The 72,089-nt window shown below is 47.7% G+C and overlaps 1 protein-coding gene across 1 annotated transcript; it reads right to left on the bottom strand.

The window, feature by feature from the left end:
• Positions 1–39,234: 39,234 nt before the first annotated feature.
• LOC140222233 (uncharacterized) lies at positions 39,235–66,486 on the bottom strand. Its single transcript, XM_072292408.1, has 3 exons — positions 63,881–66,486; positions 40,106–40,251; positions 39,235–39,417 (listed from the first exon to the last, which is right to left on the bottom strand). Exons 1-3 carry the CDS (start codon positions 66,336–66,338, stop codon positions 39,235–39,237), a joined length of 2,787 nt encoding a protein of 928 aa, XP_072148509.1. The 5' UTR covers positions 66,339–66,486.
• Positions 66,487–72,089: the final 5,603 nt, after the last annotated feature.

Here is a 72,089-nt window from a genome sequence, read left to right as displayed (position 1 = left end):
CTTCTCCATCCCATGCATATGGTAGTTCGAGATGAAGTTCCCATAGCTAGGCGGAAGAGACGAAAGAATGAAATCAGTGGCCAACTCTTGGCCCAGTGGGAAGCCTAGCTTCTCCAACCGTTGAGTGTAACCAACCATCTTGATTACGTGTGGTCCTACTGCTGCGCCTTCTGCTAGCTTGCTCTCAACAAAGGCCTTAGACACATTGAACCTTTCAGTCCTGGCCTGTGTTTGGAACATGTCTCTAAGCGCCACGATCATATCGTGCGCCTCATCGTTTGTTTCGAACTGCATCTGCAGCTCGGGTTCCATGCAAGCAAGCATAAGGCAGCTTACTTCGAGGTTAGCATCACATGCTTTCTTGTAAGCATTCTTAGCAGCAGCGGGTGCATCATCAACAAGTTCTTCAGGTAGTGGGTTGTCTAGAACATCTCCTTTTTCTCAGCCCTGAGAACGATTCTCAGGTTACGGATCCAATCCGAGTAATTTGTTCCATTCAACTTGTCCTTCTCAAGGACCGAACGCAAAACAAACGGTGTAGTGCTGCTAGGTGCCATTTAATCTACAACAAAGTAATGCAAAATACACTAAGACAAACGTATCCATGATAGAGCAAATCATATTAAACTATTTTAACATAATCTACTCCCACTAAAATCAATATCCCTCTATTGAAACTTAGTGATTCAGGATCCACAACTAACAAGTCCACTAGTGAGCTTTACCATCACCGATAGCAAACAAGGTAGATCGGTAAGCAACTTTTGCTAATCATATCACATATGACTCCTGTTGTTGGGTGACATCTCCATGTCTCGGCGCCCAACCATTATGCCCCAAGGGTCTTAACCGTTAAGATGACCTCGTTAAGCAAACCAACCCTTATGCGTGTAAGTGTCCGACACAAACCCGTCTAATCAAGGAAAACTAGTGGTACCCTAATTTCATAGACCCACCACTAATTGTACAAGGTGCAAGTTTTAGTTGGGAGGGCATACTAACTTAAACTTTGTGAGGGATCGTTCTACTTCTAACATAACAGCATGCAGAAAGTAAAACATAAACAGAATAGCATTCACACAGTTGTGACACAGTATGGCCCGTTTTCATATGGTGATCTCCATCTCCATAGAACCTGTTCACCATGGTGATCTCCATCTCCATGTTCCATGTGGGCCATCCTCCTGGTGATGAGTCCTCCAAGAACTAGAACATGCTATTATGCCTAATAGCTAGTAAAGAATCTAGTAATGAAGATTACATAGTTGCTTGGATCATCACAGATTGGTACGCAGACCATTAAATACAATAAAGTGACAACACATATGGCTCCTGCCGTGTTGCCGTACGCGCGACACGCAGGTCACGAATGAGTTACACACATGCATCACATACACAAGGGGGCCATACTGATCACAAGATACATACATACATCCTGCAAAACAGAGTTAGGCGTCCTAACGTTCCAAACTTCGGATGCCCGAAACTCCATCTTCCAAGCCGAAATTGGGAATTCTAATTTCGCCAAAAACGGCAAAGCGGTTGAATTTCATGTGTAACTTTTTTTGTAGATCAATTTTCATATAAAATTTGCCCCGATCCGAGATCGTACTGAAAAGTTACGGCTGATTTACCGAAGCATGCGCATACGGCAAAAATCCCGACCCCGGCAGTAGATCTCATCTACTATTGCACATCTAATGTGTCTGGCGTATGACCCTGGATTTCGATTCAACCAATCATATTGATCTTCGCTCACTGCAACTGGATTTACATGTATCACTTAACTCCGATGGCGGAAACCGACCGGTAGGAGTATGTCGTTACACTACCATTGCAGCAAGGGCACGAAACCAGGACATAGATCAAACCGAAAACTCGCATATCTCCATATGCACACATCCCGAATCCAAAACTAAGCAGCTACGGCTCTTGATACCACTGTTGGGATACAAGGTAGGCTACACTAGTGCAAATAAAAATTTCTACCGCGTAAAACTAGGAAGAACTGCCGTATAAGGATCACGGGATTACCACTCGACGCACTACTGGTGCGGAAGATGTAGATATGCATCGATGCAGTGAAGACGATCACGTAGTCGTATGTAGTCGATCACGTCAACGTCCAGCAGCTCCTCAGCAGCTCGTCCACGTGCAGCACGATCGCCCTCGTGCCGCGGCTCGTCGTGGCTCGTCAACAGCTCGTCGTGGCTCGTCGGCGGCTCGTCCAAGTGCTGCAAGCGCAACACCTCCAAGGTATCCACACGTGCAGGGAGGAAGCGTCGCAAGCCGGACTACTAGATCCGTGAGTTGCAACAGGCGAGGGCGTCGGAGGCGCGGCAGATGAGTTTCGCCAAAAAGGTGTAAACCCTAGGGCGCCCCCACCCCTCTATTTATAGAGGTTCCTGACGGGCCTCTGGATCCGAGGCCCATTAGTACTTCTAAACCTAATCCAACTCGGATCTGATCCGAATTGGGCTTCCAGCCCCTTAAGTGTGTGACCCTATGGGTTCGGATACGTATAGATATGGCCCGAGTACTCCTACTCGGCCCAATAGTCGGTAGCGGCCTCTAGCAAGACGTGCCAACTCCTATACGCACACGAAGATCATATCAGACGAACCATCACAACATAATATACATGCTATTCCCTTTGCCTCACGATATTTGGTCTAGCTTCAAGCCGACCGCTCTTTCTCGATCCTGTGATTCGAAATCCCTTTGTAGGTTAACTCTTAACCGTACGTAGCATGGCCATGCATTTTCGGATCCGATCACTCGAGGGGCCCAGAGATATCACTCTCAATCAGAGAGGGGCAAATCCCATCTTGATTGACCATGTCTTATAGCATGCTTCTTGACAAACCCGAAAGCTACCTTTATAACTACCCTGTTACGGCGTAGTGTTTGATAACCCCTAAGTAGGTCGATCCACATCTAGAATACATGCGACAATCTCAGGTCTAAGGACAAAGCGTATATGTTGTTTAAAGAGAGAACTACTTCTCGTGTTGGGTCAGTCCTAGCACATGTCTCCACATGTGTCCACATTATTAGTTCAACATCTCCATGTCCATGACTTGTGAAACATAGTCATCAACTAATACATGTGCTAGTCTAATATTCATGTGTGTCCTCACATGAACTCCGACTAGGGACAACTTTAGAATAACCATACAAGTAATGAGTTTCACATACAATTCACATAATTGCAAATCAATTCAAGTAGCCTTCAATGGATATTCAATGAACACAACATACAAATCATGGATACAAATGGAATATGATCATCTCTATGATTGCCTCTAGGGCATACCTCCAACATCTCCATGACTACATGGTAAGATTTCAGTTTGTCCAAATCCAGACCGAAGGAATGTAATCATAGTATCGTAACATTAATAAATCATGGGATCAAAACTATGCGTACAGGGACAGCAGCTTGCAAGGCTTGCAAACGAGGCGGGCGTGATCATGGAGTGCCCAATCGGTTCCGGTGATGGTGTGCTTTGTAAGTTCGCAGAGGTACAAGCCCAACCTAGTTTGCACTAATGCCCGTACTACCTTCGTAACCCTCTCAACATCATAGTGGTGAATGTATGCTGCTTACATGTTGCAGAGGGTTCGGAAAAGCTGCAGGTGAATAGCCATGTGGATGAACCGCATGTCGTCCACAGATGTGCACCACAGGGGCAATGGCCAGGGTACCTCTTCGGGATCATGGCGGACTCCATTGGCGACTCCCCCAATGACTGCATCACCCTCCACTGCTGCAGGTCATAGTAGGAGGTCATAAGGCAAGACACCCGCGTCCCCTCAGGGAAGCGAGGACTCTGAAGGTAACCAGTCCGAGGATGATGACCCTACATATGGTGAGGAACTGGAGATCTCTGGCATGATCGATGCTCCACCTGTGACTCAGATGCAGGGAGAGTCCAGCCAGGTACATTCACCAGTTTCCCCAAATTCTATTCTGGATTGTTAAGTTCAATTCCCACAGTATCATACACCTTCATGCTTTCTGCTCAATTTTTTCGTAGGAACCTGCACCTCGTACTTGGATGCCCCATCGGCGTCATTTCTGGGACCACACCGACGTTGGCAGTGCCAATGTGCTGCCCATGCATCCAAGGAGGGAGTGTCGCCTGAGAGATCCTTTTAGCCCTCCAGTTCAACGGCGGCCACGACAATGAAATTTGCATGTCTCAAGTGTGTTGAACTAGGTGTACAATACTGTAGGACTATGTTGCAATTCATGCTATTTGTGTGTACAAGACTATCAGAACTGTCACATGCGTAAAAGACTAAACTGGATTTTAGTTTCATTTTTGTCCGTATAATGGTTTATGTTTGCTTCGTGACATACTTGTGCTTCGTGGTCTTCTTTGTAAATGTTGGTACTGCTCGGCTCACGCATCCTAGAAGAGAGAGAGAACAATTTCATGAAGCAAACAATTACATTAGCTACATTCGCATCAGAAAAAACACAACAAAAAGTTTATTTTAGTTTCATCAGCCGGAGTGGCGCGGCGGCCCCCTCCCCCTACAAACCTACTGAAAGTGGATTGCACTTGGTGCGGCAGCTCACTCCTGCCACGCCAGGCCGCCCGGCGCGGCAGCCTCCTTCGACCACCCACCGAAAATCTATTGAAAGTTATATGCAGTTGGCGCAGCAGCTAACTCCTACCGCATCAGCCAGGCTGGTGCGACAAAGGCTATCGCGCCAGCCGTCCTAGCGCGGCAGCCGCCTCCACCACGCCAAAAACCTACTGAAAGTTATTTGCGGTTGACGCAGCAGCTACCTTCTGCCACGCCAGCTGGCCTGGCGCGGCAGCCCCCTCCACCCCGCCGAAACCCTACTGAAAGTTATTTGCGGTTGGCGCGGCAGCTACCTTCTACCGCGCCAGCCAGACCCCCACCCACTGGAACCTACTGAAAGTTATATGCAATTGGTGCGGCAGCATAGACCTGCTACGCCACCCTATCTGGCGCGGCAGATGCTAGTGGTTAGGCAAGGGTTTATAGGAGACTAACCTAAGAGTGAATACCTCCTCACAAGCTTTTAGGCAAAGGGTTTTTAGGAGACGTTAGTGAACAAAGAAATACCTCACTTCAATTTACACAAATCAATTGCTTCTGTCTAAATTATAAATTTTCAAATTTGGTCGTTGATTAAGGAAGAAAATAAGGAATGCCTCGCGGTATGGAATGAAATAGCCCTTGTAACATACTATCAAAATGCAAACATTGACCGTGACCACGCACGCATACTCAATGCAAATAACATATAATATGTTTTGTCAACAAATAATCATAATTCTCACAATAAACGTAGTTCTCTCACAAATGAACATTGCATTTCACAAATAATCGTAGTTCTCACAATAAACATAGTTGTCTTATAAATGAACATGGTTTTGACAACTAAAGAGAAACATGATCCAACTCAATCAACATGTTCGTCTAGTCGGAGTCATATTCACATAGTAACTCGTCATCATCATCATCCTCCGCAATAACAACTTCGTTCCCTTTCTTATCCACATTAACCATACCAACAAGTAAATTGGCAACAAGTGCCTTCATCACCTCCATTTGTGCCTCTTCCGCCTTTTCTTCTAACTCTTCCATTTCAGTCCTTCTCTTCCTTGCCCTAACCTGCTGCAAATATTCTTCCCATGAACCCTTAGGGTATTTCGCATTCGAATCAACCACAAAACCTAAGTGATCTCTCTCCTCCCTCAACCTTTGTTTCTCCAACTCCCTCTGCTCCTGCAGCTTCCTCCTATTTTCCCTCTTCTCATTTTCAGTTAGAGGTCATGGATACATGGTTTTGTTCTGCCTCCAATACTTAATAATAGTTTCCCTCGCATAAAATCCTTCGGGCTCCACTCCAGTCTCCTTAACCATATCTTGGTATATTTTCCCTCAAAGCAAGTCGCCGTCAAGTATAGGCATATCATACTCCTTTATAATGTTTTCTATCAGTTCTTGTTTTTTTCTTGACTTCCATGGTTCCGATGTACTACCCAACTTTAACAATAAATCATAACGACCAGAAAAATCTTCCCAATCACATGTCCTTCCCTCCTACAACAAGATTTTCATATTCTTACAAATTTGAAACAAGATCCAACCTCAAAAATACAAAAGACACGAGTAGTTACTCACCCAGTAGTCGCCATGTACATTGCCACAGAACAAACCATATCCAAGCTCAGAAGGCACCACACCTTTTGTTGCCAATATACCAGACTTGCATCTACAACTAGGTGAGGACACACATGGCCATGGTGCCTTTCCACTCTCGAACTCGCACACTTGCTCCTCTGTTGGCCACATTGCCTTTGGGCCGTAGATATACTCATTGAAATCAGACAACGACCACCCATCCTGCTTAAAACCGGTGCCCAGATTAAAAGTTACCATAAATCAATAAAACTGTCATTGCTAGCTACATGTCATACTAACATTCTCATAATAAACTTACATGAGTCTTTAGCGAGTATCGAAAGAATGGAGTGAACTTAGCTGGACCCCTAAGTTAGGACGCATAAGCTTAGCAGGAACTCCACACTTGCATATGGGAGGATCCCTCACACACATACAAGCAGCCTCCTGCTTCTCCTCCTCGGTCATTCTAGGTGGGTTTGGTGGACGAGGAACCCAACGCCTAAACTGATGGTATGGTTTAAGCTCTGTGCTATGGTATAGGAATAGGCGGATCCTACGATCATATTTGTTGGGTCCATCTATCCACTGAAAGAAATCACACGGCGCGGCAGGCATTGGATCAAAAGTCCACTTGCACACATAGAAGGCTCTTCCGGCTATCTTTGGATGCCGTGATTGTTTCACCTCAGCTTGCACGCCACATCTACAAAGAGGTATCAGAAGGGTAGGAGGTATGGGACCACCAGCATTGGACTTGCCCACGTAACACACATACCACCTATCCCACTTGTATTCACAACCGGATGACGTCATCTCACCTACACATCAAGTGCCCGTAAATTAATACACAAATAAACTTTAAACACATAATCCATCTACTTCACCATACGAACTGTATACATCAATTTGACAAAATACAAACACTCCATCTACAAAATACAAACACTTAACCATATCAACTATAGCAACTAAATTAAGAAACAAAAATATGAGAAAAATTAATTGAACATATTGCAAAAAAATGTCATGTACACCATGTCATGTACACTACACAATTGCATACCAACTTACACAATCCACCATCAAACATACAAATTAAACAATCCATCTGCAAAATACAAACACTTTACCATATAAACTATATTATAAACTAAATATATTGGACATATTAATTGAACATATTGCAAACAAAAAAAATACACATGTCATGTACACTACACAATTGGATAAATATATACCTAAATCGAAACATTCAACAAGTTCTACATGTCAATATCGCGGGCAGAGACTCTATTGCATTTGAACTATGCATCATCTAACACATAACAACATTGCATTTCATCAAAGTTTTAAATCAACAACTTAACCCTAGCTTACCTAAACATACTTCGATCTACCAAATGCAACGCTAAACCAAGGGAAAAAGTTGGGGGATACCTTCCACACAAAGTGTTGACCAATTCTCACTCTTTTCCCCCACTGAAATCGCTGGATTTTGGGTGGATTTGGGGGTGGAGGCGGCCGACGGTGTGTGGAATGGTTGGGCGCGGGTGTTCTGGAGGAAGAAGAGAGGAGGGACGTAGGGAGGAAGGAGCCAGCGCGTGTGTGTATGAGGGGTGCTGCTGCGCCAGGTGGGCTGGCGCGGCACGCGCCTGCCTACGTCAGCGCCTACCTGGCCCAGTGCCGCGCCGCGCTAGAGTGGCAGGGATCCACCGCGGTAGTGCATGTGGCGCGGTAGAGGCTTACTGCCGTGCCAGATGGTCTGGTGCGGGCAAAATGGTCACCCGTCGCTAATAATCTTTCGCTGAGGTTATTTTTAAAATTATATTTAAAAAAGGTTAAAAATAAAAAAAATTCGCTTTATGGGAGAGGTGTCGAGGCCCAAGGGTAAAAATAAAAAGGAAGGAAGCACTCGCGCGGCACCGCTGGTCGTTTGGAGCCCACTAGGCTTACAGGCGGGGCGGATTGTGGGCAGCCGCTGACCCATAAATCTGGCCACAAAATTAGGGCTCATTTGGTGTGGCTTACGTCGGTTCCGCTCCAGCTTCGACACTGTGTGCTACTATAGCGGATCGTAGCGCGTGCCGAAGTCGAAGCTGGGTAAGCTACTTTTTTCGGCTCCACCGGCTTCCTCTCTTCCTAGTTCTTTTTTTGCCTCGTTTTGCATTCCGACTTCACGCTACAGTAGAAAACAGTGCAACATAGTGCTCAGTTACTGTAGCGAGAAGTCAAAGCCGAAACCAGCTTAATTTCGCAGGTTTGTAGCTGGCCACAAATCCATCTGCTTTGCAGTTATGTATTATGTGGTCTGGTCACTGGTGGCAAACTCGCAGCAGCCATCCTACGTCCGCATCAAGTGTGTTTGTCCACTACTATGCATGTCCACTCCACGTGAGGAACTTGGAGCAGGTCCCAGTCGCCTGTGTTTTGAGGTTTTGGCGACTGGGTGATCATGATCAAACAGGAGAAGCATTGCCGTTACAGAGCTCCTTGAGTGACACAGACTGAGGCATGGACCATAAATAGCGATGGGCTCCGAGTCAGCGAGGTTGCGGAGGTGCTTGATGGAGAGCTCCTCGAGCTAGAGGCAGGAGCAGAGACAACCTCAATTCCCTTGGCTCGAAGGTGCAAGAGCCAACGGAGAGCATTTGGAGGTTGGCTGCCATGGTGGTGAGCATGGCGACCTCGTCGTTAGTCATAGTGTGCAGGGAGTGGAGCTTAAGGCGCAGGCCTGAGCTGACACTGGCAGAGCTTAGTGTAGTTCAGAGGGGGCCATGGTCACCCCTGAACAATGACAATGTCCATTGTATGAATAGTAAACCAGCTACAGTTCATTGATTTTTAGAACAAATTACCATGTAGCTGCCCCCCGACTAGTACCTCAAGCTCCACCACTACGGGCCGAGGCGGTTGGTGATGAGCGTGAGGGCCAGGTAGCCGACGCTCTTGGTGCCGCGGTCGCACTTGAGTGCGAGCTTGGAGATGGTCGGGAAGCGCGAGAGGAGGCGTGGAGTTGGTGAGGAGCGGTGCCCCGGCACCGTGTGCGAGGTGGTGGCGTGAGCTAGCCTCGGCGGCAAGCCAATGGTAGCAGACGAGGGATCAGCTCTTGCGGTCGTCGGAGCTGAGAAGGTCGAAGATGAGGGTGAGGAGCTCCTCGGGTAGGTTAGTGGTACGGTCCTCTCCGACAGCCTTGGCGATGGAGGTGAGGAGCTGCGGCAGCAGTGCGGTCCTTTTTGACAACCTCATGCTCCGCCTACGTCCACATCTACTACTGGTAGTGGCGGACAAGGCGTTCTGGTTCTGCACATGCATGGAAGAAGAACACGTCGCATTCAGGCACCCCAGCGCATTAGGAGAGATGAAGGGGGGAGAACACTGTTGGAGAAACCGCCTTCAGTACCGGTTCCAAACCCCCTTCAGTACCAGTTGTGCAAACCGGTAGTGCTAAATCGGTACTAGGGGGGTTTAGTATCAGTTTTAGTACCAGTTGGTCTTTCCAACCGGTACTAAATTGGCTGCCACATCGCACGTGGCAGAGGCCAACCGGTACTAACGCCCTTTTCTCTCCTTTTCTTTTCTCATTTTATTTTCTATTTCTTTATTCTATATTCATATTTATTTCCTTTACGTATACTAGATCTAATACGCTATTATATATATAATTGTATTTGGTCTATAATATTACATTTGAGATAATATTATATATATAGATAGCTTGTGCATACTGTTGGAGGTATGCCCTAGAGGCAATCATAGAGATGATGATATTCCATTTGTATCCATGATTTGTATATTGTGTTCATTGAATATCCATTAAAGGCTACTTGAATTGATCTGCAATTATGTGAATTGTATGTGAAACTCTTTACTTGTATGGTTATTCTAAAGTTATCCCTAGTCGGAGTTCATGTGAGGACACACATGAATATTAGACTAGCACATGTATTAGTTGATGACTATGTTTCACAAGTCATGGACATGGAGATGTTGAACTAATAATGTGGACACATGTGGAGACATGTGCTAGGACTGACCCAACACGAGAAGTAGTTCTCTCTTTAAAAAACATATACGCTTTGTCCTTAGACCTGAGATTGTCGCATGTATTCAAGATGTGGATCGACCTACTTAGGGGCTATCAAACGCTATGCCGTAACAGGGTAGTTATAAAGTTAGCTTTCGGGTTTGTCAAGAAGCATGCTATGAGACATGGTCAATCAAGATGGGATTTGCCCCTCTCTGATTGAGAGTGATATCTCTGGGCCCCTCGAGTGATCAGATCCGAAAATGCATGGCCATGCTACGTACGGTTAAGAGTTAACCTACAAAGGGATTCCGAATCACGGGATCGAGAAAGAGCGGTCGGCTTGAAGCTAGACCAAATATCGTGAGGCAAAGGGAATAGCATGTATATTATGTTGTGATGGTTCGTCTGATATGATCTTTGTGTGCGTATAGGAGTTGGCACATCTGGCACATCGTGAGGCCGCTACCGACTATTGGGCCGAGTAGGAGTACTCGGGCTACGTTTATACGTATCCGAACCCATAGGCCCAATTCGGATGTGATCCGAGTTGGATTAGGTTTAGAAGTACTAATGGGCCTTGAACCCAGAGGCCCATTAGGAACCTCTATAAATAGAGGGGTGGCGGCGCCCTAGGGTTTACACCTTTTGGCGAAACACATCTGCCACGCCTCCCACGCCCTCGCCTGTTGCAACTCGCGGATCTAGCAGTCCGGCTTGTAACGCTTCCTCCCTGCACGTGTGGATACCTTGGAGGTGTTGCACCTGCAGCACTTGGACGAGTCGCCCACGAGCCACGACGAGCTGACGACGAGCCGCGGGACGAGGGCGATCTTGCTGCACGTGGACGAGCTGCTGAGGAGCTGCTGGACGTTGACGTGATCGACTATGTACGACTACGTTGATCGACTACGTATGACTACGTTGATCGTCGTCACTACATCGACGCAAATCTACATCTTCCGCACCAGTAGTGCGTCGAGTGGTAATCCCGTGATCCTTATACGGCAGTTCTTCCTGGTCTTACACGGTAGAAATTTTGATTCGCGCTAGTGTAGCCTACCTTGTATCCCAACAGTGGTATCAGAGCCTTAGCTGTTTAGTTTTGGATTCGGGATGTGTGCATATGGAGATATGCGAGTTTTCAGTTTGATCTATGTCCTGGTTTCGTGCTCTTGCTGCAATGGTAGTGTAACGACATACTCCTACCGGTTGGTTTCCGCCATGAGAGTTAAGTGATACACGTAAATCCAGTTGCAGTGAGCGAAGATCAATATGATTGGTCGAATCGAAAACCAGGGTCATACGCAAGACGCTTTAGATGTGCAATAGTAGATGAGATCTACTGCCGGGATCGGGATTTTTGCCGTATGCGTATGCTTCAGTAAATCAGCCGCAACTTTTCGGTACGATCTCGGATCAGGGCGAATTTTATATGAAAATTGATCTACAGAAAAAGTTACACATGAAATTCAATCGCTTTGCCATTTTCGGCGAAATTAGATTTCCCAAATTCGGCTTGGAAGATGGAGTTTCGGGCCTCCGAAGTTTGGAACGTTAGGACGCTTAACTCTGTTTTTGCAGGATGTATGTATCTTGTGATCAGTATGGCCCTTTGTGTATGTGATGCATGTGTGTAACTCATTCGTGACCTGCGTGTCGCACGTACGGCAACACGGCAGGAGCCATATGTGTTGTCACTTTATTGTATTTAATGGTATGCGTACCAATCTGTGATGATCCAAGCAACTATGTAATCTTCATTACTAGCTTCTTTACTAGCTATTAGGCGTAATAGCATGTTCTAGTTCTTGGAGGACTCATCACCAGGACGATGGCGCACATGGAACATGGAGATGGAGATCACCATGGTGAACAGGTTCTATGGAGATGGAGATCACCATATGAAAACGGGCCATACTGTGTCACAACTGTGTGAATGCTATTCTGTTTATGTTTTACTTTCTGCATGCTGTGATGTTAGAAGTACAACGATCCCTCACAAAGTTTAAGTTAGTATGGCCTTCCAACTAAAACTTGCACCGTCTCATGTCTTGTACAATTAGTGGTGGGTCTATGAAATTAGGGTACCACTAGTTTTCCTTGACTAGACGGGTTTGTGTCGGACACTTACACGCATAAGGGTTGGTTTGCTTAACAAGGTTATCTTAACGGTTAAGGACCTTGGGGCATAAAGGTTGGGCGTCGAGACATGGAGATGTCACCCAACAACAGGAGTCATATGTGATATGATTAGCAAAAGTTGCTTACCGATCTACCTTGTTTGCTAGCAGTGATGCTAAAGCTCACTAGTAGACTTGTTAGTTGTGGATCTTGAATCACTAAGTATCAATAGAGGGATATTGATTTTAGTGGGAGTAGATTCTGTTAAAATAGTTTAATGTGATTTGCTCTATCATGGATACGTTTGTCTTAGTGTATTTTGCATTACTTTTGTTGTAGATTAAATGGCACCTAGCAACACCACCACATCGTTTGCTTTACGTTTGGTCCTTGAGAAGGACAAATTGAATGGAACAAACTACTCGGATTGGATTCGTAACCTGAGAATTGTTCTCAGAGTCGATAAAAAGGAAGATGTTCTAGACACCCCACTACCACCAGTACCTGCTGATGATGCATCTGCTGCCGTTAAGGCTGCTTACAAGAAGGCATTTGATGTTAATCTTGAGGTAAGCTGCCTTATGCTTGCTTGCATGGAACCCGAGCTACAGATGCAGTTCGAAACAAATCATGAGGCACACGATATGATCGTGGTGCTCAAAGACATGTTCCAGACACAGGCTAGGACTGAAAGGTTCAATGTGTCCAAAGCCTTTCTGGAGTGCAAGCTAGCAAAAGGCGCAGCAGTAGGACCACATGTAATCAAGATGGTTGGTTACACTCAGCGATTGGAGAAGCTGGGCTTCCCAATGGGCAAAGAGTTGGCCACTGACTTCATTCTTTCATCTCTTCCCCCTAGCTATGGGAACTTCATCTCGAACTACCATATGCATGGGATGGAGAAGGGTCTGAACGAACTGTGTGGTATGCTCAAGACAACGGAGGTAGACATTAAGAAAAGCGCTAGTACCAGCCATGTGATGGCTATACAGAACAAGCCTAGCTTTAAGAAGAAGGGCAATTCTTGGAAGAAGAAGGGCAAGGCTGGAACGTCCAAGCCAAACCCAACGCCCAAGGTTAAAGCTGGACCTGGACCTGCTCTAGACAAAGAGTGCTTTTACTGTCATGAACTTGGTCACTGGAAGAGAAACTGCAAGCAGTACCTAGCTTCGTTGAAGAATGGCGGAAGTAAGAGTACTTCTACCTCAGGTACGCTTGTTGTTAATGTTATAGACTGTTGGAGGTATGCCCTAGAGGCAATCATAGAGATGATGATATTCCATTTGTATCCATGATTTGTATATTGTGTTCATTGAATGTCCATTAAAGGCTACTTGAATTGATCTGCAATTATGTGAATTGTATGTGAAACTCTTTACTTGTATGGTTATTCTAAAGTTGTCCCTAGTCGGAGTTCATGTGAGGACACACATGAATATTAGACTAGCACATGTATTAGTTGATGACTATGTTTCACAAGTCATGGACATGGAGATGTTGAACTAATAATGTGGACACATGTGGAGACATATGCTAGGACTGACCCAACATGAGAAGTAGTTCTCTCTTTAAACAACATATACGATTTGTCCTTAGACCTGAGATTGTCGCATGTATTCAAGATGTGGATCGACCTACTTAGGGGCTATCAAACGCTACGCCGTAACAGGGTAGTTATAAAGGTAGCTTTCGGGTTTGTTAAGAAGCATGCTATGAAACATGGTCAATCAAGATGGGATTTGCCCCTCTCTGATTGAGAGTGATATCTCTTGGCCCCTTGAGTGATCGGATCCGAAAATGCATGGCCATGCTACGTACGGTTAAGAGTTAACCTACAAAGGGATTCCGAATAACAGGATCGAGAAAGAGTGGTCGGCTTGAAGCTAGACCAAATATCGTGAGGCAAAGGGAATAGCGTGTATATTATGTTGTGATGGTTCGTCTAATATGATCTTCGTGTGTGTATAGGAGTTGGCACGTCTTGCTAGAGGCCGCTACCGACTATTGGGCCATGTAGGAGTACTCGGGCCATGTCTATACGTATCCGAACCCATAGGGTCACACACTTAAGGGGCTGGAAGCCCAATTCGGATGTGATCCGAGTTGGATTAGGTTTAGAAGTACTAATGGACCTCGGACCCAGAGGCCCGTTAGGAACCTCTATAAATAGAGGGGTGGGGGCGCCCTAGGGTTTACACCTTTTGGCGAAACACATCTGCCACTCCTCCCACGCCCTCGCCTGTTGCAACTCACGGATCTAGCAGTCCGGCTTGCGACGCTTCCTCCCTGCACGTGTGGATACCTTGGAGGTGTTGCACCTGCAGCACTTGGACGAGCCGCCCACGAGCCACGATGAGCCACGACGAGCCACGACGAGCCACGACGAGCCGTGGCACGAGAGCGATCTTGCTGCACGTGGATGAGCTACTGAGGAGCTGCTGGACGTTGACGTGATCGACTACGTACGACTACGTTGATCGTCGTCGCTGCGTCGACGCAAATCTACATCTTCCGCACCAGTAGTGCGTCGAGTGGTAATCCCGTGATCCTTATATGGCAGTTCTTCCTGGTCTTACGCGGTAGAAATTTTGATTTGCGCTAGTGTATCCTACCTCGTATCCCAACACATACACCATTATAAATAATATTACATTGCATTGACTCTTAAAGTTCAACATTTGGATCAACTATTCTATACCTAAGTCATGACTGTCATTATGGGACTCCCCCGCTGTATTTACTACCTCGTCTAGAAGAAATCCACTAAGTTGTTCTTGAATTGCTTTGAGTTTTTCTGTCTTGAGCAGTGCTTCCTTCATGTCTCTCGTCGGTGTCATTGGCAAAGGTTATTATATAGTAGATCAATGGGTCTGCATAATTAGAACTAATTTATTATTAAGAAATTTGTATACGTACTCTGAATTTGGTGATATCTAATTTTTTGCCACTATTAGAGGGGTGGTGGCAATAGATTTGCCACGACGTGAGAGGGGTGAATGCGAGAGGGGATAAGTGAATATTGCATGCGGTGGCAAAAAATTAAATGCCCCCTGAATTTGTGGTCGGTTAGACGCATGGGACCTACAAAGCTATGGATGAACTCACATACGTAGTATCCACATATATTATTCCCCAGATTCTGTCTCAAACACTATATATATGGCAAAAGAAGTTATGAAATATTTGTTGTGCTCAAGGAAGTGACACAAAATGTGCAAATTCAATACATACCGGGAATTCAAGCTTGAAATCAATTTCCTCGAATTCAGCTGCATGATGTCGACGGAAGCGAGCACATGCTTTGTCAAGAATGTCTATGAGGTCTTTTATTGATCTCGATTTCCTCAAAGAGTCCATGATATAGACCGCACTTCGATCAACCACAATAACAAGGAGTATCCAGTAGAAGCTGTACATATATGCATAGCCAAAGCTAGTTAGTCTTATGTTTAACTACTAGATCGAAAAAGAAAAGAGATGGGAAACACGCTCACTCGAAGTTGTATGGTAGAAGTATGTACTTCTTGTAATGTTGGTTGTCTAGAAACTTATATATATTCTTCAAGGTCCATTTGGTCTATCTCTTACAATTGCCTCATTTATAACATCCGGGTCCATGAAGCCGATGTCATAGTATCCTTTCCTCCGGCAAGTTCTGCATGATACAAAATAGAATAGGAGTTAAGACATCGCACAATGACTACAACGGGGATTTTGAAGTTAGAGCAAATTAAAAACTTACAGAATCCAAGAATCCAAAAACTGATAAGTGACTTGTCAAGTGCGTATTGATTGTAAAGGAAATAGAGTTCCTCGAGCGGCACATTTATAATGGCTTTCCCATGGAAATAATGTTGATATCTAATTCAAACTTTGAGCATGAGTGAACCGTTGGCTAAAGCCTTCATGTACTATTGGTGCAATTTATACATCCTCATTGGAAGACTGTCCACCAACGCAGCCACACAAGCTCTTTCCCCTAACTTAAATTTCCATTTACCAGCCCCAGCGTGCATTAGGATGTGATCCTCCCCTCGAACTTGAGCGGCAGTGAGATTTGTATCCTTCGCGAATAGAAGCAGGTTATTATCAAACTCCGAAAGCACCTGGAGCGGGGCAATCAATTGGTTGGATTGGGTTCCAAGCTGTGGAATACTTGACCCCCTTTTCTTCTTCTGATAAGACTTTGTTATTGAGCAGTCGTAGTCAAATAGTGGTGGTTTCTCTGGCTTTTTTCCAGGTTTCTAATGAAAGCCTGAAATTTAACCTTATCAAGTGGTGGATCTTTCTTCACAGGAGGCTTTGGTGCCAAGTGAGGTTCAACCTCAGCATCCACTACTGCATCGATTTCTGCATTAGTCTTCTCATAAGCTTTCTTAGGTTTTGGTTGCTTCTCCTTTGACTTCTTCTGATTCTTCTTTGTAGCCGAAGTAGGTGGAACTGAAGGCGTCTTTCACTATGTAGCCATGCTCATAATATGGGGGAGGTGGACTCATGCTAGGATCCCTGTCAGCTGGTGGAGAGCGTGGACTCATGCTACGATCCATGTCAGCTAGTGGAATCATGCTAGGATCCCTGTCAGCTAGTGGAGAGGTGCCCTAGCAGATGGCGTAGGTGAACTTGCCATTGAGCCCTAAGGAGATGATCCCAAAGTTGGGGGATTCAATTGCGGAATCCTTATGTAGCGCTTGGGCCATAAAATCCAACCGTGGATGGCTTCTCCTAGATTCTTTTCCTTATCACCTCCAAGTACCTCCAGTTCAAGGTCATCCCAATCGTCAACCACTCAGTCCACCCCAACTTTGGCGTAACCGCGAGCTGGAATCTCCACGCCATGAATTGTTTGGCCTTGGGTTGGTTGTTCAGCCACACCATAAGCCACCACGATAAGCTTATTTTTCACGGGAGTAACAAGCTCACAAGGGGTCCTTCCAGTGATGTTGTCCATGGGGTGGCATTGGTTGTCCTCAACCATGTTAGAAGATCCTCCAGCTAGGACTTTCGTGGAAGCAACGCTGCTTCGACGCTGAGAGGGGCTTACGTCGACATTAGCTATTGATGATGCAGCTGTTTGTTCACTGGCTTATTTGCTAAGAGCTGTAGCCACACACCAGTCAATGGCTTCCTCCATTCTTGCTTCTATCAAAGCTACATGTTCTTGCAACTCTCGTAGCTGTCGTGCGTGTTCGGCCTTACTTCTTTAGCGACTTCTGTAGAAATTGATGTGGTCACAAAAGACAAACTTCCATGGAATTAATCCTTTGCCTCGGCAACGTCCAAGGTGTTCTGAATTACCTAGTGCCATAGTCAGCTCGTCCTTATCTCGATCAGGCATGAAAGATCCTTCGGCCGTAACCTTTATTAACTCAATAAGCCTCATATCCGCTTCTCTTAATTCTTGGCCGAACACAATTGATCCATCTTCGGGATTAAGCATGCCACTATGAGCATAATACCAATCCTTTGCTCGCTTCAGCCATTTGAGAGTCGTCGGTACGATTACTTTAGCAATTATGTTATATTCCATCCTCTGCCATTTGATGAGCCCCTTCTTGTAACCTCCTGGCCAAGGACGATGAAAGTATTTCTTCCGACAAGCATTGTCGGTGTTAATTTTAATTGCCTTAGAGCTCTTTTGTGACTGCTTGAACTGCACAAATGAATCCCAGTGATCTCTAAATTTCGGGTGCTTCCTACAATCTGGTGTAAGACCCTTCTTTATGTAGTCTTTGTTCAGATTCTTCTTGTATGTCTGAAAAGCAATTGCACCCTTCCGAAAGCCCCAATCTTTCACTTTTTCTTCATCTACACCTTAGAACATGAAGTTTTCTTTTATTTGCTCCCATATCATTTCCTTCTCTCGCTCAAGAACCACGCTTATGGGGACTGTGCTTGTGGGGACCACGCTCTCATCAATTTCAGGACTTTTCCAATTCTGAAAGCTTATTGGCAACTTTTAGGCAAAGTCCAAGCCTTAGGGCTCTCTAATTAGAGGTTTCCAATGTTATCTTGAGCTCAGCCCTGTACCAAAGTTTTAGAGCTTCAGGACCTTAACAACTTTGCTTTAAGGAGCAAGTTCGGAATCTGCCCCAAAAGCCTTCAAAATCCAGGTCAAAGTTCCCTAGTTTGGGTCAACTCAGCCTCTTTAGCCATTCCGGCTAAGTCTGAAACCCAACCCAACCTAGCGCCTTAAGGCGGGTTTATCTTTGGAAAGTTGAACGGAGCATCAAGAAAACCCTTTGTAGAAGTTGGAGAGCGAAGTTCCTACAGCAACTTTGTTAATTGGACCAAGGTTTCCAAATCTACAGCTCAAATCAGCCCCAACCCTTGAAAACCAGCCAAACTGCCGTTTTTCTCTAAGTCCTGAGAACAGGAGTTCCTCCAAACTTTGAAGAGTTGGATCTCCAAATCAACCGCGTTTTTGAACTCGGTCAAATTACAAAAGTTGGACCTTAGTCTGTGTACTACAACTCTTATAAAGGGAGCCAATGTGGCGTAGTTTGAAAATCGGGAGACCAAGAGGCTGGAAGATGGGCCCGGCAAAGGATCTCGCGGATCCGTCGGACGGAGAGAACTAGAGCGCACGTGCGCCCCGCTTTAGAGCGCCGCCGCCGCGTGGCGTGACCTCACCGGCGAGCGTCGCCTCGCCCAGTCGCTGTTCGTGACAAGATGGATCAGCGCGCCCCTTTCCTAGTCGCTAGCAGAAGCACCCTGCAGACCCCTCCGCCTCATCTCGTCTCGCCCGAGGCCTCGCCGGCCGCACCAGGTGCACTGCTCACAGCTCCGCCGTCGCCCCGGCCACTCTGCGGTCGAAGACCGGCCGCTACCGCGCCGGTACCGCCTTACCTCACGCACGCATCCGTCTCACCCAGATCCCCGGTCCTGTGCCCCAATGCCTTTTGACCCTCCCGTCACCCCTCAGTCGCGTTGTCGCGCGCGTGCCCCGCGACGCTACCATCTCCGCCAACCACCGTGCAGGCAGTGACAACTCCTTCCCCCGCCTCACCAGTAGCGTACCTTGGCCGCGCCGCAAGTTCCGTGCATGCTCGCGTCGCACCACTCGCCTGCAGTGCCCTCGCCTGAAGTGTCCCTCCCTCCCTCCTGTACACCACTACCGCACACCGGCCGAATCGCCGCACCCAATCCTGCGCTTGACGCGACCAGGCACACGCTCAACCTCGCCAATCCTTCCGCCCGGCAAAACCGCGTTTGCCTGACGCTATCTCCCTTGCCCAATGCCGAGGATCCTGTCCCCGGAGCTCTGCTTCTCTGACCAATGGAGGCGCCGGCCAATCTTTGCCGCGGCAGAGCACTTCTTCTTCCTCGATCTTATCCTCGTGCCCACTCGAGCTCGTTTCCTTCCTCCGAGCACCCCCGCATAGCTATAAAAGGGGTACCGAAGCCTCTTACTGGAGTTCCCTTCGCTATCACCGCCCTTGCCACACTGCTTGCTTGTTCTTCTCCATCGCACTCGCCGCCGCACACTCCTCTGCTTCGCGCCCAACTGCCACCGCCTGAGCTCGTCGTGGAGCTCCCCCTTCCGCCCAACACCCCGCCTTGCCGACCCCACCAGCCGCTTCGCCATCCTTTCGCGCAGCTCTAGAGCTTGCTCGTTGTTCACCAGAAGCACCATCGCCACCGGAGCACCGCCGGACCCCACCGCCGCTCGAAACTTACCGCCTTCCGCCATTCCGCCTCGGCCTGTTTCTTCCCGACCCCGATACCTCATCAGTGGGACCGAAGGTAAGCTGCCGACCCCTGTCTGTCTCGCCTAACCCTATCCGTCTCGCCCGACCCCTGTCCACCTCGCCCGACTCGCCCGAGTGCTGTCCGCCTCACCCGAGTGTTGTCCGCCTCGCCCGAGGGCTCGATTGTGTCTTTTTCTTTTGGCCGAGGGTATCTGTGTAAAATTCTGGGAACTTCTCTGTGTTAAATCTGAGGATCCCGATGCAGTTTTTCCTTAAGTCTAAGGGTCAGATTGTAAGTTTTTCCCCAATCCGACTCTTTTAACTTGTTCTAAATTGACAGAAGCTTGGAAATTACATCTTAAATCGAGGAAAAATCATAAAAATGTGAAATCACTTTTGTTGAAATCCTTGTTCTGTCCAGTTTCTTGTGAAAATAAGTAATTTTGAAAGAGGTACATAAAAACATTCAGGAGTAAATAACTCGCCTAATGCACTGAACCGCCCCAAACGCAGTCTCTCTCTCTCTCTCTCTCTCTCTGTGCAAACATGAATACAACTGACCCCTTGCATTGCATTCGTGTAGAGCTGAACCTCGCCGACAGCACGTATGAGCTGCACCCGGCGCCAGAAGATGAAGCCGTAGCAGAGCCGTCGCCTGCAGGAGTCGCGCCCGAGCACACCAAAGACCAGTTCGCCTCCACCCTACTTGAAGGCAAGCCCGGAGCATAACCCAGTCTTTCTAAACTTGCGCATGCCTTCGTTCTTATATGTGTGCATTACGTTCCAGGAGTTGTTTGAAACCATAGATGCATGATTTAGTTTCCCTTTGATCTGAACACTAGTATGATAGGCCGAGTAGCTGCTTGCTTAAATAGGACTCGGTAAAAGTCGAGTGATTTCCTGTCACTCGCGAGTTATAGGAGTTGCTTGCTTCTTCTTGCTACAACTATAAGGACGATGGACGGGGCCAGGCTTATGTTCGATACTCGGTGCTTTGCCCCGTCTGTCTACATGAAATCCTCTAAGGTCGAAAGGTGATGGTGTTCGTGATCAAGTATTTGAAAGTACTAATCTCATACCTAGTATGGGATGGGGAAGCCTAGTACCTGATTGAACCAGGACGTGAGCAGTTCAATCCACTGTCTCTGGAACAGAGTTTCCCCTGCGGCCGCATGTGGTGACAAGTGTGGACATAAAACGGCAGAGGCCGGGTCTGTGGAGCCATGTACCATGGGAAGTGGGCCCGACACGAGTCTGGGAATTGATGGGGACGGTCGACAAGGGAAGCAACCTTCATGGTGCGCGGATGTCATGAGATTAGGTTCGCCATGCATGGTTAAGAAATTCGAATCGATTCGTCTGCCACTCATAGTTTGGGACTGCTTGATCGCTATGCTACACCGAGTAAGAATGGAAGATGATGGTGATCTAAATATTGTTACTTGGTTAATTGCTTGGAAACCATTGCTTGTTTAGTATAGCTGCTAACTTAGATTGGTAAATGAACGTAGAACTTGTGGCTAAAGTATTGAAAGTAAGGATCTACTATAGTCGCGTTTGGCAAAACAAACCCCCTCAGCCAAAAAGCCTTGCATGTCTAGAAGTTGGTGGATTAATGCAACCGGTCGGTTAAGTCTTGTTGAGCTAGTTGCTCAGCCTTGCTTGTGGCACATCTTTCAGGTGATGTTGAAGCCCCTGAGTTTGTTGCTTGTGGCACTTTGCCTCCCAGGCTCCCTCCTTGGTAGACGGTCGAGTGGGATCCCTTCTGAGACGGTGAGGACAGGGACCAGTGATGTCATGATCGGCCTCATCGTGACATCCGACCCCGGCGCTAGCTTCCGTTGGTTTATTTTCTGCTGCTTAAAGAACTTTGTAAACTTGTTTGAATTTTTAACCTGATGGTGTAATATTAATGTACTTGTTTAATTTTGGATGATCTATTGTATTCTCTGGAACCACTGACCTTCGTGTGAGCTCTGCTTTCTCGGTCCTGCATAGTGGTTTATCGGATGAAATCCGACGGACTGCCGAGTTAACTTGATTAAAGCATATGATCGCGTGTCAGGCGACTTAATTGTGGTTTAGCTAAGTTAATTTGGGTGGTTCCGCCACACTATCCCTAACAAGAAACCCAATTTGATTCATCAATTTGGTCTTAGCATTATCTGGAGCAGTTGGTTCACCCTCTTCATTAAGTTCCATGATGATGATACTACCGTCTAACTTCTTCTTCGAGCCTCGTTTTCGTTTAGGCCTGCTCGATCCAGATGACTGAAAATGAAAGAACTATTAATTCCCAATAATCTTGATAAGTAGAGAATTCAAATCATGTTTACGTATAATAATTGCTATACCTTGCCTTGTTACCCATCATTGCCTCCCTCGACAATTTGTTCCTCCTCATTGCCATCACCGGACAGGTTGAGGTAGATGTCGATGTGGGTGTGATCAAGCTCTTCGTTTGGTTGATTGTTCGTGGGACCTTCCCTAATCAAGTCCGTTAGGAATTTTGTTAGAACAAATGTGTTGGTGCTAAAAATCGGTCGATGATCCTCAGCGTCGGACACACGACCTGGGAGAATCTGCTTAACTCCTGTTCGGGTTATCGCCCTGGTGCGGTTTACGCGGCGTGCCAATCAATCTGACCTGTTGATTGATAAGGAAATAAAAATATTAAATTCCAGGGGCTCCGATCGGCTAAAGTTCTGATCTGTCTTTAAAAGCGTGTTGGCAAATCGGCTGATTTACTGTGGAGGTGACAAGCTATAAAACAGCCAATATCGTGTAGCGATTGTAAAGAAAAACTACTAGAGCAAACTAAACAACGCTAGAGAAACAACACTTGGGATAGATCTAATCGGCTGTATGATGACAAAGAACAAAAGCAATAAAAGCTGATAGTTCATATCTCAAGCTGGGTAACTGGTGATAAAAATTAAAATAACAGGTAGAACCTACGATTCTAGTTGATATCGATAACTGGTGAATAAATCTAAATGAAACAACAGCGATGCACCCAAAGTTAAAGCTTACATATTACTCGGTAAGCGGAACTTACAGAATTGGCCAGAGATCGTGTTGATGCAGCCCTACCAACCTGTACGAACTCGTGAAAGAAAAAAGTATTTTGGCGAAGTCGCCGACTTGAAAGTAAAGTACGAGGAAAAAGTAGACTGGTTGTATTGGTTGATGTGTTGTTTTTACAAACCTCTAGAGGTGGCTATTTATAGCCTGTTACAACTGATTTCCTAACCGACTAGGATCTATCTCTAATTTTAAATGATAACAAATATTTACAAACACAACTCGTATCGGAGTTGGTTATCATATCCCTACAGGCCAATCTCCTTCTTCAGCTGATCTTTTCTCTGGCCCACCTTAGGCCCATACTGGCCAAGCCGCTCCCGCTCCCAACCGGCCAACCTTTACCGATCCCTTTTGCCAATCGGCCGAAACGCTGTAGCTTCAATCAGCCGATTCCCAACTGTAGCTTTTAGCCCGCCGCATCGGCCCGTCTTTCTCCTTCTTTGACACCGATTTTAAAATACATGTCAAAATCCGGCATCAACACATGACCTCCAGTTTCAGAGTAAAACACAACTTTTGCTTCGAAATTCTTCTTAATTTTAACTCTTTTTCCGAGGCAAGCACGGCAAAAGTTCCTTTCTGTTCTGTAGTCTCCTCTCTGATGATTATAATCTTTTCGAACTGGGCGCCCGAGGCAACCACTGCCCTGAAATTTGTGCAGATGGCACGGTAAAAATCCCGCCTTTACCCTTCTCTCGAACCGACTTGAAATACACGCATCCCCTGCCGCTTCTTTCCCACGAGCTCAGAAACTCCTCTTTTCCGGCGAATCATCTCCCGTCACCTTCCAGCGCCCTTTCACGTTACGGTTGCATCCCTCCGGCGATCCTTCTCTCATTCTCATCCCACTTCATTTTCTCCAATGGTGGCTCCATCAGCAACCATGAACTTCATTCCGGAGGTAAATATTCAAAGCTTTACCCTTTTACCTTTCACCGCTCATGCGCCTTTTAGATCTATTTTCAGTTTTCCCTTTTTCACCTTCCTTAGGAGGTCAGGCAGCGAATCACCATCCGCATTTCTGATGCACTCGATCTTATCAGCCTTGGTCCTATGGGGAATCCAGATCCCACCAATTTGATTAACTTAGAAACCCACAGGATTCCCTTCAAGTAGTCACCCATGGACTTGAACCAGTGGACAGGCGCATTCAGATCCTGGCCGAACGAAACTGTTGGCTGGACGGAGTGGTTCCAAAGAATGTCCAATTCTAAGAGGGTTCTTTGGGACGAACTGAAAATCGGCCAATGTATAAATCTGTCCTTGTCTCAGATGGAGAAGAACGAACCCTTGGTTATGGTGGCCTCTTACTTCTGGTCTGACGCACTCAATGCATTTCTTTTTGGACACGGGCCCATGACCCCCACTTTAGCAGACGTCTTGATGCTGACCGGCCACGACATCTCTTCCCCCGATTTGCCCTTTGATTGTTTGGTCAAACCAACCCATCACCTGGAGACAAAAGGAATCAGTAGGTGGAAAGGATATATTGATAAAAACATGAAGACTGGGCCGAGAATACATGGCCTTCCTAATGATGTGGTTAGAGAAACACTTCTTCTGCGGCAAAGCAGTCGGTCCTTCTTCCAATACACAAGCCCTAGCCGAGGCTCTGGCAAGAGGATCCACTGTCCCTCTAGGAAAACATTTGCTAGGGTCGGCTTACCATATGATGCATCAAATCGCCATCAAATTGTCAACCGGAGAGCTGATTGGGAACCCTGGTGGCCCCTGGTGGTTCATTACTCTCTGGCTCACTTTATACATGAGCAAAGTTTTCCGGCAAAAAGTAGAGACCAAAACATTTCCCAATATTGAGTTAGAGGAAAATCCAACAGTATGACGACGTTGCACTTCTTTTGGCGAGGCAGCATCAGCTTTTCCTAGCAGCAAATTTACTCCGACCAAAACAGCTGAGTGTTTCAGATGCTTTTATATCAGCTTCAGTGAAGAAACCACAAGCTGGTATCCATACCAAAGAGCTGAGCCACTCTTTGAGCATCCCATTTGTTTCAACTTGACAACCAACTCCTTTGACAATAAGCTTATAGACGTCCTGATCAAACCAGGGATCCTGCCAGCGAACTTCTTTTCGGGGAAGGACTCTCCAACTTATGAATTTTATAACCCATCAGTGGCAGCACGGCAATTTGGCCTTGGACAGTTGCCGATTAAGATTTATTTTTGGTGGCCGCGCAAAGTTCTGGGATGAGCTCACCAAAGGACTTGAATATAATCGGCTATGCAGTCTGACACCAGACTCCAGTACCATTGATTTGACCAACTGGGTGGTGGCTCCTTTTGCTGTTCAGCAATTCAAATTATTGTGGGGTGAATGGAAGCAACACCTCTTCTGCGTATCTCCCATAACATATTGCAATGATCTGGATCCTAACAACGTCGACCCAAATGCAGCGGTACCAAACTTTCTGGTCGATTTGACATTGTATCTTTTGTGCTACAGGATTACCACTGATTCCTCCTTTTTCTTGCAGTCTGGAAGCCAACTTCCCCCAACGCGCAGCCGTAGCAACAGGCCGATAGAGAATCACCATCCGTATACATCATTTCCAATCATCAGCTTTCAGGCCTCGTCCATCGAAGACAGCACCACCGGCTGATTGAAGCAGAAACTAAAGATATCTTCTTCAAAGAAGACAAGCCGCTGGGTGCACGCCCGCACAGAACCAGCCGATCAATCAGCGATTTTACCAGCCGAGTCTTCAGCCGTACAAACCCTCCTGATTGCTCAGGAGGTCGATCCCCAAGTCACTGCGGAAGCCGGATCAACAGCTGTGTCCTTATTGGTACAAGCTGTTCAGGTAACTCTACACGCCTCGTATTTTTCCAAGTATACTATCAGTATTAATTTCCACTTTCTGTTAGGCCATGCAAATCATTCCAGAGCAATCTCTGCGGCAATCGGCCACACCCCAAGCAGAGACCGAAACACCAGCAATCCCTTCAACTGAGGTAGAGAATACTTATTTTACTCAAGACTCTTAATCCTTAACCGAAAACTGACCGATTTCTGATGCAGGCCACTTTGGGTGCGTCAATCGTACCTTTCCAACGGTCATCGGCCGGACGACTCGCAGAGGTAGAGCAACTACTATTCATCATCAGATTTAACTATTGCTTCATACTTATAGAGACTCTCCTCCTATTACTCTATAGGAAGCTGGTCCAAGTACAGCACTGATAATCGTCGAGTCTTCTTCTTCTAATGAGCCAGCAGCACCAATTCCCGAAACGAGGATGGCAACCCTACCAACACAAATGGAAGAAATCCGCTTTAAACAAGAAAGGGCCCTCGGTGTTCATTCCAACTGATCTCCATTGTCATTGGTTAAACTGCTCTTTCCCCCCTTTTTTTAACAGGAGCAAGATACGCCCAATAATAGCCTTTTTTCATTTGCGGTTGCCGTCTCTGATGATGAAGAGGTAGCCTCCCGACAAGTGGCTCTAAGCACAATTCCCGACGAGATTCGTGCCAAGCTCCAGAGCATCTGAGTCCTTCTTCAGGAAACACCAGTAGTCCCTTCAACATACTTGTTTTACTCAAGTCTCTTAATCCTTAACCGAAAACTGACCGATTTCTGATGTAGGCCACTTTGGGTGCGTCAATCGTACCTTTCCAACGGTCATCGGCCAGACAACTCGCAGAGGTAGAGCAACTACTATTCATCATTAGATTTAACTATTACTTCATACTTACAGAGACTCTCCTCCTGTAACTCTCTAGGAAGCTAGTCCAAGTAGAACGCGGATAATTGTCGAGTCTTCTTCTTCTGATGAGCCAGCAACACCAATTCCCAAAATGAGGATGGAAACCCTACCAACACAAATGGAAGAAATCTGCTTTAAACAAGAAAGGGCCCTCGGCGTTCATTCCAACTGATCTCCATTGTCATTGGTTAAACTGCTCTTTCCCCCTTTTTTTTTAATAGGAGCAAGATACGCCCAAAAATAGCCTTTTTCATTTGCAGTCGCCGACTCCGATGACGAAGAGGTAGCCTCCCGACAAGTGGCTCTAAGCTCAATTCCTGATGAGATTCGTGCCAAGCTCCAGAGCATTCGAGTCCTTCAGGAAGACATCAGCCAATTGGTGGAAGACGCCTTGCCGATTTGACAGATCTTCAATGAGATAAAAGGCCGAGTCCCGAAGGATGCAGCAGAAGCTCTAGCACCCATAGCATACATTGAGTCAATGCAAATCCCGGTGTTCAGAGCCCCACGGCACATGGCTGATCGTGCCAAGCTAGCAAAGGCATGTGAAGAGGAGGATTCCTACAATCACCGAGCTCAAGAAGTACATCACCGAATTGGCGCACTTGAAAATTCCCACCCGGACATCATTGGCACCATAGACCGTCTTAAACGGCGTAGGGCAGAACTTGCCAAGGAGATAGAGCAGGTGACAAAGGCTATAGCCACTGAAGAGAAGAAACTCCATAATCTTCCATTTGTCATTGCCGATCTAAAGCAGGAGAGGCAGAACCTTGCCCACGAAGCCATCCGGCTTCATCGAACCATGCCAGAAGTCCCCAGATCGACCGAAGACGACCAACGGGTCCTGAACTCAGCAGATCAGATCCGCCAGTCGGCGATCATGGCCATCCATACCCTCCTCGAATGAGTGTATCAAACATCGAATTGTCCTCTGAAAACTTCTGTATAAACATTTAATGCTCTTTTTGCCGTTTGTTGTGTGAATATGAATTTGAACGTTTCCTCTTCGCAACTTTTAGCCCAATGGTCGTTTGCTTTGAATGGATGCCTTTGCTAACCGTTGCCCCTTACCTTTTTCCCTCCTATAAATACGAGGTCTCTCTGCTCTTCCCCGGGGCACTCACATCTCGTCCACCCCTCTATATTTTCCTCAACCGTTTGCAGATCCCCAACCAGGCGCAAAAATGTCCTCTTCCTCCTCCGTCAATTAGGTACGAAATCCCTTTGACGCTCCTTGATCAATTCTTCTTGACGACTGACCGCCTATGGTCTTTTCAGCAGACTCGGTTTAGCCCTGACCTGGAGCGGGCTATCGAGATCATGCACTCTGAGGAACCACTGACGCAGGCAGACAGAGATCTGATTGCGACCCATCGCGAGGAACTTAAAGATCATCTTCCAGCCCATGTCAAGAAAATCGTGGATCACATCGAAGCCAACAACATCAGGAAACCAACTCCACCATCGATCGAGAGAAGTCATCAGCTACCTCGCCACGTGGCCCTTGAAGACGCCATGGAGGATTTGGAGGAAAAGAGCACCCGTCTCTTAATAGAACTAGGTTGGGTCCAAAGATAGATTAATAAGAATAAAGCTCAACTGAAATGTGGTTAATGAATGTATTGGTACTTTTGGTCTAAGGGCGACTTGTACCATCTCGGCCATGTATCCCATCGCTGTACCGAATAATAAATTGGCCAGACTGGTTAAAGGTTTCTCCCTTAAGGCAATGTCTCCTTGCACCGGCTATATGAACACGAGTCAATAGGAATCAGCCACAACGACTCGACATGCCATATCGTCGGCTACGCGTCCACCCATATGCTAGGATAGTATCTCTTCAAACAGAATCATCACAGACCTGGGATCCAACTTCAACAACTATGACTTCTGGGAGTACTGCGAGAATAGTGGAATTGATGTCCGCTACGTCTCAGTTGCTCACCCATGAGCCAACGAACAAGTTGAGCATGCTAACGGCATGATACTCGAAGCTCTCAAGAAAAGGCTACACGATATTGGTAATACAAAAGGAGGCAAATGGCTCAAAGAGCTACCTAATGCTCTGTGGGGACTACAAACCCAACCAGGCAAGACTACCGGGCCCTCCCCCTATTTCCTAGTATATGGCTCAGAAGCTATCTTACCCGCGGACATCATGTGGCAGTCTCCTCCAGTCAAACAATACAATGAAGGAATGGCAGAAGAAACAAGACGCACGGATCTGGACAGTCTAGAAGAAACAAGATGTGCAGCATTAGTTCAATAAGCCAGATACCTCGATGGGTTAAGATGATACCACGACCGCAATGTTAAGGAGCGATCCTTCAACTTAGGCGACATGGTCCTCAAGAGAATCCAGGACACGTCAGGTGTGATGACCGACCCCACATCTTCCAAGTTAACCCTAATCCGAGCCCCTGATCACCTGTCTTAGCTTCCGAGCCGAAGTGATCAACCTCCAGACCGGTCCCGACCCCTAAGACCCGACCTCTCTCCGCTTGTCTCCAGTTCCGACCCCGCCGACCCCAACTTACCGTCGGATCCTTCTAAGTCTACCCAAAACGCCCATTCTATCTGACCGGTGGACCCACGAGATCTTTTTTCCCCAGATCTTCCGCGACAAGCGCACTCGAGTTGCATGCCCGCTTCAAAGTTTCCCCACCGCGTGGCTCAACTTCTCCGACGCCGCCGCTCCGCCTCATCTCTGGCCCGCGACTGGATGGATTCTCGCGCCCCCTTCCCCAATCGCAGCGGAAGCCCCTCTGCAACCTTTCTGCAACGCCTCGCCTCCCGCGCCCATCATCACATCGCCAGATCCCGGCCGCAGAGCCCGATGTCGCCTGTCTTTTCCGTCACCTCGACACAGTCGCGCCGCCTGGTCTTCGCTACCCGACGATTCCTCCTCCGCTAACCCTGACCACAGCAGCGACAACTTCTTTCCCCGCCCTGTCAGAAGCCGCCCGACAATTTGTTGCTCCGCGCTCACCCGCGCGCTCGCGGCTGCCTGTCTTCTCACCTGTGCACCCTCGATTCTAACGCCATTAACCCGGTCACTTCCATCAACTCTACCGCACGACGACGCCCGCCTCCGCCAAATTTCAACCACCAGCATACCCGCTCCTGCGCCGCCCTGACGCCAGAGCCCAATGACCGCTGGCGTCATCCCCAAAGTCCTGCTCCACCGCCCTCGTCGCTCAATCGCCGCCCAGGCAGAGCACTCCATTGCTTCTTCCTCGGCCTTCGCGCCGCTCCCCTTCTCACTCCCGCGCCGCTTCCCTTCTCCCTTCCCAGCCGCTATAAAAGGGAATGCGCGAGCCCCGCCGGAGTTCCCTCTGCCATCGCTGCCTTTCCGCCATTTCTCTTGCTCCCTGCTCGAGCTCCCAGCGCCACTCCACTAGTTCCTGAGGAACTCTCCTCTCCGCTCCACTCCGTTTTCCCCAAGCCATCCAGCCGCTTGCTCCTCCGTGCTGCATAAGAGCTCACTTGTGATCCACAAGAAGCACTGCCGCCGCCGGAGTACTGCAGGACCTAGCCGTTGTTCAAAACCTTAGCCCCTCCGCCCAGGCCTGTTTCTTCCCGACCCCAAGCTTTCCTTGTAGGAAGAAGGTAAGCTGCCGACCCCTGGTCCGCCTCGTCCGACCCCTGTCCGCTTCGCCCGACCCTGTCTGTTCCGCCGACCCTTCTCCGCCTCGCCCGAGGGCTCGGCTGTAACCTTTTTCTTCAAACCGAGGGTGTATGTGTAAAACTTGGGGACCCTTCAGCGTTGAGTCTGAGGATCCCTAGCACACCAAATCCTCTAGTTTAAGGATCAGATCATAAGTTCCTTTCCTCGAACCCTTACCTCTTGATCTCCACCAGCTCCCTTGAACCTTCCCACCCTCCTGCTTTTTGTCGCGAGTTTCTGGGCTCAGACTTGCAAGTGTTGCTGTTGAAATAACCGTCTATGCTAACTAATGGATTGCATTCGTGTAGAGCTGTGCCTCGCCGACAGCTTCTACGAGCTGCACCCGGCGCCAGAAGACGACGGTGTAGCTGAGCTCCTGCCCTCTGAAGCCGAAGCCGCCCTAGAAGTCGAGCAGTTGTTTGGAACCCTAGACGCATATCGTAGCTTCCCTGATCTGAACACTAGCTGTTGGACCGAGTAGCTGCTTGCTTAAATAGGAAGCGATAAAAGTCGAGTGATTTCCTGTCACTCGCGAGTTGTAGGAGTTGGTTGTCTACCCTTCTGTTACAACTGTAAGGACGATGGACGGGGCAGGGTTTGGGTAACTCTTTGGTGGTCGGTTGATCGCCCCGTCTATCTATGAAACTTGACTAAGGCCCGACAGTGGTGGTGTTCGTGATCAAGTGTTTGAAAGTACTAACCTCATACTTATTATGGGATGAGGAAGCCTACTACCGGATTGAACCTAAACGTGAGCGGTCGCCCCATTGTTCTTGGAACGGAGTTTCCCCTGCTGGATGTCGCACGTGGTGGCATGCGTGGTCACAGAATGGCAGAGGCCGGGTCTGTGGAACCTTGCACCAAAGGAAATGGGCCCGACACGGGTTAGGGAATTGATGGGGAAGGCCGACACGGGAAGCGACCTCCAGGTGCGCGGATGTCATGAGGTTAGGTTCACCATGCATGGTTAAAGAACTCGAATCGATTCGTCTGCCTCTCACAGTTTGAGACTGCTTGATCACTATGTCACCCTGAGTAAATGAGGAACCTGATGATGACATGGTTTTGTTGATATATACATACCTTGGTTGGTTTTATGATTGCTTAGAATAAGGTGCAAAACCTAGACCGGTTAATGAACTTAGAATCGGAGCTAAAACTTGAAAATAGGGTTTTATTTAGTGCTTTTGGCAAACAAAACCTTCAGCCAAAAAGCCTTGCATGTCTAGTTCTGTGGAGTAGCTTTACTCCCTATCGATTAAGTCTTGTTGAGCTTAGTAGCTCAGCCTTGTTGTGGCTCCTGTTTTTCAGGTGAAGTTGCTGCTCCCGACTCTTCTCCCACTGGCACTTGGCCGCCCCAGCTCCCTCTGGGTTGGACGGTCGAGTGGGATCCCTCCTCGAACGGTGAGGAGAGGGATCAGTGATGTCCCGGCTGGCCTCACCAAGGACGTCCGACCCCAACGTTTTGCTTCCGCTAGTGGTTTTACCTTCTGTTGTCTTTCTTGAAAACCTTGTAAAACTCCGATGTTTATTTCCTAACCAAAATAAGTGGTTAAGTTGTTAACTCGATGGACTTGTTGTATTCTCTGGAACCGCTCACCTTCGTGTGGGTCTGCTAAAATGTTCCTGTTCAAGTGGTTAAATTGGAGGAAATCCGATGGCACTTCGTGTTTACTCGGCTTAGGCATGAGCGTCGCGTATCAGGCGGCTAAATCATGTTTAAGCAATAAAACCAAGAATCGTAGATCCGAAGTGGATCCGCCACATCAGGGTTGCATAAACTCAATTCACCATGGGAAGGTCCCTACATCGTATCTAAGGTCACAGGAACCAGATCTTACAGACTACAAGAACTTTCAGGAGAACAAGTACCAAATTCCTAGAATATAGAACATCTCTGTCGCTACTAGCTATAGTAGACAAACGTACTCGAGCCTTCGCCTCAAGCATTTCAAAAACAAACTCATTCCAACTATTCGGAGCCGACAGCCCGACTACCGACTACAGATTCTCTACTCTTAACACAAGACTTTACTAAAAGGTCAGCAGGCACCCCAGCCTCAGTACAAGTTCCAAAACTTCAAAAGGCAACGCAATTTTCTACTCGAGATTGATTCAAGCAGAAAATTTTGAAGTTACATGTAATTACTCATAATAGAGTAAGGGTACTCAGAATACAACATAACAGCACAGCAAAAACTACAAGCAATTACCTACTGGCGGTCTGCATTTAAGCCTCAGGCTTTTACAATATCACAAAGCCAGACAGGCCTACCGACTACTACAAAGGGAAGGGCCCACAAGCAAGGAAGCTGCGCAAATCGCAGCCATATCCAAGTCCTCCTCCCAAACAACACCAGGTACTCCTTCACCGCCGCTACCTCAACAGCGGCAACGATGAATCCCGAGTGCTGCATAAGGGAGAAAAAACAAGGCTGCTTTCTTGCTAGCCTTGGCGAGCCATCCCACACTGCATGCCACACCTCCACCTCTAAGAGAGCGGGATAAAGGTCGCGGCACTCATCACCCATCACTCACGAGTTCCAGCATGGACTTAGCTAGATCACGAGCTGCAAGATGAAGCACGCGACGAACCCTCCTATGAGGATATGAGGAATCTTCTAGCACCGGAGTACTCTTTGAAGGCTCTCTACAATCAAATAACAGCAACCGAAAGCAATCCATCACTACTCAAGCCTGATCCTGATCGACCTCCATGGCAGACTATTTATAGCCGAACACCACAACTACCAACCACTCGGGAGTTACTATTCGCTCGTGACAACAAAAGTACTGATGAGTCAAGATGCTCATTGACTCCATTCACATGAAATCATTCACGCCACAAAAGACAAAAGAGTACAGTACACCCGTGCACCCCCCCTCCAAGAATAAAGGGACAGAGTACTTGACAACCGCGCAACTACCCGACTAAGTACTCGGAGTTGCTCCCAATGATAGGATGGACAATCATTCATTTCAAACAAAATTCAAAACATGGTCTCGAGTACTCGGCAGATTACAAGGCTACATAAGCCTAAGGCTCCTCCAAAGATAACAAACTCAGACATCTTCGAAGCAATTGGCTCAGCCTCCTCAAGGTATCGCACATAAGCATCCTCCATGCAGTTCCGAGCAACGCCATCACCAGCCGCCGTCAAATCCGCTCGCAGGTAATAAGATTTGACCATCGCAAGGACTTGTTTACAAACAGCCTTGTAGAGGCCAGCAACCTTGCCCGGAGCAGTCTTCAACTGCTCGACTAGTGAATGGGGCTCTGCGTCATCCTCAAGAGGAGCAATAGTATTAACAGCATCTTGAGTGGCATCAGTCAACTCTTGGAGCTCGCCTCGAAGCCTTCCTATGGTCCGGCCATGATCTCTACAGGCTACCATGGCCATAGCAAGCATAACTCCATTCTGGTTCTTCCTGTCCCTCTGATGCTCGCATGCAGCCTGAGCTTCGGCAGTGATGCCCGAAGATGATTAGCCTCGTCAGCTACTCGATCATGTGCATTCCTCCAATCAAGAAGCTAGCTACTCGCCACAGCCTCTTTTCTCTTGAGCTCTACAAAAACCAACAAGTTCAAAAACCCCAAGTACAGTCAGGAAATACTCAAAGAATCGCAAGTACTCACCTTGATACTTCTTGTTCAAAGACATGTAGTGATTCTCCAACTTCTCTTGCAATACCTCGTGATCACTACGCTCAACGGCAAAAGACTTCACAGCCTCCTCATGAACCTTCAAGGACTCAGTGAGACGGCTAAACTCTTGCTCTAGTTGTGCTAGCCGCTGCATAGAATCATTTCGCTCCTGGAGGGCCCAAGCATTCCTTTGAGCTCTATCATATAGATCCTACAAATAAAAGCAAATCGTTAAGTTTTCAGCAAAAACAGTCATATAAAAGAGGCAACACACCTGAAAAACTCTGGATAGCTCTCCGAAACTCTGACTCCGATGGAAGCTCGAGTATTGGACCTTCATTATTCTTTACAACATGAGGCTCTGGAGCTGCACCCAAAGTTGTACCAAAAATGACACAGATTAGTCATTTCAGGGCACAATACAACGACTACAGCACCTGTATCTGGACTACATACCTGGTGCACGTGCCTCATTGGCCTTAGCCACATCAACTAAAGCCAGAATACCACCAGTAGACGTCGAGGAGGGTACACCATCAGAATCCAAAGGAACCGCAGGGTTCTCCACCGAGCGGAGTACTTCTTGAAGCATGGACATGGTGGCACCAAAATGACTAGTGTCAACCTCGGATACATCATCAACGGACAAATCAACCAAGGGAGCAGAAAGAGTAGTCGAAGGACAAGACTCCACTCCTGCGTCCACAGGGATAGTGTCCTCTGCATCCCTGCATCAAAATACAAAGTCATCACACGCCTTTCAGAAAATTCAAGGATACGTTACAAAGAAAGATTCAAAAAACTTACCGAGATGACCGTGGCGGCAATTGCACGCGCTTCTTCTCAGCAGCAGGCAGTCGAGTACTCGGCAATCCAGGATTAGCCGAGGGTACAACATTTTCGCCAAGACCAGGAAAAATTAGAGATAAGACTATAGTAATTTCGGACTAACAAAAATAGTCAGAGAAAAGCTCACCACTAGCAATCACTGGTGATCCTGCCTTCGCAACATCCGCCACCCCAGCAGGCAAACCTAAAACTGCCTAGTTAGGGACTGGCAACTTAGTAGCCGATGGGGTCGGGACTGCTGGCTTGGGGGCTGCTCCAGAGTCCGCAAGCGGCACCCCCACTGGCAATTCTTCAACAGATGCAACACTAACACCACGCTTGGCGGTAGCGACTACCTCATCAGTAGTAGCCTCATCACCATCAAGGGTCACGTCGACAACTTTCTCAATCAACTAAAATCATCAAAGGATTACAGGACAACTCTACCAAAAGTTACCAATGAAGGCACGACTACATACCTTGGTACTCTACGACCTCTCAGGGGTCAAACTCGAGGTTGAAGCAGACTTCACAGTAGGCCTCTTCCGAACTACTCGACGTTTTTTCGCAGGAGGGGAAGACTCGTCTTCTGATTCATCAACGACTAACTCCTCCTCAAAATGCGCCAGATAGCCGGAGAGAACCTAGGACTGCAAACGAGTTGTTTCTCAAAGATGTCCCAACATCTCGAAAAACACAAGTCAAGCAAAAGAACATACCTCTTGTGGACCATACCAACCATCAAATTGGCGAAGGGCTCCAGGAATAACCGGTACTCCCTGATCGTTCCTGAAGAACTTTGCTAGCAACGCCTCCATGTCATCATAAGATATATCGTCAGGAGACATACGTGAAGGATCATCAAATCCCGAGTACTCCGAACCTGAGTGAGCCCGCTGCTGCAAAGGCTGAACTCTCCTCTTGAGAAAACTGGCAGCCACATTAATGCCAGTCAAGCCCAACGACTTCAACTCGGCAATCTGACTCAACAAGTTGGCAATCTTAGGAGTATCTTCAGGCTCGCTCACCCAGTTCTCCGCATGCTTTGGGGCATGACCAGTGACTACCGACAAACAAGGGTCATGATTCCCAATGTAAAACCACTTCCTCTTTCAATCCCCATGGGAGTCCGTCAAGTTGTAGTCAAGATAAGCGCCCGAGTTCCTAAGTTGGAACCCGCTGCCTCCAAAAACTTCTGTCCTAATCGCACTAGGCTGAGGCTTACAACAAAACAATTTCCCTAAAAAGCTCAAGACTAGGAGAAACACCCAGGTATACCTCACACAGTTGTACAAAGATGGACATATGAAGCACACAATTAGGGTTCAAGTGAACCAGCTGAAGCTTATAGTACTCGAGGATACCTCTAAAGAAGTCAGAAGCAGCCACTGCCAATCCTCTCTCAACAAAGTGTGCAAGCATGACAGTCTCGTTTGGATGCTCCTCGAACTGCCACGTGTTGCCGAAGGCAGGCCTCCACTCGAGTTGAAGTTTTGGCTGCAAAAGCTTCGCATCAACCAAAGCTACGTGTGTGCATTGACTTCAGAAATCTTAACCAAGCTACGCCGATGGATGGATACCCGATGCCGACGGCTGATGTTTTGATAGACGCTACCGCATGGCACAAGGTCATCAGTTTTATGGATGGTAACGCCTGGTATAATCAAATACTAATGGACGAAGAAGATATCTCAAAAACGGCCTTCAGGTGCCCTGGTCATCTCAGTTTGTTCGAGTGGGTAGTCATGACTTTTGGTTTGAAGAATGCTGGAGCTACATATCAACGGGCCATGAATTATATATTTCATAAGCTTATTGGTGTCCTGGTGAAGATTTACATTAATGATGTCATCGTCAAGTCAAAGGGGCATCAACAGCATCTGGCCGATTTACGCAAGGTATTGAAGTGCACGAGGAAGCATGGGTTGACAATGAATCCAAACAAGTGTGCTTTTGATGTTTTGGCTGGTCAATTTCTGAGCTTCATGGTTCACGAGCGCGGCATCGAGATCAACCTCAAGATTATAGACACCATCAACAAAGTTGTGGCCCCGCAAGACAAGATTGAGCTACAGTCCTTAATCGTCAAGGTCAACTTCATCTGGAGGTTCATATCAAACTTGTCTGGGCACATTCAAGCTTTCACTCCATTATTGAAATTAAAACCCGACCAAGAGTTTGTTTGGGGCATAGAATAGCAAAAAGCATTAGATGACATCAAACAGTACCTGATCTACCCTCCGGTGTTGGTCCCTCCGCAGGCTGACAAGCCTTTCAGACTATATCTGTCGGCTGATGAGCGAGCTATCGGCTCGGCGCTGGTCCAGGAGTTCGAGGGGAAAGAAAGGGTGATTTATTACGTCAGCAGGAGACTCTTGGACGCTGAGACCAGATACCCTCTGGTGGAACGGTTGTGCCTTTGCCTATATTTTTCTTGTACCAAGCTCAGGCAGTACCTGTTATCGGCAGAGTGCGTAGTCGTGTGCAAAGATGATGTCATCAAGTATATGCTATCACTGCTGATTTTGAAAGGTAGAATTGTAAAGTGGATTTTGGCCCTCTTAGAATTTGACATGAGGTACGAATCGGCCAAGGCTGTCAAAGGTCAAGTAATGGCCGACTTCGTAGCCCAGCACTGTGGACCAGAGATTGTTGTCGTCGAGCTATCTCCATGGACATTGTACTTTGATGGATCTTCCTATGGGGCCGGGTCAGGAATCGACATCATCCTCATATCACCTCGAGGGGCAAGGTATGATTTTTCTCTGTCGATTGAGGCATCCGCCAACTAATAATCAAGCAGAATACCGGGCTGTCCTAAAAGGCATCCAACTGTTGAGGGAGGTTAAAGCCGACACGGTAGAAATATTTGGGGATTCCATGCTTATTGTGCACCAATTATCTGGGAAATTTGAATGCAAGGACAATATTCTGAGGATTTATTATGAAGAGTGCCTCTAGTTATTGAGCATATTCCCAGGGATTACAATGAGGAAGCTAATAGGCTTCCCAACATGCTTCCGGTTACCGGCCGATTCAAGGTGCCATGGCCCTGGAGCTTGCGGTCGACGACTGGAGGAAGGAGATTGCCGATTATCTAAAGTATCCATCCAAGAAAGTCGATCGACGAATACGCTTTTAGGCTACGAAATATTTACTACTTGAATATGATCTGTTTTATCGGACGATTGATGGGGTACAACTCAAATGCCTTGGAGTAGAGGAAGCGAAAACTCTAATAGGAGAAATTCATGGAGGTGTATGTGGGGTCTATCAATCGGCCTTCAAGATGAAGTGGATGATTAGAAATAATGGTTATTACTGGCCGACGATACTCGAAGACTGTTTTAAATATTATAAGGGGTGCAGGATTGTCAGAAATTCGGCAACGTGCAACGAGCACCGGCTTCGGCTATGAAGCCAATAATAAAGCCGTGGCCGTTTAGAGGTTGGGGAATCGACCTCATCGGACAAATCTATCCTCCATCGAGTAAAGGACATAAATTCATATTGGTGGCTATTGATTATTTCACCAAGTGGGTGGAGGCCGTTCCTCTAAAAATCATCACATCGGCTAACATGTTTGAATTTGTGAAGGAGCATATTATCTATCGGTTCGGTATTCCTCACACTATTACGACTGACCAGGGGTCAATGTTTACTTCAGGAGAGTTTGAGGAGTTCACTGCTGACATGGGAATTAAGTTGCTAAATTCTTCTTTGTATTATGCTCAGGCCAATGGTTAGGCTAAATTGTCTAACAAGGGGGTCATCAAGTTGATTAAAAGAAAGATAGAGGAAAAACCAAGGCGGTGGCATACAACGCTGAATGAGTCCTTGTGGGCCTACAGGATGGCTTGCCACGGCGCCACCGAGGTGTCTCCTTACCAGTTAGTATATGGGCACGAAGCAGTACTACTTTGGGAGTTGAAAACTGGGTCGGCCGATGTCTAAACGGCCATATTAAAGGGGGTCATCAACTGAAGGAGACACCTCGGTAGTACCATGTCCAAGTCGATTATCATTTGGTATATTAACTGGATACATGGCCAACATGGTACAATTCGCCCTTAGAATAAAAAGTACCAATACATTCAAAGACCGCAGCAATTCAACAGCGTTTTGGCTGGGTTTGATTCAGGTCGATTCTCCTCTGAAACCGGCCTAATTCAAGTAGGATGCGGGTGCTCTTTTCTTCCACGTCTGCCATTGCGTCTTCAAGGGCAACTTGGTGGAGGAGTTGGTGGCTCCTCTCAACTGGCGGCTAAGATGGCTTCCTGGAGGTGTTGGCTTCAATACTATCCACGATCTTCTTGATGTGGGCGGGGAAGTGGTCCTTGAGTTCTTCGCGATGGGCTTGGATCAGATCTTTGTCCGCCTGTGTCAGCGGTGCGTCGAAGTGCATGATCTCGATAGCCTGTTCAAGACCGGGGCTAAGCCGGTTTGGCTGAAGGAACAATAGGCAGTTAGTTGACAATGAAAATCAGTCGGAGAGTGCAAAGGTTGATTTTGTACCTGATTGATGAAGGAGGAAGAGGCCATCCGGATGCCTCGCTAGGCATCTGAAAATGTTTAGCAGAGGGCAAGTGTATGGATGTTGTGCGAATGCCTCTGGGAGAAGATGCGGGACCTCGTGTTTATAGGAGGAGACGATGAGAAGCAACGGTTGGTAGGAGGAGTCATTCAAAACAAACGATCATTGGGTTAAAAGCTGCGGAGAAAAGCCATTCAGATTCGTATTCACACAGAAACGTTAAAAGCGTTAATGCCTTACGAAACATTCAAAAAGCATTCAATGTTCAGTACATTTATCCAAGAAGGGCATTTATGGCCTCGATCGCCCGCAGGCGGATCTGATTTGCAGAGTCTAGTATTCGCTGGTCGTCATCGGCTGATCCGGGAAATTCTAGCATATTGCGGTGGAGTCGGATGGCCTCGTGGGCAAGAGTCTGCCTTTCCTGTTTTAAATCAGTGATGACGGCCGGGAGGTCTTGGAGCTTCTTTTCCTCAGCGGCTATGGCCTTCACAACTTGCTCCATCTCCTTGGCGAGTTCTGCTCTACGCCGTTTGAATTGATCTATGGCGCTGGCAATGCTTGGACGGGAGTTTTCGAGAGTGTTGATCCGGTGGTGTACCTCTTGAGCTTGGCGCTTGTAAGTCTCCTCTTCTTCGCGCGCTTTCTCCAGCTTGGCGCAATTGGCCATATGTTGCAGAGCTTTGAACACCAGGATTTGCATCGACTCAATGTATGCCGTGGGTGCAAGAGCTTCTTCTGCATCCTCTGGGACTCAACCTTTGATTTCATTAAATATTCGCCGAATCGGCGAAGCGTCTTCCGCCAATCAGCCGATATCGTCTTGAAGAAGGGCCCGTATGTTCTGGAGCTTGGCACAAACCTCTTCTGGTATGGAGCCCAAAGTTATCTGGCAGGAGGCGACTTCCTCATCATCAGAAACTGTGACCGCGAAGGAGAAGAGGCTGTTGTTGGGCGTATCTTGTTCCTGTGAAAAATAAAGGGAAAAAAGTGCTTTAGCCGTCAGAAGTAGGAAATCGGCTGGTGAAAACAGAGAGTCCTTACCTCTTTAAAACGGATCTCTTCTTCTTGGGTTGGCAGGAGTGCTGCTCCCATATTAGGAATCGACGCGAGTGGTTCATCAGAAGAGGAGGATTCGACAATAATCGGCGCGGTGCTTGGACCAGCCTCGTGGAGAATGACAGGAAAAGTCTCTATGAGCATGAAAGGATAAGTGGATCTGAGAATGGGTATCAGGTATCTTACCTCTGAAAATCGTGCGGCCGATGGTTGCTTGGAAGGTACAATCGATGTGTCCGGGATGTCCTGCGCCAAAACTAATCAGTCAGTTTTTAGTTAAAGATTGAAAGAATCAAGTAAAAGGGCACATTCTTTACCTCGATTGGAAGGCTTGCTGGTATGGTCTCTGCTCGAGGATCGGTCGATTGGTGAACGGTTTGCTCCGGAAGAATTTGCGCAACCTGATAAGAAGTGGAATTTAATGTTGACAATATACTTACAGGGTCTTTGGCATGGCTCCACTCCAAAACTCCAGCAACTCCACCAAGAAATCCAGCCAAACACCTCAACTCCAAAACTCCATGGAGCAGCCAACTCCATGGAGCTGTAGTGCAAATGGAACTGGAGTTTTGGAGCACCTCTTTTGCTACTCCAAAACAACCTCTTTTGAACCTCCTCGTGGAGTTGGTGGGTAATTACCCACCAATGCCACTTGTTACACAAAAAACATTTCGTTCTATTCCTCCCGAGTTCCCACTCGTGACTATTTCCCCACCCCCGTCACCTGTCGCTCGCCGCCTCCCCGCCGCCCGTCGCCGCCTCACCGTGCTGCCTGTCGCTGCCCCGCCCCTGTCGTCGTGCCGCCCATCACCCGTGGCCGTCCCGCCGCTTGTCGCCCGTCACCGTGCCGCCCGTCGCCGCCCCGCCCCGTCGCCCATCGCCGTCCCGCCCCCGTCGCTCATCGCCGCCCTGTCCCCGTCGCCCGTCGCCTACCTGCCTGTCGCTGCCCCGCCCCCATCGCCCGTCGCCTGTGGCCGCCCTACCTGTAATGACCTCGGTTAAAATCCTTCGCGTTAATCTTAATCCGAGTCCCTGATCCCCTATCTCAGTTTACCAAGTCTAAGTGTTCAACCTCCAGTTCGGTCCCGACCCCTGTGATCCGACCCCTCGCCGTGTTTTCCCCAGTTCCGACCCCGCCGACCCCAACCCACTGCCGGATCTTTCTTAAGTCCTCCCAAACTGCCTCCCTTCAATCTGAGCCGTGGACCACCGAGACTGACCGGTGTGTTGGGATATGAGGTAGGCTACACTAGCGCAAATTAAAAAAATTCTACCGTGTAAACCAGGAAAACTGCCGTATAAGGATCATGGGATTACCACTCGACGCACTACTGGTGCGGAAGATGTAGATTCACGTCGATGCAGCGAAGTTGATCAACGTAGTCGTACATAGTCAATCACGTCGACATCCAGCAACTCCTCAGCAGCTCGTCCATGTGTAGCAAGATCTCCCTCGTGCCGCGGCTCATCGTCAGCTCGTCGTGGCTCGTCGGCGGCTCGTCGTGGCTCGTCGGCGGCTCGTCCAAGTGCTGCAGGCGCAACACCTCCAAGGTATTCACACGTGCAGGGAGGAAGCGTTGCAAGCCGGACTACTAGATCCGTGAGTTGCAACAGGCGAGGGCGTGGGAGGCGCAGCAGATGAGTTTCACCAAAAAGGTGTAAACCCTAGGGCCTCTGGGTCCGAGGCCCATTAGTACTTCTAAACCTAATCCAACTCGGATCAGATCCGAATTGGGCTTCCAGCCCCTTAAGTGTGTGACCCTATGGGTTCGGATACGTATAGACATGGCCCGAGTACTCCTACTCGGCCCAATAGTCGGTAGCGGCCTCTAGCAAGACGTGCCAACTCCTATACACACACGAAGATCATATCAGACGAACCATCACAACATAATATACATGCTATTCCCTTTGCCTCACGATATTTGGTCTAGCTTCAAGCCGACCACTCTTTCTCGATCCTGTGATTCGGAATCCCTTTGTAGGTTAACTCTTAACCGTACGTAGCATGGCCATGCATTTTTGGATCCGATCACTCGAGGGGCCTAGAGATATCACTCTCAATCAGAGAGGGGCAAATCCTATCTTGATTGACCATGTCTCATAGCATGGTTCTTGACAAACCCGAAAGCTATCTTTATAACTACCCTGTTACGGCGTAGCGTTTGATAGCCCCTAAGTAGGTCGATCCACATCTAGAATACATGCGACAATCTCAGGTCTAAGGACAAAGCGTATATGTTGTTTAAAGAGAGAACTACTTTTCGTGTTGGGTCAGTCCTAGCACATGTCTCCACATTATTAGTTCAACATCTCCATGTCCATGACTTGTGAAACATAGTCATCAACTAATACATGTGCTAGTCTAATATTCATGTGTGTCCTCACATGAACTCCGACTAGGGACAACTTTAGAATAACCATACAAGTAAAGAGTTTCACACATAATTCACATAATTTGCAAATCAATTCAAGTAGCCTTTAATGGATATTCATGGAACACAACATAAATCATGGATACAAATGGAATATCATCATCTCTATGATCTCCTCTAGTGCATACCTCCAACACGGTGGACCCACGAGATCTTTTCTCCCAGATATCCCATGACAGGCGCACTCGAGTTGCATGCCCGCTTCAGAGTTCCCTAGCCGCGTGGCTCAACTCCTCTGACGCTCGCCGCTCCACCTCCTCGCCGGCCACGACCGGATGGATTCTCGCGCCCCCTTCCCCAATCGCAGCGGAAGCTCCTCTGCTACCCTTTCTGCAGCACCTCACCGCCCGCGCCCATCATCGCATCGCCAGATACCGGCTGCAGAGCCCGATGCCGCCCATCTTTTCCGTCGCCCCTCCACAGTCGCGCCGCCCCGGTCCTCGCTACGCGAGGATTCCACCTCCGCCAACCCAGACCATGGCAGCGACAGCTCCTTTTCTGCCTTGTCAGAAGCTCCGCCCCGACAATCTGTTGCTCCGCGCTCGGCCGCGCGACCACAGCCGCCTGTCTTCTCACCTGTGCACCCTCGTTTCTAGCGCCGTTTCCCCGGTCACTTCCATCAGATCCACCGCACAACGATACCCGCCTCCACCAAGTCTCAACCACCGGCAAACCCGCGCCTGCGTCGCCCTGTCATCGGTGCCCAATGACCGCCGGTGTCATCCCCGAAGTCCTGCTCCACCGCCCTCGTCGCTCAATCGCCACCCTGGCAGCGCACTCCCTCTTTTCTTCCCCGGTCCTTGCGCCGCTCCCCCTTCTCTCTTCCGCGCAGCTAAAAAAGGGAATGTCGGAGCCCTGCCAGAGTTCCCCTTCGCCATCGCTGCCCTCCCGCTTGCTCCCTGTTCGTGCTCACAGCGCCACCACCTAAGTCTGAGGAACTCTCCTCTCCGCTCAAACACCACCTTCCCTAATCCACCAGCCACTGCTCCTCGTGCTGCACGAGAGCTTGCTTGTGGTCCACAAGAAGCACCGCCGCCGCCGGAGTACCACCGGACATCCTCGCCGCTGTCCCAAGCCTTAGTCTTTCCGCCCAAGCCTGTTCTTTCCCGACCCCAAGCCTCATCTATAAGATGAAGGTAAGCTACCGACCCTTGTTCGCCTCGTCTGACCCTTCCTATCCGCCCGACCCCGGTTCCGTCTCGCCTGACCCTATCTGTTCCGCCGACCTTTCTCCGCCTCGCCCGAGGGCTCGACTGTATCTTTTTCTTTGAACCGAGGGTGTATGTGTAAAACTTGGGGACTCTTTAGCGTTAAGTCTGAGGACCCCTAGCACATCTATTCCTCTAGATTAAGGGTCAGATCATAAGTTCCTTCCCATCCGACCCTTATATCTAAATCTCCACCAACTCAAGCAAACCTCCCCACCCTCCTGTAACTTGCCGCAAGTTTCTGGGCTCAAACTTGCAAGTGTTGCTGTTGAAATAACCATCTAAATGCTAACCAATGCATTGCATTCGTGTAGAGCTACGTCTCGCCGACGGCTTCTACGAGCTGCACCCGGCGCCAGAAGACGAAGGTGTAGCCAAGCTCCTGCCTCTAGAAGCCGAAGCCGCCCAAGCAGAAGAGCAGCTTCGCTCCTCCTTGTTCGAAGGCAAGCCCCGGATGCATAAATCCCCTGTGTTTTACCAAACTTGCGCATGCCTTCTTTAAGCATGCTTGTGCATTTACGTATAGGAGTTGTTTGAAACCATAGATGTGTTGGAGGTATGCCCTAGAGGCAATCATAGAGATGATGATATTCCATTTGTATCCATGATTTATATATTGTGTTCATTGAATATCCATTAAAGGCTACTTGAATTGATTTGCAATTATGTGAATTGTATGTGAAACTCTTTACTTGTATGGTTATTCTAAAGTTATCCCTAGTCGGAGTTCATGTGAGGACACACATGAATATTAGACTAGCACATGTATTAGTTGATGACTATGTTTCACAAGTCATGGACATGGAGATGTTGAACTAATAATGTGGACACATGTGGAGACATGTGCTAGGACTGACCCAACACGAGAAGTAGTTCTCTCTTTAAACAACATATACGCTTTGTCCTTAGACCTGAGATTGTCGCATGTATTCTAGATGTGGATTGACCTACTTATGGGCTATCAAACGCTACGCCGTAACAGGGTAGTTATAAAGGTAGCTTTCGGGTTTGTCAAGAAGCATGCTATGAGACATAGTCAAATCAAGATGGGATTTGCCCCTCTCTGATTGGGAGTGATATCTCTGGGCCCCTCGAGTGATCGGATCCGAAAATGCATGGCCATGCTACGTACGGTTAAGAGTTAACCTACAAAGGGATTCCGAATCACAGGATCGAGAAAGAGCGGTCGGCTTGAAGCTAGACCAAATATTGTGAGGCGAAGGGAATAGCATGTATATTATGTTGTGATGGTTCGTCTGATATGATCTTCGTGTGCATATAGGAGTTGGCACGTCTTGCTAGAGGCCGCTACCAACTATTGGGTCGAGTAGGAGTACTCGGGCCATGTCTATACGTATCCGAACCCATAGGGTCACACACTTAAGGGGCTGGAAGCCCAATTCGGATCTGATTCGAGTTGGATTAGGTTTAGAAGTACTAATGGGCCTCGGACCCAGAGGCCCGTCAGGAACCTCTATAAATAGAGGGGTGGAGGCGCCCTAGGCTTTACACCTTTTGGCGAAACACACCTGCCGCGCCTCCCACGCCCTCGCCTGTTGCAACTCGCGGATCTAGCAGTCCGGCTTGCGACGCTTCCTCCCTGCACGTGTGGATACCTTGGAGGTGTTGCGCCTGCAGCACTTGGATGAGCCGTCAACGAGCCGCCAACGAGCCACGACGAGCGGACGACGAGCCGCGGCACCGGAGGCGATCTTGCTGCACGTGGACGAGCTGCTGAGGAGCTGCTGAACGTTGACGTTATCGACTACGTACGACTACGTTGATCGACTACGTACGACTACGTTGATCGATTACGTACGACTACGTGATCGTCTTTACTGCATCGACGCATATCTACATCTTCCGCACCAGTAGTGCGTCGAGTGGTAATCCCGTGATCCTTATACGGCAGTTCTTCCTGGTTATTCGCGGTAGAAGTTTTGATTTGCGCTAGCGTAGCCTACCTCGTATCCCAACAGTGGTATCAGAGCCGTAGCTGCATTAGTTTTGGATTCGGGATGTGTGCATATGGAGATATGCGAGTTTTCCGTTTGATTTATGTCCTGTTTTCGTGCCCTTGCTGCAATGGTAGTGTAATGACATACTCCTACCGGTCGGTTTCCGCCATCGGAGTTAAGTGATACACGTAAATCCAGTTGCAGTGAGCGAAGATCAATATGATTGGTCGAATCAAAATTCAGGGTCATACGTCAGGCGCATTAGATGTGCAATAGTAGATGAGATCTACTGCCGGGGTCGGGATTTTTGCCATATGCATATGCTTCGGTAAATCAGCCGTAACTTTTCGGTACGATCTCGGATCGGGACGAATTTTATATGAAAATTGATCTACAAAAAAAGTTACACATGAAATTCAAGGGCTTTGCCGTTTTTGGCGAGATTAGAATTCCCAAATTCGGCTTGGAAGATGGAGTTTCGGGCATCCGAAGTTTGGAACGTTAGGGCGCCTAACTCTGTTTTGCAGGATGTATGTATGTATCTTGTGATCAGTATGGCCCCCTTGTGTATGTGATGCATGTGTGTAACTCATTCGTGACCTGCGTGTCGCGCGTACGGCAACACGGCAGGAGCCATATGTGTTGTCACTTTATTGTATTTAATGGTCTGCGTACCAATCTGTGATGATCCAAGCAACTATGTAATCTTCATTACTAGCTTCTTTACTAGCTATTAGGTGTAATAGCATGTTCTAAGTTCTTGGAGGACTCATCACCAGAAGGATGGCGCACATGGAACATGGAGATGGAGATCACCATGGTGAACAGCTTCTATGGAGATGGAGATCACCATAAGAAAAACGGGCCATACTGTGTCACAACTGTGTGAATGCTATTCTGTTTATGTTTTACTTTCTGCATGCTGTGATGTTAGAAGTAGAACGATCCCTCACAAAGTTTAAGTTAGTATGCCCTCCCAACTAAAACTTGCACCGTCCCATGTCTTGTACAATTAGTGGTGGGTCTATGAAATTAGGGTGCCACTAGTTTTCCTTGACTAGACGGGTTTGTGTCGGACACTTACACGCATAAGGGTTGGTTTGCTTAACAAGGTTATCTTAACGGTTAAGGACCTTGGGGCATAAAGGTTGGGCGCCGAGACATGGAGATGTCACCCAACAACAGGAGTCATATGTGATATGATTAGCAGAAGTTGCTTACCGATCTACCTTGTTTGCTAGCGGTGATGCTAAAGCTCACTAGTGGACTTGTTAGTTGTGGATCCTGAATCACTAAGTTTCAATAGAGGGATATTGATTTTAGTGGGAGTAGATTCTGTTAAACTAGTTTAATGTGATTTACTCTATCATGGATATGTTTGTCTTAGTGTATTTTGCATTACTTTGTTGTAGATTAAATGGCACCTAGCAGCACTACACCGTTTGCTTTGTGTTCGGTCCTTGACAAGGACAAGTTGAATGGAACAAATTACTCGGATTGGATCCGTAACCTGAGAATTGTTCTCAGGGCTGAGAAAAAAGAACCCACTACTAGAAGAACCCGCTGATGATGCACCCGCTGCTGCTAAGAATGCTTACAAGAAAGCATGTGATGCTAACCTCGAAGTAAGCTGCCTTATGCTTGCTTGCATGGAACCCGAGCTGCAGATGCAGTTCGAAACAAACCATGAGGTGCACGATATGATCATGGCGCTTAGAGACATGTTCCAAACACAGGCCAGGACTGAAAGGTTCAATGTGTCTAAGGCCTTTGTTGAGAGCAAGCTAGCAGAAGGTGCAGCAGTAGGACCACAAGTAATCAAGATGGTTGGTTACACTCAACGGTTGGAGAAGCTAGGCTTCCCACTGGGCCAAGAGTTGGCCACTGATTTCATTCTTTCGTCTCTTCCGCCTAGCTATGGGAACTTCATCTCGAACTACCATATGCATGGGACGGAGAAGGGTCTGAATGAGCTATGTGGCATGCTTAAAACAGCAGAGGCTGACATCAAGAAAAGCGCTAGTACCAGCCATGTGATGGCTATACAGAACAAGCCTAGCTTTAAGAAGAAGGGCAAGGCTGGAACGTCCAAGCCAAACCCAGCACCCAGGTTAAAGCTGGACCTGGACCTGCTCCAGATAAAGAGTGCTTTTACTGTCATGAACTTGGTCACTGGAAGAGAAACTGCAAGCAGTACCTAGCTTCCTTGAAGAATGGCGGAAGTAAGAGAACTTGTACCTCAGGTACGCTTGTTGTTAATGTTATAGACAACATATTTCTCGCTGATACAATTATTAATTCTTGGGTATTTGATACCGGATCGGTTGCTCATATTTGCAATTCGATGCAGGGAATGATAAGAAGTAGAAGCGTGGAAAGAGGAGAAGTTGATTTCCGCGTGGGCAATAATGCAAGAGTTGCTGCGTTGACCGTCGGGACGATGCAACTCCACCTCCCGTCAGGATTTATTATGGAGTTGAATAATTGTTATTTTGTTCCTAGTTTAAGTCGAAACATTTTGTCTCCTTCATGCTTGATGAAGGATAGTTATTCATTTGCGAGTGAAAACAATGGTTGTGTGATCTCTAAGAATAATATGTTTATGGCTTTTGCACCCATTGTGAATGGATTATTTGTTTTAAATCTTGATGGTTCACCTGTCTGTAATGTAAGTGCTAAAAGGTCTGAGCCTAATGATTTGAGTCCTACCTACTTGTGGCATTGTCGTTTGGGTCATATAAGTGAAAAGCGCATGAAGAAGCTCCATTCTGATGGACTTCTAACTTCGTTTGATTTTGAATCATACGAGACATGTGAGGCTTGCTTGCTAGGCAAGATGACCAAGACGCCTTTCACAGGATTTCCTGAGAGAGCAGTAGACTTGTTGGAACTCGTACATAGTGATGTATGCGGACCAATGAGCACGACGGCTAGAGGAGGATTCCAATACTTCATAACTTTCACTGATGATTTTAGTAGATATGGCTATGTCTACTTGATGAGGCACAAGTCTGAAACCTTTGAAAAGTTCAAGGAATTTCAGAATGAAGTTGAAAATCAGCGTGGCAAGAAAATTAAGGCCTTACAATCTGATCGTGGAGGCGAGTATTTGAGCCACGAGTTTAGCAATCATCTAAAGAGTTGCGGAATTGTTCCACAACTTACGCCGCCTGGAACACCTTAGAGAAATGGTGTGTCCGAGCGATGTAATCGAACTTTGTTAGACATGGTTCGATCAATGATGAGCCAGTCGGACCTACCGTTGTCATTTTGGGGATACGCTCTAGAAACAGCAGCTTTCACACTTAATAGGGTACCATCTAAATCCGTAGTTAAGACACCATATGAGATATGGACTGGAAAGGTTCCTAGTTTGTCTTTTCTAAAGATTTGGGGATGTGAAGTCTTTGTCAAGCGACTTCAGTCGGACAAGATCACACCCAAGTCGGATAAGTGCATTTTCGTGGGATATCCAAAGGAAACTTTGGGATATTATTTCTACAACCGATCAGAAGGCAAAGTGTTTGTCGCTCGGAACGGGGTTTTCCTAGAGAAAGAGTTTCTCAAAGGAGAAAAGAGTGGAAAGACAGTGCATCTTGAATAAGTTCAAGATGAGCCGATCGGGCAAAAATCAATGAGTGATGCTAACGTAGCAGAACAAGTTGAGATACCCATGGCAAGAGAAGCACCGCCACAACCACGAAGGTCGGCAAGGCTCCGCGAAATGCGGGAAATATTATTGTTGGACAATGATGAGCCTGCGACATATGCAGAAGCAATGATGGACCCAGACTCCGAAAAATGGCAGAGTGCCATGCAATCCGAAATAGAGTCCATGGGAGACAATCAAGTTTGGATCTTGGTTGACCCGCCTGATGGTGTTAAAGCCATAGAGTGCAAGTGGATCTATAAGAAGAAAAAGGACATGGATGGAAATGTTCACATCTATAAAGCACGACTTGTCGCAAAAGGTTTTCGACAAGTTTAGGAGTTGACTACGACGAGACCTTCTCGCCCGTAGTGATGCTTAAGTCCATTCGGATTATTCTAGCTATAGCTGCATATTTTGATTATGAGATATGACAGATGGATGTCAAGACAGCTTTCCTGATTGGAAACCTAGCTGAGGACGTGTATATGATACAACCCGAGGGTTTTGTCGATCCGAAAAATGCTAGAAAGGTATGCAAGCTTCAGAGATCCATTTATGGATTGAAGCAAGCATCTAGGAGTTGGAACATTCGTTTTGATGAAGTGGTCAAAGGGTTTGACTTCACCAAGAATGAAGAAGAGTCTTGTGTTTACAAGAAGGTTAGTGGGAGCTCTGTAGTATTTCTAATCTTATATGTGGATGACATATTACTGATTGGAAATAACATTCCTATGCTTGAGTCTGTAAAGACTTCACTGAAAAATAGTTTTTCGATGAAGGACTTAGGGGAAGCGGCATATATTCTGGGCATTAAGATCTATAGAGATAGATCGAGAAGGCTTATAGGTTTAAGCCAAGATACTTACATTGACAAAGTGTTGAAGCGGTTCAGCATGGAAGAGGCAAAGAAAGGGTTCTTGCCTATGTCACATGGCATACATCTCAGCAAGACTCAGTGTCCTTCGACTGCTGATGAGCGGGATCGCATGAGTAGAGTGCCATATGCCTCGGCTATTGGATCTATCATGTATGCAATGATAAGTACTCGCCCAGATGTTTCATATGCGCTAAGTATGACAAGCAGACACCAATCTGATCCAGGTGAGAGTCACTGGACAGCGGTGAAAAACATTCTTAAGTACTTGAGAAGGACTAAAGATATGTTCCTCGTCTATGGAGGAGAGGAGGAGCTCGTTGTAACAGGTTACACCGATGCTAGTTTCCAAACCGACAGAGATGATTCAAAGTCACAATCAGGATTTTGTGTTCACACTGAATGGTGGTGCTGTTAGTTGGAAGAGTTCCAAGCAGGAGACGGTGGCCGATTCCATGACAGAAGCCGAGTACATCGCGGCTTCGGAAGCTGCGAAGGAATGTGTTTGGATAAGGAATTTCCTCATTGAACTTGGTGTGTTCCCGAATGCGTCCAGCCCATTGAATCTCTACTGTGATAATAATGGGGCAATTGCGCAAGCAAAGGAGCCAAGGAACCACCAGAAGAACAAACACGTAATGCGGCGATTTCATCTCATTCAAGACTTCGTTAACCGGGGTGAGATAAAGATATGCAAAATACACACGGATCTGAACATTTCTGATCCGTTGACAAAACCACTCCCGCAGGCTAAGCATGATGCGCATGTAAGAGCTATGGGTATTAGGTACCTTCTAGATTGACTCTAGTGCAAGTGGGAGACTGTTGGAGGTATGCCCTAGAGGCAATCATAGAGATGATGATATTCCATTTGTATCCATGATTTGTATACTGTGTTCATTGAATATCCATTAAAGGCTACTTGAATTGATTTGCAATTATGTGAATTGTATGTGAAACTCTTTACTTGTATGGTTATTCTAAAGTTGTCCCTAGTCGGAGTTCATGTGAGGACACACATGAATATTAGACTAGCACATGTATTAGTTGATGACTATGTTTCACAAGTCATGGACATGGAGATGTTCAACTAATAATGTGGACACATGTGGAGACATGTGCTAGGACTGACCCAACACGAGAAGTAGTTCTGTCTTTAAACAACATATACGCTTTGTCCTTAGACCTGAGATTGTCGCATGTATTCTAGATGTGGATCGACCTACTTAGGGGCTATCAAACGCTACGCCGTAACAGGGTAGTTATAAAGGTAGCTTTCGGGTTTGTCAAGAAGCATGCTATGAGACATAGTCAAATCAAGATGGGATTTGCCCCTCTCTGATTGGGAGTGATATCTCTGGGCCCCTCGAGTGATCGAATCCGAAAATGCATGGCCATGCTACGTACGGTTAAGAGTTAACCTACAAAGGGATTCCGAATCACTGGATCGAGAAAGAGCGGTCGGCTTGAAGCTAGACCAAATATCGTGAGGCGAAGGGAATAGCATGTATATTATGTTGTGATGGTTCATCTGATATGATCTTCGTGTGCGTATAGGAGTTGGCACGTCTTGCTAGAGGCCGCTACCGACTATTGGGCCGAGTAGGAGTACTCGGGCCATGTCTATACGTATCCGAACCCATAGGGTCACACACTTAAGGGGCTGGAAGCCCAATTCGGATCTAGGTTTACAAGTACTAATGGGCCTCGGACCCAGAGGCCCGTCAGGAACCTCTATAAATAGAGGGGTGGAGGCGCCCTAGGGTTTACACCTTTTGGCGAAACACACCTGCCGCGCCTCCCACGCCCTCGCCTGTTGCAACTCGCGGATCTAGCAGTCCGGCTTGCGACGCTTCCTTCCTGCACGTGTGGATACCTTGGAGGTGTTGCGCCTGCAGCACTTGGACGAGCCGTCGACGAGCCGCCGACGAGCCACGACAAGCCGACGACGAGCCGCGGCACCGGAGGCGATCTTGTTGCACGTGGACGAGCTGCTGAACATTGACGTGATCGACTACATACGACTACGTTGATCGACTACGTACGACTACGTGATCGTCTTCACTGCATCGACGCATATCTACATCTTCCGCACGAGTAGTGCGTCGAGTGGTAATCCCGTGATCCTTATACGGCAGTTCTTCCTGGTTATACGCGGTAGTATTTTTGATTTGCGCTAGCGTAGCCTACCTCGTATCCTAACAAGATGCATGACTTAGACCCCTTGATATGATCACTAGCTGTTGGACCGAGTAGATGCCTTGCTTAACTAGGAAACGGTAAAAGCCGAGTGATTCCCTGTCACTCACGAGTTGTAGGAGTTGGTTGTTTCCTCTTCTGTTGCAACTATAAGGACGATGGATGGGGCAGGGTTTTGGGTAACTCTTTGGTGGTCGGTTGATCGCCCCGTCTGTCTATGAAACTTGCTAAGGCCCGACAGTGGTGGTGTTCGTGATCAAGTGTTTGAAAGTACTAATCTCATACCTAGTATGGGATGGGGAAGCCTAGTACCTGATTGAACTAGGGCGTGGCTTATACCCCTGCTGTTCCTGGAACGAGGTTCCCATGGTGCATCATGTGGGTGCAAGTGCGGTCACATTACGGTAGAGACCAGGACTGTGGAGCATTGCATGCCAAGGGAAGTTTGGACCTGACACGCGCCTAGGAATTGATGGGGACGGCCGACACAGGAAGCGACCCTTGTGGTGCGCGGATGTCGTGAGATTAGGTTCGCCATGCATGGTTAAGAAACTCGAATTGATTCGTCTGCCTCTCACAGTTTGAGACTGCTTGATCGCTATGTCACCCTGAGTAATTAAAGGAATCTGATGATGACATGGTCTTGATGATGATGTATATACCTTTGGTTGGTTCTATGTTTGTTTAGAGTAGGTTGCAAACTTAGACCGGATAATGAACTTAGAACCTGAGCTAAAACTTGAAAGTAGGGATATACCTAGCGCTTTTGGCAAACAAACCCCTCAGCCAAAAAGGCCTTGCATGTTTAGAAGTGGTGGAGTAGCGTACTCCCTGTCGGTTAAGTCTTGTTGAGCTTAGTAGCTCAGCCTTGTTGCGGCTCTTCTTTTTCAGGTGAAGTTGCGGCCTCTGTTGGCACTTGGCCGCCCTAACTCCCTCCGGGTTGGACGGTTGAGTGGGATCCCTCCTCGAACAGCGAGGAGAGGGACCGCTGACGTCCCGGTTGGCCTCACCAGGGATGTCCGACCCCGACGAAGTAGCTTCCGTGCGTTGTTTTACCTCTGTTGTTTTTCTTCTGAACCTTGTAAACTCTGATGTTGTTTTATGGCCAAACCAAACGGTTAATTTGTTAACTCAGTGGACTTTTTGTTTTCTTTGGAACCGCTCACCTACATGTGAGTTTGCTATTCGGTCCTGTTCAAGTGGTTAAATCGGATGAAATCCGACGGCACTTCGTGTTTACTTGGTTAAGGCATGAGAGTCGCATATCAGGCGGCTTAATCATGACTAATCAAGAAAATCTGAAGTGGATCCGCCACAGCTGGTACCAGAGCCGGTTTAGCAAGACAGAGAACATAATAGGCCCTTACACACCTCTTTAAAAGATAAAAGTTGCAAGAAACTCTTTGAAAAATATCTCGTACGATCGTTAAGGATGACTTTAGTACGAGAGGCCCTAGGGGATTTTGGGGTTGTTTTTAGGTGGCTAATATTTAATTGGTTATCTTGCTAACCCTTCCAGCACTTCGCCACGTTTATCATACGTGTGCCGAGTTCCGCATCACGAGTATGCGAGGGATTATAGGGAGTTCTATTCAAAGGACCCTATCATCGCGGTTGTTTCACCCACGTTTGTCATACGTGCGCAGGTTCTATATGTTTGGTGCGGTTCGATTCCAACGAGCCTATCATCACGGTTGTTCGCCACGTCTATTATACGTGCGCTGAATCCGCATCACGAGTATGCGAAGGGTTATACGGTTCCATTCAAAGGGGACCTATTTCCACGGTTGAGTACTGTCCATGCAGCCTTGAACGCATGGGTGCCATTCCTATAGTGAACGGTAATGTTTGGGAACGCTTTCGTGGGTGCTGGCATGAAAGGTTCATGTGGTCGTGTTTTCTGCAGGTACACTAACCGCGTTCGCTTAGGAGACGTTGCTAGAACTGACTAGTTATTATAAGGAGAGACGTACTGGTTGTCTTGCCACCGGCACTAACCGCGTAAGACCAAGTTTTGGCAGTTGTTTTGGTTAAGAACGAGGTAGGCCGTGCATGCGACATAAGCTAAAAATCTGCCAAGTCACCCTCCTCAAAAGCAACCTTGCTCGGAAAAGCTCTTCTTTAGATTAACTATGCCAAGTCACTCAATTCTAAGATTATGAATTTAATGGAACGTTAACTCTTGCAGATGGCGCATCGCACCAGATCTGGCTCTGTGCCCGGCAGCAGCGAGCAAAGACAGGATCTTCCCCCACCTCCACCCCCGTCTCCACTAGAGGCAATCTTAGCGGCTCAGACCGAGCTGCTGAGACATCTGGTACAAGGGCAACAACAGCAGCAACCCCATGGTGGAAGGGCTCAGCAGCAACCTCATGTTGCTCGTTATGAAGACTTTTTGGGGACGCAGCCCCCATTGTTCCAGAAGACCCAAGACCCGCTCAATGTAGACGCCTAGGTTCGCACCATCGAATCCAAGTTCGAGCTTCTCACCGCCCAGTGCCCCGATCACAATAAGGCTCGGTTTGCAGCCTAGCAGTTACGTGGTTCCGCTCGGCTATGGTGGGATCACTACCACGCCATGTTGCCAGCAGACCATGTCATCAGCTGGAACGAGTTCAAGACTGCGTTCAGAGCGCACCACATTCCGAAGGGTCTCCTGGAGCGCAAGCTCAATGAATTCCTGGCTCTTCACCAAGGAAACCGAGATGTGTTACACTACGCACAAGCCTTCAACGATCTGTGTCGTTATGTTGGATATCACGCGGACACCGACGAGAAGAAGTGGGACAGATTCCGCAGAGGGCTGAGCTTGGAGCTCAGAGAAAGGTTAAACCCGATAAGGGTGGATACGTACAATGAGTTGGTCAACCTGGCCATCTCCCAAGAGGACTGCATGAAGGCTCTGGCAGCGGAGAGGAAGAGGAAAGCCCCACTACCAACGCCCAGCCCACCTGCGCAGCATTTCAGAATGGTTCCACCACAGGCGCCCAGCCGACCCCAGCAGTCAGGAAGGTGGATTGCCCGACCCCCGCCAGCAGCAGCGCCCCATTTTCCTGGTTTCCAACCAGAGGCCCTGCCGCCACCCCCACGCCCTGCAACGGGTAACCGCTGTTTTGCGTGCGGCGATGTGGGGCATTTCGCCAAGGATTGCCCCAGAAATCAGAGCCCGCGCCCAGGGCAGAGCAATGCAACGCCCAACAAAGGAAAGAGGCCCAAGGTGCAAGTTCGCCAAGGTCGACTGAACTTCACCCACGCAGTAGAGCTTCCTGAAGGTGCGCCGATAATGACGGGTACCTTTCTGATTCATAGTTTTTCAGCTTTGGTTTTGTTTGACTCGGGAGCTTCACATAGTTTTATCGGGCGAAAGACCCGTGACAAGTGTGGGTTACAAGACTGCCAAACCAGAGGGTCTTTTAGAATATCCACCCCGGGTGGAATAATCACATCTGATAGGATGAGTGTCAATGTGCCTATTCAGCTAGGCCAAAACCTTTTTAAGGAAAATCTTATCCTCCTTGACCTGGAAGGAATAGATATCATTCTTGGAATGGATTGGATGACCAGACACCAAGTGGTTCTAGACCCAGCCGCTCGAACCCTCCACATCAACTCACCCTTTTATGGCAGTTCTACCCTGTTCTTGAACCCTCCTAAGTCCGCATTCCCCTGTGCGTACCCTCTATCACAAGCCCGGCTAGAAAGCCTCCCTGTTGTCTCTGAGTACCCTGATGTGTTCCTAGAGTACTTGCCCGGCATGCCGCCTGATAGAGATGTGGAGTTTGCCATAGAGTTGATCCCCGGCACCGCCCCCATCTCCAAAAGGCCCTATTGGATGCCACCAGCTGAGCTAGCTGAGTTAAAGACCCAGTTGCATGATCTGTTGGAAAAAGGTTTCATCCGACCCAGTGCATCACCCTGGGGTTGCCCGGTCCTGATTGTGAAGAAGAAGGATGGCAGTCTACGCATGTGTGTAGACTACCGACCTCTCAATGCGGTGACTATCAAGAACAAGTACCCACTCCCCCGCATTGATGTCTTGTTTGATTAGTTAGCTGGAGCTAGAGTGTTCTCCAAAATCGATCTTCGTTCAGGTTATCACCAAATCAAGATCCGACCATGTGACATCCCTAAGACTGCCTTCTCCACAAGATATGGACTCTACGAGTACCTGGTCATGTCTTTTGGGCTCACCAATGCACCCGCATACTTCATGTACCTTATGAACTCGGTGTTCATGCCCGAGTTGGACAAGTTTGTAGTGGTGTTCATTGATGCTATCCTGGTGTACTCGAAGAGCGAAGAAGAACATGCCAACCATCTTCGCGTAGTTCTCCAACGGCTGAGAGATCATCAGCTCTATGCCAAGTTCTCCAAATGTGAATTCTGGTTGGATAGTGTCAAATTCTTGGGACATACTATCTCTAAGAATGGCATAGCCGTCGACCCCAGCAAGGTACAGGAAGTTATGGACTGGAAGCCTCCTACCTCAGTGCACCAGATCCGAAGTTTCCTTGGACTGGCAGGCTACTATCGACGTTTCATACCGGACTTCTCCAAGATAGCTAAGCCAATGACAGAGCTGTTGAAGAAAGATGTCAGATTTGTGTGGAACGACAAGTGTGAACAAGCCTTCAAAACCTTGAAGCGCTTGCTGACCACAGCCCCAGTTTTGGCCCAACCCGACCCCTCTAGGTTGTTTGACGTGTACTGTGACGCCTCTGGCACTGGACTTGGGTGTGTTCTTATGCAAGACAACCGAGTCATTGCCTATGCCTCACGAGCGTTACGACCTCATGAGCTGAACTACCCAACCCATGATCTTGAGTTGGCAGCAGTGATCCATGCCTTAAAGATATGGAGACATTATCTGATGGGCACCCGCTGCAACATCTACACCGACCACAAGAGCCTCAAGTATATCTTCACCCAAGCCGACCTCAACATGCGCCAAAGAAGATGGTTAGAGTTGATAAAGGATTATGATTTGGAAGTACACTATCACCCCAGCAAGGCTAATGTGGTGGCCGACGCTCTTAGCCGCAAGCCCTGTTGCAACTACTTGTTGGCAACAACCTTCACCGAAACCTTGTATCATGAGATGGGAAAACTCAGTTTGGAAATTGTTTCCCATGGAACCCTCGGCCACATCGCCCTTGACTCTATTTTAGAAGACCAAATAAGGTCAGCACAAGTGGAGGATGAGGAAGTAATGCGGATCACCAGGAAGATTTCCTTGAAAGATGAAGGATATAAGTAGTTTCGGCAGGATGAAACTGGAAAAGTATATTATGGAAACCAACTGGTTGTACCCGCCGACCCCAACTTGAGGAAGCAGATCCTAGATGAAGCTCATCTCTCCAAGTTCTCCATCCACCCAGGCAGCAACAAGATGTACCATGATCTACGCCAAACTTTCTGGTGGAGCGGAATGAAACAGGAAATTGCCCGGTACGTTTCAGAGTGTGACACCTGCCAACATGTCAAGGCCAGTCATCTAAAGGTAGCAGGTACTTTACAGCCCCTACCTATTCCCTCTTGGAAATGGGAGGATGTCAGCATGGATTTCATTGTTGGACTGCCTCTTTCATCGCAGCGACATGATTCCATTTGGGTTATAGTGGACCGTCTGACCAAGACCGCCCACTTCCTTCCTGTCCACACCACCCACACAGTCAAGCAGTATGCAGAGCTGTACCTCGACCGCATAGTTTCCCTACACGGTGTGCCTAAGACCATCATCTCTGATCGAGGAATTCAGTTTGTAGCACGCTTTTGGGAACAGCTACAAGCATCCATGGGCACCAAACTCATCCGTAGCTCAACCTATCATCCTCAAACCGACGGTCAAACTGAAAGAGTCAATCAGATCCTTGAAGACATGTTAAGAGCTTGTGTCATCCACTATGATAGAAACTAGGACAAGTGCCTGCCATTGGCGGAGTTCTCCTACAACAACAGCTACCAAGCCAGTTTGAAGATGGCACCGTTTGAAGCATTGTACGGACGGAGATGCTGGACACCATTGAACTGGTCCCAAGTGGGAGAGAGACAAATTTATGGCCCTGACTTAGTGGTAGAAGCCGAAGAACAAGTGAAGGTGATTCAAGGAAATCTCAAGGCTGCCCAATCTCGACAGAAGAGTTAATCCGACAGGCAAAGAAGGCGCCTACAGTTTGACATTGGTGATCATGTGTATCTTCGAGTTTCCCCAACCAAAGGAGTGCAACGGTTTGGAGTAAAAGGGAAACTGGCTCCCCGTTACATTGGCCCATATGTAGTTGTGGAAATTTGTGGACCCGTGGCCTATCGGATCCAACTCCCAGAACAGCTATCGGCCATACACGACGTTTTCCACGTGTCTCAGCTGAAGAAATGTGTCCAAGTTCCAACTGAGATCTTAGAACAGGAGCAGCTTCAAATCGAGCCTAACCTAACCTATGCAGAGTATCCGGCCAAGATCCTTGACCAGAAAGAGAGGCATACCCGACGCCAAGTGATCAAAATGTACAAGATCCTCTGGAGGAACCACACGGAGGATGAAGCAACGTGGGAAACAGAAGAGTACTTGAACAAGCACTTCCCCAGTTTTCTTTCCAGCCAAGGAGGTAAAGGCTACACACCCCGACCGGTTACTTCTACATCCGAATCTTGGGATGAGATTCTTCTTAAGGGGGGTAGGCTGTAACGGCCTTGGATAAAACTCCTTCGCGTTAATCTTAATCCGAGTCCCTGATCACCTGTCTCAGTTTACCAAGGTTGTTTGCTCAACCTCCAGAACTCCCGACCCCTTCAATTCGACCCCTCGCCGTGTTTTCCCCAGTTCCGACCCCGCCGACCCCCAACCCACCGTTGGATCTTTCTAAGTCCTCCCACAACACCTCCCTTCGTTCTGAGCTGTGGACCACCAAGACAGACCGGTGGACCCACGAGATCTTTCCCCCAAATCTCCCGCGACAGGCGCACTCGAGTTGCATGCCCGCTTCAGAGTTCCCCAGCCGCGTGGCTCAACTCCTCCGACGCCTGCCGCTCCACCTCGTCGCCGGCCACGACCGGATGGATTCTCGCGCCCCCTTCCCCAATTGCGGCAGAAGCTCCTCTGCCACCCTTTCTGCAGCACCTCGCCGCCCGTGCCCATCATCACATCACCAGATCCCGGCTGTAGAGCCCGATGCCGCCCATCTTTTCTGTCACCTCTCCACAGTCGCGCCGCCTCGGTCCTCGCTACGCGACGATTCCTCCCCCGCCAACCCAGACCGCGGCAGCGACAGCTCCTTTTCCCGCCTTGTCAGAAGCCGCCCCGACAATCTGGTGCTCCGCGCTCGCCCGCGCGACTGCAACCGCCTGTCTTCTCACCTGTGCGCCCTCGTTCCTAGCGCCATTTTCCCGATCACTTCCATCAGATCCACCGCACGACGACGCCCACCTCCGCCAAATCTCAACCACCGGCAAACCCGCGCCTGCGCTGCCCTGATGTCAGTGCCCAATGACCGCCGGTGTCATCCCCGAAGTCCTACTCCACCGCCCTCGTCGCTCAATCGCCGCCCCGGCAGAGCACTCCATCGTTTCTTCCCCGACCTTCACGCCGCTCCCCCTTATCACTTCCGCGCCGCTATAAAATGGGATGCCGAAGCCCCGCCGGAGTTCCCCTTTGCCCTAGCTGCCCTCTCTCTTACTCCCTGTTCGTGCTCACAGCGCCACCACCTAAGTCTGAGGAACTCTCCTCTCTGCTCAAACACCACCTTTCCCCAATCCACCAGCCACTCCTTTCAGTGCTGCTCAAGAGCTTGCTTGTGATCCACAAGAAGCACTGCTGCCGCCGGAATACCGCCGGACATTCTCGCCGCTATCCCAAGCCCACTGATATGAACCCGCTAGGGTTGATTCCCGATCTTTCGATGAGAGAGGCGTGGATAACTCGATTGGTGGATGGAGACGACGTTCACGGCCCGACTACAGCCTTCCAAGCTGCGCCTTAGCAACCGATACACCACCTCCAATGGCTGCCGCGATCTTGTGGAGCGCGTCACCCGGCCACTAGGGCACTCGTCCTGCAAGCAATCAAAGAACTAGCAAGAACAAGTATAACAAGTACTGAATTTACTAGATGAAGATGAAGGTTTCCAACTCAATCTCAATAAGGTGGGGTTCCGAAGACAGCAAGACGGGCGGCTGATCCAGCACGCGCGCTTACAGGCAAGTAGCGAGAGCTAAACTTGATCTAAACAAAACCCAATCTGTTTGTGGCGGCTCTAATCCTTATTAATGCCTAGGAGGACGACCAGGAGGGTGTTGGGGTCGTGCTCCAACCCTAGGACATGTCCCTAATGGACCCAACTTGATACACGGCCCATTGGGCCAAAATAAGGTGACGCAGCACCAGAAAACCGATCGGTAGTAAATTGGTCATTGCGACCGCCTAGGACCAGATATAGACTTGAGTCCAGATCCATATGAAAATAGACTTCATAACAAATCCGTGAAGTACTTGAACGCCCCAATCCGTGTCCGTATGCGACCGTGGTGACCATCACAAGTTGGTACTGTCCTGGAGTCCGAATCCAGCCTGCGCGAGTCCGTTTCCCTTTCGGTCTTCTCCATGATTCCTAACCAAAACAAGAGTGCACGCGTCTCCATGGTCTAAATAGGATGGACAGGAACTCAAGAGTGAACTTACTTGATGATTAAGTTGATGAGCACGGGCGCGAGTTATCGGACCAGAAACTGGTACTTGTGTAGGTGTGGATGTATCGTTGGTGTTGATGTCCTCATCATCCTCCCCTTCTTGCATTTGAGTCGTCCTCGACTCAAGCTCTTCTTCTTCTCCCAAATATGGCTTCAAATCTGTAATGTTAAATATGGGACTAACCCCAAAATCGGCAGGCAGATCGAGCTTATATGCATTATCATTAACTTTCTCCAAGACTTTAAAGGGTCCATCAGCCCGAGGCATCAATTTAGACTTTCGCAATTCAGGAAACCTATCCTTTCTCAAGTGCAACCAAACTAAGTCACCAGGTTCAAATATTAGTTCCTTTCTACCTTTATCACCAGCAAACTTATATTTAGCATTCATACGCTCTATGTTTTCTTTAGTTGTTTCATGCAGTTTTAACATCAATTCAGCACGCTTAGTAGCATCAAAATTTAATTTTTCAGAAGATGGCAAAGGCATCAAATCAATAGGAGCACGAGGCAAGAAACCATATACAATCTGAAATGGGCACATCTTTGTAGTAGAATGCAGCGAACGATTATAAGCAAATTCAATGTGAGGCAAACAATCTTCCCACATCTTAATGTTCTTTTTTAAAATAGCCCGTAACATAGTAGACAAAGTTCTATTGACAACTTCAGTTTGACCATCAGTTTGGGGATGACATGTAGTAGAAAATAAAAGTTTAGTTCCTAGTTTTCCCCATAAAGTCTTCCAAAAATGACTAAGAAATTTAGCATCACGATCAGAAACAATGGTGTTGGGCACACCATGCAAACGAACAATTTCTCGAAAGAACAAATCAGCAATATGGGTAGCATCATCAGTTTTATGACATGGTATGAAATGTGCCATTTTAGAAAATCTATCAACAACCACAAACACACTATCACGGCCCTTCCTAGTCCTTGGCAAACCCAACACAAAATCCATAGAAATATCTTCCCAAGGAGCACTAGGAACAGGTAGAGGCAAATACAAACCGTGTGGATTTAATCGTGACTTAGCCTTTTGGCAAGTCGTGCAACGAGCAACAAACCTCTGCACATCTCTTCTCATCTTTGGCCAAAAGAAATGACGTCCTCCGTTTTCTTCACTCCAAAATGCCCCATCAAGCCACCTCCATGCGCTTCCTGTAGCAATAACAAACGAACGGAGCTAGCTGGAATGCATAGCTTGTTAGCTCTAAACACAAAACCATCACTAACGATGAATTTGTTCCATCCTTTTCCATCTTTGCCATGCAGCAACACATCTTTAAAATCAGCATCATTAACATATTGGTCTTTAATTGTTTCTAATCCAAAGATTTTGTAATCAAGTTGATTCAGCAAAGTATATCTCCTAGACAAAGCATCAGCAATAACATTCTCTTTCCCTTTCTTGTGCTTAATAAAATAAGGAAAAGATTCAATAAATTCAACCCACTTAGCATGTCTACGGTTCAGATGTCCTTGACTACGAATATGTTTCAAAGATTCATGATCAGAATGAATAACAAATTCTTTGGGCCACAAATAATGCTGCCATGTTTCTAATGTGCGAACAAGAGCATACAATTCCTTATCATAAGTAGAATAATTCAGAACAGGCCCGCTCAATTTTTCACTAAAATATGCAACAGGTTTGCCTTCTTGTAACAAAACACCACCCAATCCAATTCCACTAGCATCACATTCAAGCTCAAAAGTCTTATTAAAATCAGGGAGTTGGAGGAGGGGTGCATGTGTCAACTTATCTTTCAGCATGTTGAAGGAGTTTTCTTGTACTTTGCCCCAACTAAAAGGCACTCCCTTCTTCGTGAGCTCATTCAATGGTGCAGCAATGGTGCTGAAGTCCTTCACAAAACGGTGATAGAAACCAGCAAGTCCTAGGAAACTCCGCACTTGCGTGATAGTCTTCGGTACAGGCCATCCCTGTATAGCTTCTACCTTAGCTTGATCAACCTCAATTCCCTGTGGAGTCACAACATAACCAAGAAAAGACACTCGATCGGTGCAAAAGGTGCACTTCTCAAGGTTACCAAATAAACGCGCATCTCGTAAAGCATTAAAAACAGCACGTAAGTGATCAAGGTGGTCATCCATAGATTTGCTATAAATCAATATATCATCAAAATAGACCACAACAAATTTTCCAATGAAAGCACGAAGAACCTCGTTCATTAATCTCATGAAAGTACTAGGTGCATTAGCTAACCCAAAAGGCATGACTAACCACTCATATAAACCAAATTTAGTTTTAAAAGCAGTTTTCCATTCATCTCCTAATTTCATACGAATCTGGTGGTACCCACTACGCAAATCAACTTTGGAAAACACAACAGCACCACTAAGTTCATCAAGCATGTCATCCAATTGTGGAATAGGGTGTCGATATCGAATGGTTATATTATTGATAGCTCTACAATCAACACACATATGCCATGTTCCATCTTTCTTAGGCACTAAAATAACCGGAACAGCACAAGGACTAAGAGACTCACGCACATAACCTTTGTCGAGTAGTTCTTGCACTTGTCGCTGAATTTCTTTCGTTTCTTCCGGATTTGTCCTGTATGGCGCACGGTTTGGCAAAGATGCACCAGGAATAAGATCAATTTGGTGCTCAATCCCTCGTATCGGTGGCAGCCCCGCTGGGATCTCACTTGGAAACACATCAGCATACTCCTGCAAAATGTTAGCAACAACAGGAGGCAAAGAATGCTGCATGTCGTGAACCGAAATCAAAGCATCCTTGCATACCAAAGCATAGGCAACAGAAGTGGAAGCAACCAATTCATTAATATCAGATTTAGTAGCAAGCAAGCAATGTCCTTTCAATCTGATCTCATCTTTCTTACTACTAACAGATTTGACATTTTTTTTGCTCTCGGTTTTAGTTTTCTTAGCTTTAGCAACATCATCACGTACAATAGCTTCAGGAGACATAGGAAGCAAAACAATTTTCTTATCATGGTGTATGAGAGAATACTGATTTGATCTACCATGATGCATACAATCCGTATCAAATTGCCATGGTCTACCTAGCAGAATATGACAAGCTTCCATAGGCACAACATCACATTCAACAACGTCATGATATGATCCAATAGCAAAATTAATTCGCACCAGTCTCGTTACCTTAACCTTACCGCTATTGTTGAGCCATCGAATATGATATGGATGTGGGTGCGGTTTGGTTGCAAGTGCAAGCTTCTCCACCATATCGCTGCTAGCCAAGTTGTTGCAGCTACCTCCATCAATTATCAAACGGCACGAACGCTCTTTAATGACACACTTTGTTTGGAACAGTGTATGCCGCTGATTTTGCTCCGCCTTCTCCATTTGTGCGCTAAGCACACGCTGCACAATGAGGCTCTCATAATGATCTGCATCCTCTGCACCAATCTCTTCTTCTGGTTGTTCCTCACTACCTGCATGGTCAGTAGCAAGCAAACCAAGTGTATCTTCATCAAAATCACTAGCAGAGGAATACCCACCATCTTCTTTGACAACCAAAACACGCTTGCTAGGATAGTCACGCTGCACGTGTCCAAAGCCCTTGCATCGATGGCACTGAACATCTCTTGTTCTACCCGTGGATGCAACCGAAGTGGTACTAGTGGCTGGTTTCTGGGCAGTCTTGGTTGCTGAATTTGTGGGAGGAGCACGTTGCTTGTCGCTGGACAGAGATGGTGGTGCCGGCCGACTCGGAGAGTGAGCGGGTGGAGGTGCACGTCCGGTCAAAGAAGTAGTCGTACACGGCTGCCATGATGTAGATTTTCCTGCAGAAATATTAGTCTTGGTACTAGCACGTTGCCCCTGCACTTCCCTTTCAGCTTTACAAGCAAGATGAAACAAACGGGTTACGTTAGTATAATCTTTATAAGCAAGGATGTCCTGAATTTCACGGTTTAAACCACCCAAAAATCTAGCCATAGCAGGTTCCTCACCCTCCTCTAAGTTACAACGCAGCATACCCATTTGTAACTCCTGATAATATTCTTCTACACTTTTAGCACCCTGTCTCAATTGTTGCAACCTATTTAAAAGATCACGTGCATAGTAAGAAGGAACAAATCTAGCTCGCATGACCCGTTTCAAAGCATCCCATGTTTGTGGCATGTTATTAGGATTTTTCTTGCCATGTTCTATCCACCAAACAGAAGCAAAATCAGTGAACTCACTAGTAGCAGCCCTAACACGTGTATTTTCAGGAAACTCATGACATGCAAACTTTTGATCAACAACAATTTCCCAAGTAATATACGCATCAGGATCATATTTACCATCAAAAGGAGGTATCTTAAATTTTATCTTACTGAAAGCATCATCATTATTATGTACCTCGCGTCGTCGATAACCACCCATACCTCTGCGATTATTGCGTAGTCGTCGGCGATCATGAGCATCTGGGTCATCTTGTTCAGTATCAGCATCCCAATTGTCCTCGACACGCTCATCCGTGTTGTTATCTCCATCATGTCCATTAGTGTTTTTGGCGTGCATCTCATCAAAGCGCCTCAAAATAGCAGCAAGGCTTTTGTCAATACGAGCGACTGACGTCTCCAGCCCTGTAAGCTTGGTGTTGGTGGCAAGCTGCGTGGCCTCCAACTGCCCAATCTTCTCATTCGTCACCTGCAAATCATCATCGAGCCCCTCGACGTGCCCCTTCACTAGCTTTTCAAAATGTTGTATGATGCCCTTGGTGCGGGGAGAATGTGGCATATTTTGACTATCCTCTGATCCTGTCATGGTTAGACAAACAAAGGCAACAAGAAAACAGGTGAAGAAATAAAAACCCTACAGCTATTAGGATGTAGCTACTGCAAGGCGCTCACTCTCAACCCGTTACACAAGCTCTTACCAATTCTTACCTTGCTCAACAGGAGGGACGGCTACCAACAAGTTTGCAACCGTGGAATGAAGTATATCGGTGCCGCAACAACAGGACCTGTCAAGCTGTAGTCGAAATATATGGAGCTATAGGTGGGCTGAAGCAAGGAAGTACTAGAACCACGTTAGTTGCAAGCAAATTGAACAAACGCTCAACGACGTTATTGTGCTGGTCCTAGGCTAGTACGTGCTAGAGATGCGAGCCTGGACACAAACGAAGTCACTAAGCTGCAGCAAGGAAGGATCACAAGGAGAGGAAAAACAACAAAAGAAAAACCCTTCTCTTCTTTCTTTCTTTCTTTCTTTCTTTCTGTTTTTTTTTTCTTTCTTTCTTTGTTTCTGTTTTTTTTCTTTTCTTTTTTTTCCAAGTAGCACAGAGCTCAAATTTTGCAACAAGAGATAACAAGCTACTTACAAAAATTAAATATTTCCTTGGAAAGGGTGATTCAGTAGCAAAGTCAAACAAGTGGCTGTTTTGCAAATCCAGCAGATATGCAAATCTCCAGGGTGATTCCGAAGTGCTCAAAAAGAATTTGGGACCAAGGACAGATCCGTTGGAAAGAGGATAAGTTCAGGTTTCCAGATTGTATTCAAACTCCTTATTCGGACTCCTAACAAAGGAAATATGGTGCTTTTCTTCTCAAGGTGAAACAGGACTCCGAAACGAATTCTGATTTGAACTTGTGGGATTTTCTTTTTTGGAGATGGAAGTATGGACGTGGATGAAAGCTCCAAGGATGTGATTTGGTTAATAGTGGTAAACAAAATAAAGGAATTTGGAAAATCCAATCTGATTTGTGGAGAGAAACAAATAAACTCGAATCTGCGATAGTGACACAAACGTGACAAGAACTCGAAACTCTAAACGACTAGACGCTAAGACCAGCAACTTGACACGACGATGCAACTGTTAATTCAATAAGCCCTAACTAAGCAGTAATAGTAAAAGGCTCAAAGGGTTTTTTGGGATTATGGAGAACTAAGCTACTAATTTTTTTTGGCCTTTTCTAGACTATAGGAAATTAAAAACAGCAAAGAACTAGAAGTCTCTCACCGATAAACCTTGCTCTGATTACCAACTGATATGAACCCGCTAGGGTTGATTCCCGATCTTTCGATGAGAGAGGCGTGGATAACTCGATTGGTGGATGGAGATGACGTTCACGGCCCGACTACAGCCTTCCAAGCTGCGCCTTAGCAACCGATACACCACCTCCAATGGCTGTCGCGATCTTGTGGAGCGCGTCACCCGGCCACTAGGGCACTCGTCCTGCAAGCAATCGAAGAACTAGCAAGAACAAGTATAACAAGTACTGAATTTACTAGATGAAGATGAAGGTTTCCAACTCAATCTCAATAAGGTGGGGTTCCGAAGACAGCAAGACGGGCGGCTGATCCAGCACGCGCGCTTACAGGCAAGTAGCGAGAGCTAAACTTGATCTAAACAAAACCCAATCTGTTTGTGGTGGCTCTAATCCTTATTAATGCCTAGGAGGACGACCAGGAGGGTGTTGGGGTCGTGCTCCAACCCTAGGACATGTCCCTAATGGACCCAACTTGATACACGGCCCATTGGGCCAAAATAAGGTGACGCAGCACCAGAAAACCGATCGGTAGTAAATTGGTCATTGCGACCGCCTAGGACCAGATATAGACTTGAGTCCAGATCCATATGAAAATAGACTTCATAACAAATCCGTGAAGTACTTGAACGCCCCAATCCGTGTCCGTATGCGACCGTGGTGACCATTACAAGTTGGTACTGTCCTGGAGTCCGAATCCAGCCTGCGCGAGTCCGTTTCCCTCTCGGTCTTCTCCATGATTCCTAACCAAAACAAGAGTGCACGCGTCTCCATGGTCTAAATAGGATGGACAGGAACTCAAGAGTGAACTTACTTGATGATTAAGTTGACGAGCACGGGCGCGAGTTATCGGACCAGAAACTGGTACTTGTGTAGGTGTGGATGTATCGTTGGTGTTGATGTCCTCATCACCTTAGTCCTTCTGCCCAAGCCTTCTCTATAAGACGAAGGTAAGCTGCCGACCCTTGTTCGCCTCGTCCGACCCCTCCTATCCGCCCGACCCCGGTTCCGTCTCGCCCGACCCTGTCTGTTCCGCCGACCCTTCTCCACCTCGCCCGAAGGCTCGGCTGTATCTTTTTCCTTGAACCGAGGGTATATGTGTAAAACTTGGGGACTTTTCAGTGTTAAGTCTGAGGACCCCTAGCACATCTATTCCTCTAGTTTAAGGGTCTGATCATAAGTTCCTCCCCATCCGACCCTTATACCTTGATCTCCATCGACCCCATTGAACCTCCCCACCCTCCTGTAACTTGCCGCAAGTTTCTGGGCTCAAACTTGCAAGTGTTGCTATTGAAATAACCGTCTAAATACTAACCAATGCATTGCATTCATGTAGAGCTGCGTCTTGCCGATGGCTACTACGAGATGCACCCGGCGCCAGAAGAAGAAGGTGTAGCCGAGCTCCTGCCTCCAGAAGCCGAAGCTGCCCAAGCAGACGAGCAGTTTCCCTCCTCCTTGCTTAAAGGCAAGCCCCGGATGCATGAATCCCCTATGTTTTACCAGACTTGCACATGCCTTCTTGAACATGCTTGTGCATTTATGTATAGGAGTTGTTTGGAACCGTAGATGCATGACTTAGTTTTCCTTTGATCTGAACACTAGCTGTTGGACCGAGTAGATGCTTTGCTTAAATAGGAAACGGTAAAAGCCGAGTGATGTCCTGTCACTCGCGAGCTATAGGAGTTGGTTTTTTCCTCTTCTATTACAACTATAAGGACGATGGACGGGGTAGGGTTTTGGGTAACTCTTTGGTGGTCGGTTGATCGCCCTGTCTGTCTGTAAAACTTGCTAAGGCCCGACAGTGGTGGTGTTCATGATCAAGTGTTTGAAAGTACTAATCTCATACCTAGTATGGGATGGGGAAGCCTAGTACCTGATTGAACTAGGGCATGGCTTATACCCCTGCTGTCCCTGGAACGAGGTTCCTATGGTGCATCATGTGGGTGCAAGTGCGGTCACAGTACGGTAGGGGCCGGGACTGTGGAGCATTGCATGCCAAGGAAAGTTTGGACTTGACACGCGCCTGGGAATTGATGGGGACGGCCGACACAGGAAGCGGCCCTTGTGGTGCGCGGATGTCGTGAGATTAGGTTCGCCATGCATGGTTAAGAAATTCGAATCGATTCGTCTGCCTCTCACAGTTTGAGACTGCTTGATCGCTATGTCACCCTGAGTAAATAAGGAATCTGATGATGACATGGTTCTATTGATGCTATTTACACCCTTTGGTTGGTTCTATGTTTGCTTAGAACAAGTTGCTAACTTAGACTGGATAATGAACTTAGAACTTGAGCTGAAACTTGAAAGTAGGGATATGCCTAGCGCTTTTGGCAAAACAAACCCCTCAGCCAAAAAGCCTTGCATGTCTAAAAGAGGTAGTTTAGCGCGCTCCCTGTCGGTTAAGTCTTGTTGAGCTTAGTAGCTCAGCCTTGTTGTGGCTCTTCTTTTTCAGGTGAAGTTGCGGCCTCTGAGCCTCCCTCTGCTGGTACTTGGCCGCCCCAACTCCCTCCGGGTTGGACGGTTGAGTGGGATCCCTCCTCGGACGGCGAGGAGAGGGATCACTGATGTCCTGGTGGGCCTCACCAGGGATGTCCGACCCCGACGAGTTAGCTTCCGCTAGTTGTTTTACCTTCTGTTGTTTTTCTTCGGAACCTTGTAAACTCTGATGTTGTTTTATGGTCAAACTAAATAGTTTAATTTGTTAACTCGGTGGACTTGTTGTATTCTCTGGAACCGCTCACCTTTGTGTGGGTCTGCTAATTGGTCCCGTTCAAGTGGTTAAATCGGATGAAATCCGACGGCACTTCGTGTTTACTCGGTTTAGGCATGAGCGTCGCGTATCATGCGGCCTAATTATGTTTAACCAAGTAAATCCGAAGTGGATCCGCCACATCTTCTTAAGGGGGGTAGGCTGTAACGACCTCGGTTAAAATCCTTCGCGTTAATCTTAATCCGAGTCCCTGATCCCCTGTCTCAGTTTACCAAGTCTAAGTGTTCAACCTCCAGTTCGGTCTCGACCCCTGTGATCTGACCCCTCATCGTGTTTTCCCCAGTTCCGACCCCACCGACCCCAACCCACCGCCGGATCTTTCTAAGTCCTCCCACAACGCCTCCCTTCAATCTGAGCCGTGGACCACCGAGACTGACCGGTGGACCCACGAGATCTTTTCTCCCAGATCTCCCACGACAGGCGCACTCGAGTTGCATGCCCGCTTCAGAGTTCCCTAGCCGCGTGGCTCAACTCCTCCGACGCCCGCCACTTCGCCTTGTCGCCGGCCACGACCGGATGGATTCTTGCGCCCCCTTCCGCAATCGCAGCGGAAGCTCCTCTGCTACCCTTTTTGTAGCACCTCGCCGCCCGCGCCCATCATCACATCACCAGATCCTGGCTGCAGAGCCCGATGCCACCCGTCTTTTCTGTCGCCCCTCCACAGTCGCGCCGCCCCGGTCCTCGCTACGAGATGATTCCTCCTCCACCAACCCAGACCACGGCAGCGACAGCTCCTTTTCTGCCTTGTCAGAAGCTCCGCCCTGATAATCTGTTGCTCCGCGCTCGCCCGCGCGACCGCAGCTGCCTGTCTTCTCACCTGTGCGCCCTCGTTTCTAGCGCCATTTCCCCGGTCACTTCCATCAGATCCACCGCACAACGACGCCCGCCTCCGCCAAGTCTCAACCACCGGCAAACCCGCGCCTGCGCCGCCCTTTCATCGGTGCCCAATGACCGCCGGTGTCATCCCCGAAGTCCTGCTCCACCGCCCTCGTCGCTCAATCGCCGCCCCGGCAGCGCACTCCCTCGTTTCTTCCCCGGTCCTTGCGCCGCTCCCCCTTCTCTCTTCCGTGCAGCTATAAAAGGGAATGCTGGAGCCCCGCCGGAGTTCCCCTTCGCCATCGCTGCCCTCCCGCTTGCTCCCTGTTTGTGCTCACAGCGCCACCGCCTAAGTCTGAGGAACTCTCCTCTCCACTCAAACACCACCTTCCCTAATCCACCAGCCACTGCTCCCCGTGCTGCACAAGAGGTTGCTTGTGGTCCACAAGAAGCACCGCCGCCGCTGGAGTACCACCGGACATCCTCGCCGTGGTCCCAAGCCTTAGTCTTTCTGCCCAAGCCTGTTCTTTCCCGACACCAAGCCTCATCTGTAAGATGAAGGTAAGCTACCGACCCTTGTTCGCCTCGTCCGACCCCTCCTATCCGCCCAACCCTGATTCCATCTCGCCCGACCCTGTCTGTTCCGCCGACCTTTCTCCGCCTCGCCCGAGGGCTCAGCTATATCTTTTTCTTTGAACTGAGGGTGTATGTGTAAAACTTGGGGACTTTTCAGCGTTAAGTCTGAGGACCCCTAGCACATCTATTCCTCTAGATTAAGGGTTAGATCATCAGTTCCTTCCCATCCGACCCTTATATCTTCATTTCCACCAACTCAAGCAAACCTCCCCACCCTCCGGTAACTTGCTGCAAGTTTCTGGGCTCAAACTTGCAAGTGTTGCTATTGAAATAACCATCTAAATGCTAACCAATGCATTGCATTCG

This window comes from Setaria viridis, chromosome 3 (assembly GCF_005286985.2).
Source record: "Setaria viridis chromosome 3, Setaria_viridis_v4.0, whole genome shotgun sequence".
Classification (NCBI taxonomy): Eukaryota; Viridiplantae; Streptophyta; class Magnoliopsida; order Poales; family Poaceae; genus Setaria; species Setaria viridis.
Note: the sequence above shows the minus strand (reverse complement) of the source record. Positions and strands in the feature narration are given on the sequence as shown.

Coding starts and splice junctions, on each gene's coding strand:
- LOC140222233 (XM_072292408.1), bottom strand. CDS start 66,338: ATGACAGGATCAGAGGATAGTCAAAATATGCCACATTCTCCCCGCACC. Junction 40,252..63,880: donor TAGTGGGTACCACCAGATTC/GTATGAAATTAG, acceptor GTTGAGTCCCAG/AGGATGCAGAAGAAGCTCTT. Junction 39,418..40,105: donor ACAAGCGCCAAGCTCAAGAG/GTACACCACCGG, acceptor TTGTTCCTTCAG/CCAAACCGGCTTAGCCCCGG.